A 72,089-nucleotide genomic window follows, 5' to 3' on the forward strand; every position below is an offset into this window, starting at 1 on the left:
TTCACACAGTATGTATGTGACTAATACCACAATATAACAGAAGAACAGCAATTACAACCACATACAATTCATCCAAGTAATAAGCAACAATTAGTTCCCCCAGGGCACAAGCCCTGGAATAATCCCTGCTTTCTCATTTGCTACCTGAAATGTAGCCAAATGCAGGCTAAGAAACAGATTGACAGCTGATAAAAAGTGCTTTGAGTAAACTTACCCATATATTATGTGGAGAGCTATAGCTCATAGAATAAAAGCAAGCCACGTCTGCAGTCTGCAGTGTCTCTTAAGGATTTAACTATAAAAAAGCCAAGTGTCTTAGCTCCATAGAGGGGTGCTTTTTCCCCACAGCAGTACAGAAGATTCAAGCTGTAGCTTCATACCAGCCTAGTTTTTGTGCTGTGCTCACATGGATGGTGTATACCGTATCATGACGAACATACATTTCCTTCTCTCTTTACCTTACATTGTTCAAGTTTTTTTTTGTTTGTTTGTTTGCTGTTTTCACCCTTCCTCATTACTGCTGAGATTTTTTTGCACATTATTGTTGTCAGAAAGTCTTTTTTTTTTCTAATTTCAAAAGCAATTAGTGGTCATTGTGAAGAATATGAAAAAAAAAATTCAGAAATAAAAGCAAGGATGCCGCATTATTTTGAAGAGCGATAGTGAATGCAGAGAAAGCCGTTGCCAACTCATGCTTCTCGTACTGCTAGAACAGTGTAAGGCACAGGATGTATACTTTCTGCCCCTTTTCTGGGTCTATTCTCTGTGCTGAGACCTGTGCTTCCTCTAGACCCTGAGAATAAGAGAGACACAAACATATGGGTGTTTATATAAATTCTGATGCATTAAACTGTGTGGATGTCAAGCACCCTGAAGAATACATGTGCATTTGAAAAGCTAGGGAAAAACACATTTACACTTCAACAGGGTAATCCTAAGGAGGTTTTGAAAACTTTACTCTTTTACTTCTTTTTTTTTAAAGATTTATTTTATTTATTTGAAAGACAGAGTTACAGAGAGAGGGAGAGACAGAGAGAGAGGTCTTCCATTCACTGGTTCACTCCCCAGATGGCCACAACAGCTGGAGCTGCACCGATCCGAAGTCAGGAGCCAGGAGTTTCTTCCAGATCTCCCGCATGGGTGCAGGGGCCCAAGGACTTGGGCCATCTTCTACAGCTATCCCAGGCCCTAGCAGAGAGCTGGATTGGAAGAGGAGCAGCCGGGACTAGAACTGGTGCCCATATGGGATGCCGGCGCTTCAGGCCAGGGCTTTAACCCGCTGTGCCACATCGCTGTCCCAAACTTTACTCTTTGTGGCACAATACTGTTGGCAGGTTGGGAGTTTTTCTCCTTGCAAGCCCTCTGGTCCCCCCTGTTATTTCCCACAAAGCAGAAGATCATCATCTTGGTCACTAAGTCTTACCTTCTGCCTCTTTTCTCTTCACCTATTTCATATCCTAATTACCCATCTCTTTTCCATTCACTTCTCCCAATTAAAATTATCCAATGGATCCCTATTGTCTATATAAAATATTCTTGTGATCTTTGTAACTTTCACCTTTTCCTGTTTCATCTCATTTCACTATCCCGGACAAATGCCACTCCATGCCCAATAGTGCTGAAACTACTTGTAGTTTCCCCTAACTACCTCTACACCCCAGCCACGTTTTAGGATCTTCCACGTTATTACATTTTTATTGTGATTCCAGTACCTAGAATGTGGTTTGGCCTCATCTTTTCACCAAAAATTCCAGCCTCCCTATCTTTAAAGCTTCAGGAAAGAGCCTTTTCTTTGTGGTGGCTCCTCTGCTCCTGTTTCCCTTCCACCTAGAGATGTAGACACGCTCTCCTAGATGAGCCCTGGTATTCTCACACACACCCTGATAATGTGTGTACTTGGTTTGCTTTAGTTGCTTGTCAAAAGCTCTGGAAGGCAGCATCCTAGTCTGTTTTATTTCCAGATATATGTCCTCCTTACTCATCATAGAACGCATGCCACATTTTGGGTGCACAGTGACTATCAACACAACGTATGAATGAATATCTACTGTGTAGTTGGGATGGGGTAGCCAATGCTAATAAGACAGACAGTGTACTTTGTTGCTTATCATGTATAAGGGGACCTGGGGAAATAAAAAGTGAGCAAGTCTCATGGTAGTGAAATTATGATGTAAGGAAACACACATGAGTCAGAGAAGGTTGACATTAACTGGGCAAATACAGGAAGAGAATCCAGGCAGAGGAAATGACAGATTAAAGCTTGATGTGAGGGAGAACTTGAGAAACAGAAAAATTAAATTAGTCTAGAAATTCCAGTGCAAGGTGCAGGACAGTAAAAGAAGAGGCTAGGGAGGAAGCAGGGTCCAATTCATGAGGACCTAATAAGGAAAGTTAGGGGTAGCATGGAGTTTCCATAGGAGGGGAAGGTGTGTGTGTGATGTGCTCAGATGTGAGGTTTAGAAAAATTATTTTGGCCAAGGTGCAGTGATGATCTATAAGAGGTCAAGAGATCAGCTAAATGGGAGCTTCTGTGGTCACTTCTCTACTTGATGGTGAACTGTTTAAAGGAAATGATAATCATTTTTTCAATGCTGTAGCTTAAGGGATTATGCCACTGTTTTTTTAAAATATTATTTATTTATTTGACAGGTAGAGTTACAGACAGTGAGAGAGAGAGAGAGAGAGAGAGAGAGAAAGGTCTTCCTTCCATTGGTTCACCCCCCAAGTGGCCGCCATGGCCAGCGCTGCGCTGATCCGAAGCCAGGAGCCAGGTGCTTCCTCCTGGTCTCCCATGCGGGTGCAGGGCCCAAGCACTTGGGTCATCCTCCACTGCCTTCCCGGGCCACAAAGCAGAGAGCTGGACTGGAAAAGGAGCAGCTGGGACTAGAACCTGGTGTCCATATGGGATGCCTGCGCTGCAGGCAGAGGATTAGCCAAGTGAGCCACGGCGCAAGGCCCCTATGCCACTGTTTTAACAAATACAATGTTCCTTTTATGTAGGGAGAAAAATCTGCTTATATCAATTATCATATCCCAAAATATAAGAATAAGAAAGCTACTTGGCTTTGAGAAGTCTTATCTTGTACAACTCGCTTAGTCACTTGGTCAGTGTTACTGCCTCCAGGTAGGCTAGTTATACAAAGGAGATATTAGCAACATCACACCTCATCTCCCAAGAGACATTTCAGTTGATTTATTTTACTCTCTTTGCCTATATTACAGGGACCACTGCCATCTTGGATGTAATAGCTGTCTTGGCTTCTAGATGAGGTTCATTCCAAACCCTTTGGTAGGGTAAACAAAGTCAGTAAGACAATCTGCTGCTGTGGTATGAAATTCATCTGATTCACAGAATGTCTTTATCTGACTCCTAGAAAAAGTCCAGGTGCATTCCAATTAGCCACAAGCCACCTTTGTCTGTATAAACCTTTTCATCCTGCCTGGTGGAACAGGGATCCATTGTTTTATGGTGGATGGAAATCACACTTTGTCCATCAGCTCCCCCAGTAAACTGCTTTGTATAATCCTGGATTTGCTACTCTTTCTTTAGTCTCTTGACCCCTTCTATCTTTGGCAACCAGTTTTTTTTTTTTTTTTTTTTTTGCATGAATTTTCTCAAGACAGACCATTTGATATGTCTTTTTCATTAAACTGTCTTTCTCTGGTTTTTCTTTGTTGTGTAACACATCTAGAAATAATCAATTCAATCCTTCCTCCTTTAGTTTATTCAAGTACTGGTGAAAGAGTTAATGAACCTATGAGTGAAGGAAAGCATAAATGATGAAATAATCTCTTGAAAGGTTTCTTCTGGCTTCCCTGTATTTGTATCAGAATCTAGTCCCTAAAAAGGTACAGGTCATTGAACAAAGCCATTCTATTAAGACTTTGGCCAGCAGATTATGAATACCTATATTATGTAGAGCACTCATTAGTGATCACAGCTTTCATGTTTCTTTTGATACAATGAAAAGAGTAAAATTTCCAGAGAATGTTACAGAACTTCATGCAATCACATCACAGTTAACTAAATCAAAATGTAATACAATAAACTGCTCTGATTTTTATATTAGTAGTTGTCACCTTATGCTTGATTTACAAGACCATGATATTTTAAATAACTTTGAATATGTGAGCTAATAACATTATGACTCTAGAAAGATAAAGGAACTCAAAATGATAAAGGAAGCAAAAAGTGGGTAACTTTTGATTCACATTATATGTCAAATTTAGTTGCACTTAGAATATATAAGTAACAAATTAATCACTTGTATGTTGCTGGATGATATGGATTAGTTGTGTTGGTACTTGAATATGGTCCTTACTTTGCTAAAGTTTTCATTGTTTGATGATTTATAAAAAGCCATTAAGGTAAAAGGAAAAGAAAAAGAATTATTATATTTAGTTAGCTTAATCACTGATCCAATGACAAATTTCATGGCTATAAATTTCCAAATATCTAAGTTTTTAAAATGTATGTTATTTACATGGTAATCTATTCACTACCATCTTAAATTTAAACTTTCATTGTTAACTATTATCAATATTATGGTTGTTTCACAACGATAGCAACTGGCAGTGTTTAGCAGAAGTCCTCTGATTTTGTATCTGGGTATTTTAAATGGACCAACAGAGTTCTGTGGGAAACCAAACATATTGTTATTTTAGAATAAGAAAGAGCCATGGCAAGGGGGAGGGGATGTTAATAGGCTTCTGTTGTATTTGGTCTACAATTATTTCTGGTTTTTTTCCTTAAATACATCTCAAATGCTGCATCCAGAGATTTGGCTCAGATGTAAAGAATAATGATTTTCATTGTAATAGTAGACCTTGATGAGAGTTCTGGCTCAAAAAAAGGAAAAAGGCACTTGTGGTACTTCACATAGACAGACATGTAGCACCATCTACTGGATTACAGTAAATGAATAAAATCAGTAAAATATGTATTTCTACCAGCAAAAGCATGAAATTCTGAATGGCAAAACTTCCTAAAGTATTATTTTAGCCAATTCACTTAATTTTTAGATTTTTTTTATGAATAGGTAAGAATACGTTGATGTAAAAGACCTTCTTTTCTCACTGGAAGTAGTCACAGAAATTGTTAGCTATTGTTTAAAGTCACTCATCTACAGCAATTGATTAGACAAACACGCACACATGCATACACACTCTACTGTAGTTAACTTAATTACATATCAACATACATATACACACATCCCATTGCACCCAACTCAATTGCATAATTTTTTTTATCCAATTCAGTGGTTGTCACTAGCAAAAACATCTTTTGAGTTTCCAAGAAAAGGATGTTAGAAAGTCTGCAATTACAGAAGTCTTTCCTCCACTACTCTTTGCACTGGAAGATGTTTTCTTTAACACAGTTATGGCCCCTCATTAGTAGGAGAAATAAATCTTTAGGAACAATCGATTCATTAATTAATTTATTCACGAAGTATTAATCAAGAGATTACTATATGCCAACAACAGTTATCTAAAACATTGAGGAAAGCAAGAATATTTCAGAAATATTGCGTAATATAAGGGTTATTCAAAAGTTCATGGAAAATTTATCACATGAAAAAGCTATGCATAGATTTCCAATGATTTTGCACTAAGATGCTTAAATTCCATGAAATTTTTGAAGTGCCTTTGTATTTTGCTGAGGGTCCAACGCTCCTTTATGAGGACTTATATCCATCTCTTTCATCAACAATGCCCAACACAGCAGCCAATTTTCTTGATACAGCCTTGTGAAGTTGAATGTTTTCAAAGTGCTATAGAAATTGGGTAAGATACCCAGCTTTAAAACATATTTTGTGTAGGTAAAAAAACTATGGAACAGGAAAATTACAGAACCTCTCTGATACTGTCCTTATGAAACTTGTTCCATTATCCAAGTCATTATCTATTTCTCTATCCATTGTACTAAGATACATTTCCTCAGGAGGTAGTGAGTACCTAAACAGAATAAACACTGTATGTTGCTGATGTACATCTTGTCGTCAGAGCAATCTTGGAAATTTGCTTTTTAATTCTTGTAATACATAACTTTCCTGAAGCTATTAATATTAAACTATATTAAGAACTAATTACCGGCTGGTGCCGCGGCTCACTAGGCTAATCCTCCACCTTGTGGCGCCAGCACACAGGGTTCTAGTCCTGGTCAGGGCGCCAGATTCTGTCCTGGTTGCCCCTCTTCTAGGCCAGCTCTCTGCTGTGGCCAGGGAGTGCAGTGGAGGATGGCCCAAGTGCTTGGGCCCTGCACCCCATGGGAGACCAGGATAAGTACCTGGCTCCTGCCATTGGATCAGTGCAGTGCACCGGCCGCAGCGCGCCAGCTGCGGCGGCCATTGGAGGGTGAACCAATGGCAAAAGGAAGACCTTTCTCTCTGTCTCTCTCTCACACTGTCCACTCTGCTGTCAAAAAATTTTAAAAAAAGAACTAATTACTTAAAAAATCTGAATAAATAGAGACATTTATCATATTTCTGGGCAGAACGATAATACAGTGAAAGTTTCAGTCCTTAAATTATTCTCTCTATTCAAGGACAATTCAACTAGCTTCCGTCCTCTTTAAACTTGATGACTTGATTCCAAAATTTTAAAGTTCTTTTAGAAGTATGTTTAAGGGGCCGGTGCTATTAATGTTTATTGCAGCTCAATTCACAATAGCTAAGACCTGGAACCAACCCAAATGCCCATCAACAGCAGACTGGATAAAGAAATTATGGGACACGTACTCTATAGAATACTATACAGCAGTCAAAAACAACGAAACCAGGTCATTTGCAACAAGATGGAGGAATCTGGAAAACATTATGCTGAATGAATTAAGCCAGCCCCAAAGGGACAAATATCATATGTTCTCCCTGATTGGTGACAACTAACTGAGCACCAAAGGGGAAACCTGTTGAAGTGAAATGGACACTATGAGAAACAGTGACTTGATCAGCTCTTGTCCTGACTGTTGATGTAAAATATAATAGTTTATCCATTTTAGTATTTTTTTTTGTTCTAGTACTATTGGTTGAACTCTGTAATTAACACACAATTATTCTTAGGTGTTTAAATTTTAACTGAAAAGTGATCCCTGTTAGGAATCTGGAAAACATTATGCTGAGTGAAATAAGCCAGTCCCAAAGGGACAAATATCATATGTTCTCCCTGATTGGTGACAACTAACTGAGCACCAAAAAGGAAACCTGTTAAAGTGAAATGAACACTATGAGAAACGGTGATCAGCCCTTGCCCTGACTGTTGATGAACAATTTAATACGTTATCCCTCGTAGTATTTTCTTTGTTTGTTCTACTTAATACTTTTGGTTGAATTCTGTAATTAATACACAGTTATTCTTAAGTGTTGAAACTTAACTGAAAAGTGATTGCTGTTAAATATAAGAGTGGGAATAAGAAAGGGAAGAGATGTACAATTTGGGACATGCTCAAGCTGACTTGCCCCAAACGGTAGAGTTAGAAACATACCAGGGGATTCCAATTCAATCCCATCAAGGTGGCATGTACCAATGCCATCTCACTAGTCCCAGTGATCAATTTCTGTTCACAATTCATCATAATGATAGGACTAAGAGCCAAAGGGATCACATAAACAAGACTAATGTCTGCAAATACTAACTGATAGAATAAAAAAGGAGAGAACAATCCAACATGGGAAGCGAGATACACAGCAGACTCATAGAATGGCAGATATCCTAAATAGCACTCTGGCCTTAGAATCAGCCCTTAAGGCATGTGGATCTGACTGAAAAGCCCATGAGAGTATTTCAGGCATGGAAAGCAAGACACTCTGGAAAAAAAAAATGAACTAAATGGAAGATCTCTGTGAGTGAGATCCCCGTGGAAAGAACAGGTCATCAAAGAAGGAGGTACCTTTCTCTGAAGGGATGAGAGAACTTTGACTGCGACCTTGTCTAAATATGATCAGAGTCGGTGAACTCAAAAGGCTTCCATAGCCTTGGCAACTCATGACAAGAGCCTAGGATGATTACTGATGCCATAAACAAAAGTGTCAATTTGTAAAGTCAACAACAGGAGTCACTGTGCACTTACTCCTCATGTAGGATCTTTGTCCTTATTGTGTTGTACATTGTGATTTAATGCTATAACTAGTACTCAAACAGTATTTTTCACTTTGTGCTTCTGTGTGGGTGCAAACTGTTGAAACCTTTACTTAATGTATGCTAAACTGATCTGTATATAAAGAGAATCAAAAATGAATCATGATGTGAATGGAAGGGGAGAGGGAGTGGGAAAGGGGAGGGTTGTGGGTGGGAGGGAGGTTGGGTGGGGAAGCCATTGTAATCCATAAGCTGTACTTTGGAAATTTATATTCTTTAAATAAAAGTTAAAAAACAGAACAAAACAAAACAAAACAAAAAACAAAAACCAAAACCAAAAAAAGGGGCTTGTGCTGTGGCACAGGGGGTTAATGCTCTGGCCTGAAGCTCCGGCATCCCATATGGGCGCCGGTTTGAGACTCGGCTGCTCCACTTCCCATCTAACTTTCAGCTGCGGCCTGGGAAAGCAGTAGAATATGGCCCAAGTCCTTGGGCCCCTGCACCCGCACAGGAGATCCGGAAGAAGCTCCTGGCTCTTGGCTCTGGATCGGCGCAGCTCCGGACATTGCGGCCAATTGGGGAATGAACCAGTGGATAGAAGACTTCTTTCTCTCTGCCTCTCCTCTTTCTGCGTAATTCTGGCTTTCAAATAAATATATAAATCTTTTTTTTTTAAGAAGTATGTTTGAGAATAGACAGAAGAACAGCTCTGATAGTGGTGACAGATGGTGTGTTTGACTCTGACATATTAAAAAACCATGCTGCTCAAAACAGTATGACACTTCTGCAGAGACAAATAATCAATGAAATACCAGACATCTAGAAACATAAATATATTGGTATATAAAAATTTAAATCTCATTTTTTCATTCTTTTATTCTCTCAACAGATTTTTTTTTTATTTTTTAAAAGATTTTATTTATTTATTTGAGAGGTAGAGTTATAGACAGTGAGAAGAGACAGAGACAAAGGTCTTCCTTCCATTGGTTCACTCACCAAATGGCTGCAACGGCTGGAGCTATGCCGATCCGTAGCCAGGAGCCAGGTGCTTCTTCTCAGTATCTCACATGGGTGCAGTGGCCCAAAGACTTGGGCCATCTTCTACTGCTTTTCCAGGCCATAGCAGAGAGCTGGATCTGAAGAGGAGCAGCTGGGACTAGAACCAGTGCCCATATGGGATGCCGGCACCGCAGGCAGAGGATTAACCTACTACACCACGGCACCGGCCCCTCTCAACAGATTTTTACTGAGAACTATTATGTTCCAGACATTATTCTTGTTTCTGAATATAAGGTGAATAAAATGTATACAGTTTCTACTAATTTGCATCTTAGAGTCTAGTGACAAAGATAGAAAATTAAAAAAGACCAGCAAATAAATTATGATAACTGTGGTGAGTTGTTTGAATGTCATTACTAAATGTTAAAAGGTTGCTACCAGAGAATGTAACAGGGAAACATGACATTGGATTGAATGAACAAGGAGGGCCTCTAAGTGTATCTATAAACTGAAGAATAATATAGAGTCAGCCATTAAGGGGAAAAAATGATTAAGGCAGAGGAACCAGCATATCTGAACACCTGAGGCTCAAAGAGGTTTTGGTTGTTTGAGGCTTGTTTCAGCAAGCCAGGGTGGTTGAAACATGGTTAATGATGGGAAAGATGGCAAAGATAGCATTGGAAAAATAAGCAGGGGTCATATCACAAAGAACTTTGTAGGCCAGTTAAAGGGCTTGCATTTAATTCTAACTCAACTGTTGGAGGTCTCTTTATTGATTATTTCCTTTGTTGTGCAGAAGCTTCTGAATCTGATACAATCTCATTTGTATAGTTTCATTGCTGTTGGCTGTTCTTTTAGGATCTTATCCAAGAAATTATTGCCTACAACAATGTCTTAAAGTATTCCTTCTATGTTTTCTTCTAGCAATTTCATAGTTTTCAGTTTATACATTTAGGTCTTTGATCATCTTGAGTTTTTTCTGTGGTGAGGGGTAGGGACCTAATTTCATTCTTTTGCATATAAGGTAAAGTGTGATCCTGCAAAGAAACAGAGGAATGGTGGCAGGGTTCCCTGGTAATGTGCCTGGGAAAGCAGTGGAGGATGGTCCAAGTGCTTGGGCCCCTGCACCCATATGGGAGATCCAGAAGAAGTTCTTGGCTCCTGGCTTCAGATCAGTGCAGCTCCAGCCATTGTAGCCAGACCTCTCTCTATGTCTCTACCTCTGTCTTTAACTTTCAAATAGATAAAATAAATCTTAAAAAAGAAATTTCACTTGCAGATGTTTGTTCCTCTACCCATCGGAAGCAATCTTTCTCTAAGAAATCTAAGGGGTTCAGTCTCTATGCTAAGTGTCAAAAACCATAATCTTCTTCAGGAGCTGGTTTGGAATTATATGTGTCCCATCTAAACTAGTGTTAAGCAAAATAAAACTATACTAAACACACAGAACCCAAATCTAAGAACCAGAAATTCAAGCCATGAATCTACTAGCTCAGGTAGACTGATAATTTACATATTTTTATTCTCCAGAAACCCCAGAGGAAGAAGCAAAAAAATCAATTTATATATATTCAAGAAAGGAATTTTATCTACTATGCAAATCAAAGGCCATTGGACTTCCTAGAATATTCTGGAACCCATTAAGACTGTGCATTTCACAACTCTCACACCAGTTCTTTTCAGACATTAAAAGAGCTACAGAAGCCTGAAGTCATGGGCACTGTGTCTCTGGTGTTAGTTGTGTGGGAGCTGTGAATGCTTGTCTCCTGGTTCGGCCTGAGGTTCTGCAGTGGACCTCAGTTGGTTTAAGAGTGTAAGGTTGCTGTCTCAGGGTGGCAAGGGCAGGGCTGGGAGTCAGTTCCATTTATGCTGGATCACTGCCATCTTAGCCCAATCCTGCTCACTCCTATTTGGGATTTCCAGCATTCTCATTAGGCCCCCATTCTGATCTTGATACAGTATTTGCAACAGCTTTGAGACCAAGTCCTTCACTGTGAGCCAGAAGTCAGCCATGAGCATGGCTGTTTCATTGGTGTCTTCAAGTTTCCCATGGTAGATGAGTTTCTTGGCATAGCACCACTTCACGTCCATGATGCTTTCATGACTTTGTGCAATGTCAGACTGGATCCAAGACTCAGGCACCAGAATATAAAGCCATGAAATATGGCAGCAGTGGCCAGCAGATGCATGTTCCCCGGGAATGGGAATTCTTTTTTTTTTTTCTTTTTTTTAACAGGCAGAGCGGACAGTGAGAGAGAGAGACAGAGAGAAAGGTCTTCCTTTGCCATTGGTTCACTCTCCAATGGCTGCCGCGGTTGGCGCGCTGCGCCGGCGCACCGCACTGATCCGATATGGCAGGAGCCAGGTGCTTCTCCTGGTCTCCCATGAGGTGCAGGGCCCAAGCACTTGGGCCATCCTCCACTGCACTCCCTGGCCACAGCAGAGAGCTGGCCTGGAAGAGGGGCAACCAGGACAGAATCCGGCGTCCCTACTGGGACTAGAACCCGGTGTGCCGGGGCTGCAAGGCGGAGGATTAGCCTAGTGAGCCGCAGCGCCGGCCGGGAATTCTTGATTTCTCTTTCAGAAAGATCATTATTGTATAAAAATGCTACTTTTTAAATGTTGATTTTGCATCCTGTGACTTTATTGAATTGATTTATCAGTTCTAATAACTTTTTGGTGCAGTGTTTAGGGCTTATTTGAAATTTTAAAAGACAGCAAACTAATTTGTGATAGAAATAAAAACTGGAACAATAGTTGCCTCAGGGAGCTAGGGGAAGTGAGAGCAGACATTGGAAAAAGGAAAGACAAACTGTTCTGTGATAATGGTAATGTTCTACATCTTGAGAGTAGTTCTGAAGAATCAGGCATACGATTTTCTTATTTCTTTGCATGTAAATTTTGCTATAGGGGACAGATGTAAACAAAGGCAAACACAGGCATGGTGAAGTAGTTAAGGGGAAGTCTATTGATTATGGTAGTTTCTTTTAAAATGCCTCAAGAAATAATATGGAGTAATGGATGAATAGAGAGACTGAGGTATGGTAACCCCAAAATAGTCAAATGTTAATGATAGGGTCTCGGTACCACCGGTATGTAGGGCCATTGGTGCTTATGAGAACAATATTTCAGCCTTTCTTTATGTTACAAACATTTTAGAATTAGATGTCAGGAAGAAAAGATATCCTTAACTGCTGAGGAGATGGTAGACTTTCCAAGCAGAGTGGAAGTGGGCAGCTGGGTGAGAAGGAGATTTTGGAAGAGCAGCAAGAGATGATGAAACCCTGAATTAGCGTGGTGGTGGTGGAAGTGGAAAGAAGTAGAATCAGTATTGCTTTGGGGCATGGGGTGAAATTGAAATGTAACAGTGATGTACTGGAGATGGGAGGTGAAAAAGAGGAAGGAATCACAGATGACAGTCAGGATTTGATTTTATACAGTTGGATAGATGGCCATGTATTTGCTGTAGTATAGAGACTGAAATAGAAGTAGGTTTGAATTATTTGTAGAGTGAAATCAAGAATTCTGTCTTAGACATGTGTACCAGGTTTAAGATACGTATGAAACATATTAATGGATCTCTCAAGTAAAGAGTTAGACATATATTTGAAGGCAGACGAGAGATCTGGGTTAGAGAAACGTTAATGGAAGCCATTAATAAAATAAGCTGTTTGGGGTGGAATTGTGAATCCCTGCACTCTCCCAGATTCGTATGTTGTAGCCCTAATTGCCAGTATAACTATTTAGAAATAGGGCCTTTAAGGAGGTAATTAAGGTTAAATGAAATGAGAAGGGTAGGCTCTAATCCAATAGTAATGTGTCTGTACAAAAAGAGGAAGAGACACCAGGACTGCACAGAAAAGAGACCATCAGAGGACACAGTGAGAAAGTGGCCATCTGCAAGACAAGGATAGAGGCCTCACCAGAAACTATCCCTGCTGGCACTTTGATCTTGAACTTTGAGCCTCCAGAAAGGTGAGAAAAAACATTTTCTGTCGTTTAAGCCATCCAGTTTGTGGTATTTTGTAATGACGGTCCTAGTATATTAATATACCAGTCATAGTGTTTAAAACCACGAAAATGGACATGATCACCTAGAAAGCAAGTGTAAGATGAGAAGAGTAGAGTAGAGCGATTTCCTTTGAGTCCTGGGAAATACCAATACTATGTGGCAAAACAGGGCAAAGAAAAAGCAGCAAAAGCAATTGAGAAAAGATTTCTCTTATGACAGAGAAAGAATAACACAAGTCAAGAGAAGAAAATGCTTTAACAGGGAAGGAACAGCTGTGTTGAATGCTGCTGCTAGATCTGCTAAGTCGATGATCAAAGTGTGCTCTTGAATAACAAACTTGATTATGGCACCAAGAATAGTTTCTGAGGTATATGCAGCAAAATATACTAAAAACAAAGTTAAAATAAGACTCCAAAACATACTGGTAGAAAAATAGCATTTATACACAAACACTGTACAATAGAAAGCCCTACTATGGTTCAGCAAGACAACTGAATAGGGAGGAATGGGTTAAGGACAAAATAAAGAAATTCTTAGAAGAAATGTGATGCTCTGTTTTGTCATTATGGAAATGTCAATTAACAATGAGACACTGCATTTTGCTCTTTAGATTGTGCAGTGTTTAATACCTCATAATATCCAGGGCGCTCAAGGACACTCTCATGTTGTTGGTGAGTATGTAAAGTCTTTTTGGAGGGTACATTAGTGTTACTTATCAAAATAAAATGGCTTACATGAGGGGTTTTCCAAGAGTTCATAGAAAACATGTATTATGAAAGAGCTTATAAAAATTTATCTTTTAACTCCACTCTTCCATGAGTTTTTGAAGTTCTCTATACCTGTTTTCCATTAATTTTACCTCTAAGAATATTAGGTATGTGAGATTATACCTTATTTCACTGAATTTAAGATACAATTGATTTAAAAGTACATCCCAATTTCAGAAATATTAAAATGTGAAAATAAGTATACCCTAGCATTGATGAAATGCAGTATTATTCATTGTAGTATTGTTTAAAAAGTTATAATTGATTGATAATACTGAATTTTAAGCTTCCATTAAAAGACCAATGTAGATCTAAATGAACTGACTTGGAAATACGGACACTATTGTTAAGAGAAATAAATGAATTTTCTGAAGAATAATTCTAATAGTTTATTTCTGTAGGATAAAAACTCTTATATGTATATTTTTATATCTTCATTTAAAAAATACGGGTAAACACCAAACAGTGGTAATCTCTTGGGAATAGAACTGGCATACAGGTAAATAATATCTTTTGCTTGATTTGTATATGCATTTTTCTATTTTTAAAAAACAAAGATAACATTTTTGCAAAGGAAAAAAATCTTTGTGGTTTAGCCTGGGTGAGGTTAATGACTGGGGAATAAGACAGTAAAATGATAACATCTAATTTAGCATTTTGGGCTTGAGTATTTCATGTTGAGCAACAAAGCTTGTAAAACTGGCTTGTTCTCAAATTTAGGTCTGAATGAAAAACAGGGTTGTGATCTAGAACTTGTAGAATTTTAAAGAGAGTAATATAGGATGCTGTGGTGATGAGGTGAAGCAGAGATATTATTTTCAGGCAGAACTGTAGAATTTGGAAGATGTGTGGATATTTTGTTGAGAATTAAATATTGTATAATTGTCATCCTTAAATTCAGGAAATAGAATCCTTGAGACACAAGCTATAGGACTCCCTGCAGGGCTGCAGCTGCTGGACTTATGCCTGTGGTGGGAGGGGAGGACCTACTGAAGACAGCTGCAGTTAAGCATTTGGTAGCTGCAGCTGCCATGGAGAAGCCCATTTCAACCAGCTGGCACAGGCCAAGGCAGCTGCCTCAGTACTCACTTTAGGAACTGTGATGAGAAATAAGTAAGCAAATGCTTAAGACACACAGGCAGTAATAACACCAATGAATTTATTTTAAAAACTAATTAATTAATTTTCATTTTATTTGGAAGGGATAGAGAGAGACAGACAGCAAGATATATATAAAGAGGAAGATCTTTCCTCTTCTAACTCACTCCCAAAATGCCTGCTGTGCCAGGCAGCAGCCAAGAGCCAGGAACTCATTTTGAGTCTCCCGTGTGTGGCAGAGACCCCAGTATTTGGTCATTACCATATGCCTCCCAGTGTGTGCATTAGCAGAGAAGAGAACAGGAAACAGACTGGACTCTAACCAAACACTCTGATATGGTATGCAGGCATTGCCAGCAGTGTCTTAACTGCTGTGCCAAATGCCTGCCCCACTAATAATTTTAAAAAGTAGCATTGCCACAGTTCTCAAGTATGAGGAACTCTGTGTCATCTGAACATAAGCTAGATATTAACATTTTCATCAGTAGGAAATACAAAACTGTTATACAAAAGTGATTATCTTCTGTAAGGTATTTTAGCTAAAAAATCCCATTATTCCATAAAGGACAAAATTTCTTTTCCAACATGTCTTCCTCCCTAGCTCCACAGGGATTCAAGCATTGTAGAAATAGAGATTAAAGTGCCTTGCCAATTCTAGTCTTTGAAGACACTACTTCTAAATCCACTTCTAAATTTATGGAAAACAATATAGGTACAATGACACAAAGCTACCATTGGAGAGTTTCAAAAGTATACTAACATGTCAACCAGAAAAAGACACTTTCAGGACAATTGAAGAAATACGAACACAAAATGGTTATTAGATGATATTGAAGAATTATTATTTTGTTAGGTGTGATAAGGATACTGTTCTTATGTTAGAATATATTAACCATTCTAGCATTGCTTGCTGGAATATTTTAGGGATGCAATGTCATGATTTCTGTGATTTAAAGTACTTCAGCAAAACATACAGATGAAGTCAATATGGCAAAAATATCAAGTTAAATTGAGATCGCTATTCTTATATACATTAGAAATTTTTATAATAAAACTTTAGTGAGTCTTGGTAAAATAAAATTCAATATGGCAAAAAAGTTACCAATTGTTACGTTTTGGATATGTTAAATTTATAAACATACATATACTCTCCATCACTTCACCTCAGAGAGCCTCAGATTTCTTATCTAGAAAATGCAAAGATAAGATATTTTTTTCTTTCCGGTTCTGAGATGGTATACAACAGACACTTAAATGCCCCAGCAGATAGTTCAAAATAGTTAATTGGTGAAATGCTTGTCAGTCTAAAGGGGGTGCCTCTCTAGCAGAAAATAAAAGTAAATAAGTAAATAAGGTTTAATAAATAGCCTTTTGATATTGGGGCCTTTGTCTTTTTTTTAAAGATTGATTTATTTGAAAGGCAGACATACACACAGAGAGAGACAGAGAAAGAGATCTTCTATCTGCCGGCTCACTCTCCAGACGGCCGCAAAGTTCAGGGCTGGGTCCGGCTGAAGCCCAGAGCCTGGGACTCCATCCAGGTCTTAACGTGAGTGGAGAAATTAGCTGATCGCTGGCTTTGAAAGCGAGGGGGCATTTGATTGCAGGCATCCGATAGGCCGTGGGATATGGTTCACCAAAGCAACCTTCTTAGCTGGCTAACTTTTTTCGAGAGGGGAAAATACAGATTTTTAAGAAATTCCATAGTTCTAAATGTTAACAAGTGAAAACGTGAAGACCAACCAAGGCACAAAGCGGCGTGCAGGTCACCAATCCGCAGTCCATCCTTTGGGGTCAAAAGAGCACTGAGACTAGTAGAATTAAACAGACCAAGATCAGAACACCCAACAAGGATTGTAGGGAGTGAATTGTTTCTAACCACGTCCGCATCTGCCTACTTTGAATTCCAGTAGTGACTGGAATCCCAGCAAATACTGCTGATAAAGAAAACCTGGCTTCATTAGCTCTCATCGTCACCAGGACACAGGACTGCTGTGTGGCGCGGGTGCCTCCAAAGCAAGCTGTGGGAACCCTTCGGCCGGATTTTACACCCACAGGGAACGCTGGGAGGAGGGGTGGCCTTTTGACAGAGAACTTTGCCACCTCCTGGCCGCTCCCGAGAACCAAAAAGAGAAAGTTTCTTGGAACCTGAGGTAGAGTTCCCGACCGGAAGTCTCGCCTCCCCGCCTGAGCGCTTCCTGTTTGGTAACTAAGGACGCGGGACGGTTGCTAAGGGCTGTGGTGGTCCCAGCAGCGGAGCTGTGCGGCTGGCGCGGGGGTATCAAGTGCGGTTCCGTCGGTGCAGGGCAAGGCCAATATTTCTTCTGCACCCCGTCGAGCGTTTCCTATGCGTCTGCCATGAGCAGTGAGTTCCTGGCGGAGCTGCCTTGGGAGGACGGGTTCGCCATCCCGGTGGCGAACGAGGAGAACAAGCTACTGGAAGATGAGGTGAGGCTCAGAAGTAGGCGCGAACGCGGGAGAGTTTGTTGGGGGACGTTTTCTGGTTGGCAGCGTTACCTCAGTCCTTTTATTTCCCTCCTTTTCTTTCCTCATCGGGACCCTTCCCTGTCTAATGCGCCCCCGGTACCGTTTCCTTCCTCTCTCACCCGGCCTGCCCTTTTCGGTAATTGTTAAGCATTGAAGCATTTTTAGTGGAACAGTAATTGGTGTTCAGGTTTACAAAGCCCGAATGGTGATTGTCTTCCCGCGCACACTCTGTTTCCTCCATTCTCGCCTCCTGGGCAGGAGGAGAAAGACTGGCTCTTGTGTATTGTTTTCCTTCCCAGAAATTGCCTGGGCTTTGCATGGCAACAGTTATTGGCATTGCCTATTAACGAAACACGTTCTGCTTGGTACTTCTTTGTGAGTTTCTGCCTATGAGGAGTGAAGCTAAAAGTGACATTAGATGTTTTCAAGAATGTGAAAGGTTCTATCCTCACAGAATGACAAGGTATTTTACGTTGTAAGAGCACACATAGACCTACTACAATTCAAAACAGTTGTTTAAAAAAAAAAGTCCAACTACGCAGCAAACTTTTAAAACCATTTAGCAGCCAGTTTAAAGTTACATCCTTTGGTGATGTGTTGTGTAAAGAAAGGTCCAAGAGTAGAGGTTTCTTAAGCAACTTTAAAAATAGAACGTTAAGTTTTCTAAATGAAAATCCCCTGGCCCTATCTTTTAAAAAGAATTGGAAATGCTTTTCCAAATATTTTGACCTATTTATTCAGGTGTAATTTAGGAGGCTGCATTTTTCTTTTCCCAAAGACAGGCAACATTACTAATAAAAGAGAACCAGCCCTGAGGACTGAGGGGTGGCAATAATATTAAGTATCTAACGCTGGGTTCAATTCCTACTTACTAGCCCTAATCCTGTTTCTTCTATAAAATGTGATAAGTAAAATGATTACCTCCCTGGGTTGTTTTAAGGCTGTAAAGACATATGTAGGCTAAAGTTCATTCAAATGTTAGTTTTTGGTATTGTTTCCACGATGTTTGTCTCATAGGATTTTATGTACATTATTATATGAATATTAGCTACTTTGAACAGAGTAGTAAAAAGAAGAAAAATGAAGACTAATTGCTTCTCCTGGATAAACTCTGACATTAAAAAAACAACTCTTATAAGTAACTCAACTAGAATACAAGAGTATAAAATAAAAATATGAGATATTCTCTCCCAGAAGTGTCCACTCGTGGCCACAGAAGTGACAATCATTTATTATTTACAGTTGTCAAAGCTTCAGAATGAAAGATCAAACTTGCAAGATCAGCTACGTGACTATGAAGATCGAATTAATGCTATGTTTTCTCACTTCAAAAATGTTAAGCAGGAGTTCTCATTTACACAGGTACAGTAATATTGAAATATATGTTGACTATGTCATGTGTAGTTATGGCATATTTCAAAGTGAATTTCTATCTGTGATTTTGTTTTATAGCTACAATGAGAAATGTTAGTGTGATTAAATTATTGTGAGCATAACCTTGAACCTGAAAATAGATAGGAAAGAGTTTGAGAAACTAACCACTGCTACTAATTATAAACAAAACTAGTTCACATGAAACAAATCATCATTTAAAAACAATCTAATACAATATTAGGCAGCAGTTTATATGAGAAGGATATAGTGATGGCAGTGAAAAATAATGGCTAATAACAGAAACACAGCTAATATATTTTGTTTCTGTGTCTTTAAATTTTCAACACAACCCAATAGTGCCATTTTGAGTGGAGACTAATAGTCTGTATACTTCAGGAACCCCTTGGACATCATAGTATTTTAGCATACTTCAAGGATTGAAATTTGTAATGACAAAAACTAAAGTGAGGGTCCTTCAAAAGTTCATGGAAAATGGCTATTATGAAAAAATTATGCATGGATCTCAAAATTTTTTTGCAACAAACTAAACTTATCTACTATAAAGTCAATTTTTCTTCAAACTTTTGAACTCTCCTTGTGTTTAGGAGACACTATATTCTGTATTTATGAAATACATGAAATTTGTTTACCTTAAGTAAAATTAAAAATAAAATAATAAAAATCATCTGAGAAGGTGTGTTGCATTTTAAAATATTAGCACAATTACAATAAAATTAAGTTGAAGTGATTAAGAAGCTCTGTTTTATGAACAATTTTTTCAAGGATAGGAAGTCATTCCCTGAGGGTGCCTAACAAACCAAACAGCTTAGCAAATCAGCCCTGACAAGTTTACTAGCTTCTGTCTCAAACTATGTTTTTTTTTTTTTTAAAAATCTACATTTCTGAGAAAAAGTATGTAAATCTTAAGAATGAACAAAACCTTTCAGAAATAGTTTGTAATATTGATAAGTAACTATTTCATGGATTATACATGTCGCTAGAAACTTATAAATTTAATGAACATTAAAAAACAATATTCAGGATTTCTGAATCCTGATGTGAATGAGTAGTTGTAAATCTGAACAGCATTTTCCCTCAAGGTATTAAACTCCTCAGTTGTGGTTTGAGAGAGTATTTGTCTCTTTGTAGGTATGTCTGATTACTATCAAACTTCAATAGTTTAATATAGACAAAAGGCAATAAATCTCTTACCACATTATCAGCTTTAATTCTGTAAAATTAATACTGAGAGTATTAACTTTGAAGCACTACAAGATCAATCATCAACAGATACCCTTTTATTAAATGAAACTTAAGGCATGTTATATACTAAAATATTTTAATTATTTTAAAATTGTCTCTTTATGAGAATGTGTGATTCAGTCATAGAAACATCTCATTTTCAAATAATTTTTTTCATCGATATTTCTTACTTGTAGATAACCAATGAGTTATATCTTGTAAGGCTCACCATAAAAACTTCAGTTTTCTTTCATTTTCATAGAGAAACATAATATCTGAAAACTGCTGACTCACAGTCCATTGACTAACTTTCTTAAAGCTAGGGGGCAACATCAATTACCATGTAATCACAGTCTAATTTGCTATAGATGTCAGAGTGGTGCAAGTAATAGAACTTAATCTAAGTGTTTTGTGGGAACTTTGTATTTTTTATCTAATGTATTATTATAAATGTTTTATAATATTAAAAATTTATAAGTCTTTCTGTTTTGTATGTTCTTCTGTAGTCTCTTTACAAAGCAAGGGAGCATGAGATTGAAAGTGAAGAACATTTTAAAGCCATTGCTCAAAGAGAATTGGAACGAGTGAAGGATGAAATCCAACGACTGGAAAATGAGATGGCTTCAATACAGGAAAAGAAGAATGATAAGGAAGTATGTGTTGCAATGTGATTTCAGATTTTGTTCTTCTTCTTTATTGTCCGTTACCAAACAAGCATTGATTTTTTTTCAGTATAGGAAAGGCATTCATTAATTTCCTGGCTTTTACCTACATTGTGTTTTTTGAACAATGAAAGGCACATGGAGTTGTGATTTTAACAGAACAATGAGAATATTGCATTCCTCCACATCCCTGCCCCATATTTATTCAGCAGTTACTTACTGAGACTTAATAAGTGCAAAGTATCCATGTTGGACACCTGTTACAAAATACTAGGATAATTTGTAAGTGCTACCTATGTTACAGCCACAGTTTACAAATCACTTTTATTTTTGAATTTCATTTGAAAATTTCCCTTTCATGTTAATTTGTCAGCTTTGTGACTCTAATATTAAACTGCTTTAACCTATTTTTCTCTTTTCTTTAGTTTTTTAAAAGATTTATTTATTTGAAAGGCAAAGTTAGAGAGATAGGGAGAGAGAGAGCGAGCGAGCTTGCTTCTATCTGCTGGTTCACTCCGCAAATGACTGCAATGGCAGGCCCAGAGCTCAGTCAGGCCAAAGCCAGAAGCCTGGAACTCCATCTGGGTCTCCCAAATATGTGTGGCAGTGGCCCAGTCTTTTGAATCATGATCTGCTGTTTGCCCAGGCACATTATCAGGGAGCTGTTCAGTAGTGGAGTAGTCAGGATTCAAACTGGCACCTATGGGATGCTGTGATTACAGGTGGCAGCTTAATCTGCTGTGCTAGAATGCTGGTCCTCAGTTTTCTTTAGTTTCAGATACTTGATTTGAGAGCTCTTTCTGCGTTCTGATTCTTGTCTTTATACATACACACGCACACACGCACACACGCACACATACATATAAGTGGAAATATACATACATATGTTCAGTTACATAAACATTTATTGTAGTTTTATAATATTTATAAATGTAATGTTATTTTCTTTTATTTATACATTGTTCTGTTTTCTTTTATAAATCTGGATTTGTTAAATAACTAAAGAAATAGTTTTCTCTCCTTTACGATTTTTAGTTCATTTCGAAATGCTTCTGAAGGGATCTTGTCAAGCACGATTTTTTAACTAACACTGTCTAGTGATATGCGATGGCTTTGGTACAATGACTGGGGTTGCTAGGAGGGAGCTAACGTAAGCCTCCAGCCTTTTTAAGTGGCCTTTGGCTCAACTACTATTCTCAACTAGTACAATCATCTCTCTTTTCTTTTATAAATTCAATTGTAATAGTTGTGCAGTAAAATATATTATAAACATATGGAAGACAGGAATAGAACTTCTTAATGTTTTGTAGTGTGTAATGTGTTTTATTTTCTTTATATAGTAAGTAATGTTTTGTAATCTTTCTTTCTCTCTCATTCTTTGGAAATTAGAATGGCATATTTAAAGCGACTCAAAAATTGGATGGTTTGAAATGTCAGATGAACTGGGACCAGCAAGCTTTGGAGGCCTGGTTAGAAGAGTCAGCTCATAAAGATAGTGATGCTCTCACTCTTCAGAAATATGCAAAACAAGATGATAATAAAATTAGGGTGAGAAATTATAAGTTATTTGTTAAAGTCTCTGTGAATCTGCGGTATATCAACAATTTTATCTAAAAATATAATTAGTGGTTTTTTAAAGCAGTAATTCTTAAACTTTTGGGATCTGGGACTCCTTTGAAAATCTAATAAAGCCAAGTATCTTCTTTTTAGGAAAATATACTCAGATACCCACAACATTTTGCTAACAGTTTTACAGATCCTCCAAAGCCTTTTTAGTGATCCATGCATCTCTTGTTAAGAACCTCCTGATTTAGAAGGATTTTTGAAAGCATTTCAGGAGGGAAAGTTTAATATTAAAATTACTTATTTGCTATGTTAGTTATTTTGTCTATATAGTTTGAATGTTATATGTAGTTTTTACTGATTTGAGAATAGTATTATTGATTGCTATTTTATAATCATCACTTAAAAATTACAAGAAATACTGCAAGCCGGCATCGCGGCTCAGTAGGCTAATCCTCCACCTTGTGGCGCCGGCACACCGGTTTCTAGTCCCGGTCGGGACGCCGGATTCTGTCCCGGTTGCCCCTCTTCCAGGCCAGCTCTCTGCTGTGGCCAAGGAGTGCAGTGGAGGATGGCCCAAGTACTTGGGCCCTGCACCCCATGGGAGACCAGGATAAGTACCTGGCTCCTGCCATCGGATCGGCGCAGTGCACCGGCTGCAGCATGCCGGCCGCGGCAACCATTGGAGGGTGAACCAATGGCAAAGGAATACCTTTCTCTCTGTCTCTCTCTCTCTCACTGTCCACTCTGCCTGTCAAAAAAAAAAAAAAAATTAAAAAAAAATAAAAGTAATACTACAGAGTTATAATTATAAAAATGGTATTTTCTAGTGAATGTAACTCTAGAAGCATTGAAGTAATTTTAAGTAATAATTTAATCTTTTTTCTGAGTTGCTGTAAAAAGTAATAAAAGTCATTTTGGAAGTAATAGCATGTCACTAAGTTATATGCAAGTATATTAGATTAGCCCTTTGAAGTTAAAAGATAATGAAAAATATATTGTTTTATAGTTGTTTAGGTATCAAATGAAAAATGTAAAAATAGTTAATATTAGATGTGTTAATAGCTTTTAAATTAATAGCGTGGTAAATATAAATATTTTTGCATGTAATTATATCATAGGCACTGACTCTACAATTAGAAAGATTAACTTTGGAATGTAACCAGAGAAGAAAGGTACTTGACAATGAGCTTACGGAGACTCTAAGTGCACAGGTTGGTTTAATAAGGATTTTTATTTCTTAATTTTTAAGATGATGTTTGAAAAGGCACTTAAATTCACAGAAAATGTTGTTTGCCCTCTGTTTGACAGTTAGAATTGGATAAAGCAGCCCAAGATTTTAATAAGATTCATAATGAAAGACAAGAACTCATCCAACAGTGGGAGAATACAATAGAACAGATGCAAAAGAGGGATGGAGACATAGATAACTGTGCCTTGGTAAAGTAGTTGTTTGGTCTTTGTAATGTTCAGCTCTATTTGTTTCTTTTGTATTTTAACCCATTTCAAGTGTGTAAGTCATATTATTATTTGAAAGTCACTTTTGTAGCATGATTTTGGTAAATGTTTCTTAAAGCAGACTATATATACATTTAGAAATGTGATTTTTATGAAAATATTTGCTTATGGTATAATAATCCTCAAAGACTAGATTCTGCCGTCTCTGAATTGTGGAACAAGAGAAAGTCAACAGCTAATGTTTATTGCAGTAAAACTGATGCCCAGAGTTACACATGGGTACCCAAGGTGACTTGGATTTAACATATATCATAACTGGCAGTGAGTTACTGGTGTAGAGAAATGAACCTTTTTAGATAACCAGACACAAAGAGGAAGAGTCAGACAAGAAATCCGGACTACAGTAAAATTTCACTTTTAAAGCTGGGACCCCGATAATGACATAAAAGCTCAGGATGGGGTGGGAACAGTGGGCTGATATTACAGAGCTAACATTAGCTCTTGTTACTCAAGAGGTAATTTAGGAACATGTTTTTGGAAACCATTTAGGAAAGAAATAATGGTGAGTAAAGAATATTAGGATGAGTTAGAAAGAAGAAATTGAAGAGGAAAGAAAGTTGGTTGAGGTGTGTTAAGTTTCTTTTTGAGTCTACTCCATGGAAAGACATTTGTCAAGTAGCTCAGGCCACTCTGAGCTTGAAATTCTGATATCTGTATGTGATTTCTTGTGATTCTCATATTTTAAATTTCTGTAAGTAATGAACATTTTGTCGACAAAATGGGCCATCTTATCAGGAAGGACAAGGGAGAGTTGATCTTTTTTTTTTTTTTTTTTTTTTTTTTTTTTTAAGGATTGATTTATTTATTTGGAAGGTAGAGAGAGAGAGGATCATCCATCTGCTGGCTCACTCCCCAGGCAGCCAGGGCTGGGTCAGGCTGAAGCTAGGAGCATGGAACTGCATCCAGGTTTCCCATGTGGGTGGCAGGGCCCAAGTACTTGGGCCGTTATCTGGTGCTTTCTCAGGTGCATTAGCAGGGAGCTGGATTGCAAGCAGAACAGCCAGGACTCAGACTGGTGCTCAGATTGCAATGCAGGTGTCTCAGGTTGCTGCTTAACTTGCTACACCACAACTCGGGCCCCAAGGAGAATCAATCTTAACTATGAGGTCCTCTGAATTCTTAGTGCTGGTAGTGATTTCTATTTCTTAATTTCTTACTGCTTTCAAACATCAAGTTCTGCCTGTTTCTGCTATGGAATTCAAATGCGTCAGACCAGAGAGTATAGATTCAAGATCAGAGTTCTCATACAACCCCATGTCTAAATTGACTAGGCTTGTGGACTTGGTGGAATACACAACTTGTAGCTCCCTTTTCTCATTCACAGGGCTCCTTATTTAAAGGTTAACATCCCCTGACTGTCAGAGGTGGTTCTGTTGGGTGGAGGGATGCTTCTCAATGTTGAACAACTGCTTTCTGAGAACAATCAAAACAGAACAAATAGTTCTCCAGCCCCCATTCCTATGGTGTTAGTAAATGGGTTCTTATAGATCAGTGAGAGGGGGTTCACACTACTAGAACAGGGGAGGTGAAGTTCTTCTCTATACTCTGAGGGTTTCTGACAGAAGGATTAGCAGGAGAAAAATATCCAAATATACAAATTTATTTACATGTACATGGGAGCTTTCACAAGAAAAACAAAAACTCAAAAGAAGTTGCAAGGTCTAAGTGCTTATATTTAAGGTGGAACAAAGAGTGGTGATTGAGGAGAAGGAATGAGGAAGGTAAGGGTTGGTTTAGGGGTGGGCATTGTGGTACAGCAGGCTCAGCTGCAGCCTGCGATGCCAGCATCCCAAAAGAGCACTGGTGTGAGCCCTGGCTGCTCACTTCCTACCCAGCTCCCTGCTAATATATCTGGAAAGCAGCAGAAGATATCCCAAGTAATTGGGCCCTTGCCACCCACTTGGAAAATCCAGAAAGAGTTCTCGGCTCCTGCTTTCTGCTTGATGTAGCACTGGTCATTGTGGCCATTTGGGGAGTGAACCAGAGGATGATTTTCTTTCTTTCCCTCTGTTTCTCCTCCTCCTGTGTAACTCTTGTCTTTCAAATAAATGAATAAATAAATAAGTAAATAAATCTTTAAGAAAGGGTTGGTCTAACAAAATTCATGCATACAGATTTCTCTTGGCCTTGACTCTCTGTGGTGATAAGAATGTCTGTCTTTCTTTCAGTTAGGAATTTTACTTCCTGCTTTTGGGGAAGAAGAGGAAGGTCAGAGTAGCCTTCTTGCACCTGCTGGTATCCAAGTGCCTTTAACTCAAACTGATCCGTGTGCCAAACCAGAGTATTTTGCAGTGGCATATTTTGATCCCCTGCAATTGAATTTGTATGCCTTTGCTCCTCATACTCCAAAACAATTCCTGCTTTCTCAGTGACTTCTTGGAAGGAGCCTGACCATATAATCCTGAAGCTGAGCTCCTAAAAGAAGCGATATTTAGAAAAGGAAAAATAGGCTGGCGCCGCGGCTCACTTGGCTAATCTTCCTGTGGCGCTGGCACCCTGGATTCTAGTCCCTGTTGGGGTGCTGGATTCTGTCCTGGTTGCTCCTCTTCCAGGCCAGCTCTCTGCTGTGGCCCAGGAGAGCAGTGGAGGATGGCCCAAGTGCTTGGGCCCTGCACCCGCATGGGAGACCAGGAGAAGCACCTGGCTCCTGGCTTCGGATAGGCGCAGCGTGCTGGCCTTGGCAGCCATTTAGGGGGTGAACCAATGGAAAAAGGAAGACCTTTCTCTCTGTCTCTCTCTCTCTCTCACTGTCTAACTTTGCCTGTCCAAAAAAAAAAAAAAAAAAAAAAAGAAAAAAAAAAGGAAAAATAGTTTCTATCATACTTTTATTCTAATATACAGATTTTGATATATTATTTACAAGTGTAACCTAAATGGAAAACTATGACTAGCACTATTAAGAAATATGAATGTTAAAGTGCTTTTAAAGCATCTAAGTGATAGAAAAATCAGTATAATGCAGGAAACTTTAGAATGATCATTTAGAATATTTTAAACTTAGGAAGTTTTGACATGTCTCAGTTGAATGAACACAGTAAATAAATAGAACACTAAAACTAAAACTATGTTAATTTTTATGGAGAACATACGAGAATATTGGATTGAATAAACAAAATATCTTAAAATATTTTACATTTCAGATATGTATGTATTTAGTATGGTGATATGTATAACATTACATGCAGCATTTCTAAAACTTACTTATTTCAAAATATATATCCCCTCTCCCAGTCTCCAGGAATCAATTGTTTTGTAGGATCCCATTTAGGAAAAATGTTTCTATTTAGAAAAAAAAATAGAAAGAAATACATTTAATGTAATTTTTCCTTCTAATTCATTCAGCCTAGCTACTAGCATTGCTTGTAAAAACATCTCAACTTTTTCCCCCAGCTTTCAAATTTTCGTTTCACATTGCTTTAAAAGTTGATTATCTTTAACATGGTATTTGAACATCTTCACAGTTTATTCCCCAATCCTTTTTCGAGACTCAATCCTTTCATGTGTACCCTACTCTTTCTTAATATAGTCCCTTCCCATATTATCCCTTCCCAAACCTGCCATCTACCCTAGACTTAACACATTAGCGTATTTATGTATCTTTATTCACCTTGTAGGCCTGACTCAAAAGGTGCCTCTTGGACAGTATCTTCTAATGACTCATTCCTCTTACAGAGGATTCATCACTTCTTTGCTCCCATTGTATTTTGACTACATTTTAGTTGTAATTCGTTGGGTATTTTATTGTTGTATCTCTAAGTCCAGCAAAAGGACTGTGAGAAGACATTCTTATTGAAACCAATAATTAAAATGTCCTTTTCAACAGATGAAAAAAACTGCTCTGTGAAATTTGGAAAATTTCATTGAAAACCAACTTTCTGCGAGAAAAATATTTAGCACTGTTACATTTTTAAAGGTGTTATCCTTCATGTATAAAACTTGATTTTTTCCCCCATCTCTTTAAAGTTCTAGATTGATTAAAGAAAATAGCAATCTGAGTTTATAGATATTGTTATGTAAAATATAAGTATTTTTGGTTTTATTCATACAGAAAGTCTTTTTAAAATGTTAACAGTAAAATAAATATTGACTGTAATAATAGAAAAATAAGCAGTAAATTCCTTTTAGTTTTGTCATATTAAGCATATATTTAAGTAAACAGATTTCTTTTAATCTCAGGAATTAGCAAGGATAAAGCAGGAAACAAGAGAAAAAGAAAATTTGGTTAAGGAAAAGATCAAGTTTTTGGAAAATGAGGTTGGGAATAACACAGAATATGAGAAGAGAATTTCTGCTGCTGATCGTAAACTTTTAAAATGCAGAACGGACTATCAGAATCACGAAACTAGTAGAATTCAGCTGAAAGATGAGGTATGTCAACTGGAAAGACTGGTTTGTGTGTTCACGACAAATGCCTAGAAAAATAAGCATACAGCCTTTTCTTCTGTTAAGGAATGTGTTTTTAGTTCTTTTTGTTATGTCGCTCTGTTTTGTGGAACTTTCTGCATCCTCTGTTGGAGCCCTGAAAGGCGGGGTTGTCATTCATATCACAAGTGGTGTGAAGAGCTCCTCTGGGGTTGTGCAGTGCCCAACCTGCCTGCCATGTATGGTGTTCTGAAAGGGGCTCAAGACTAAATGCTGGCTAATGGTCTATGTGGGAAATCATAATGACAAGAGTAGGTAAACATTGGGATTAATTATTTAGTGATAACTTGAGGAGTTTTCCCATTACTACATGTGTAGTTGTGGTTTTAACGCTTACATTCTACTTGGAGCTACCTGCTTACATTTAGTTTCTTTCTTAATGGATAATATTTAAGACCTGTGGTGATGAAATACCTTGGGAGGGAACAAGGGAGAACAAAACTTCTGCCACCGTGAGATCTTTCCTTCTTTTGCAGGCATACATATCAACTAGACTTTTCCAGTCAGAGAATAAGTGGATTAGGGAAACTGAATTTTCTGCTTTGAGGCCATTGTATCTGAAGTTACCACTGTTTAGGTGGGAAAAGAATAGTTACAGGAAATCCTAAAAAAAGGCGGGGTGGGGAGGATTTCTTGCCTAAATTGCATGTCATTGCTGATAGCTTATTTTTGTTTTTAAAATTCACAGCATAGGGACCGGAATGTAGCATAGTGCATAGTGCCTGCAAGGTAGGCATCCCACATGGGTGCTGGTTTGTGTTCCAGCTGCTCGAATTCCAATCCAACTCCTGCTAATGGCTTGGAAAAGGCAACAGAAGATGACACAAGTGTTTGTGCCCCTGCTGCCCACTTGGAACACCTGAATGAAGCTCCTGGCTCCTGACTTTGGTCCAGCTCAGCCCTGGCTGTTGCAGCCATCTGGGTAGTGAACCAGTAGATGGAATATCTCTCTCTCTGTCTCTCTTTTTGTTGTCTATACCATCCCCCCCCCCCCTTTATGATGTAATTCAGCTTTTTTTTCTTTTTAGATATTTTATTTTTTCAAAGACAGAGTTACAGAGAGAGATAGAGATAGACACAGAGAAAAAGAGGTCTTCCTTCTACTGGTTCACTCCCAAAATGGCCACAATGGCCAGAGCTGAGCTGATCCAAAGCCAGGAGCCAGGAGCTTCTTCCGGGTCTCCCATGTGAGTGCATGAGTCCAAGGACTTGGGTTATCCATTTCCCCTTTCTCCCAAATTCCGATGGCTACTAATATACTTTCTTTCTCTTTGGAATTTCCTATTCGAGACATTTCATATAAATGAAATCCTACAATATGCAGCTTTTTGTGTCTAGATTCTTTAATATAACAAAGTTTATTTACATTATAACAAGGTCCCTTTTTTAAAAAAAATACATGTGTTTCTTTTTTAGTTTTACTGTGGTATTATTGGCACAGGAAAAACTCTATATATAATTTATAACATGGGATGTTTTAATAGATATATTCAATGTGAAATGATTAGCACAATCAAGCTAATTAATATAGCTATCACCTCACATAGCTACTTTCTTTCTGTGGTGAGAATGCGAAAAGATCGAATCTCTTAGCAAACTTCAAGTCTAGAAGGATCTTCCAAAAGTTAATGGAAAATGTGTATTTTGAAGAAATGCATGAATTTCAAAAGTTTTTGCACCAAAATAAACTCACATTTTAATTCCATTTTCTACAGACTCTCTGAAGTTTCTTCATGTAACATATTTAAACTATAATAATTTCAAGTATATATTACTGTTAACCTATAGATTAGCTGTATATTAGCTCTCCAGAACTTTTTCTCTTATAGATGAAGGTTTGTACCCTTTGACCAATATGCAGCCCCTGTTAACCATCATTCTACTCTGCTGAGTTTGACGTTTTCTGGATTGCAGATATGAGATCATGCAGTAATCTTGTTTTTCTGTGTTTGGCTTATTTCACTTGACATAGTGCCCTCATAGTTCATCTGTGTTATTGAAAATAGCAAGATTTTGTTGTTTTCAAAGTCTTAATAATATTCTAGTGTGTGTGTGTGTGTGTGTGTATACACATTGTGTTTTCTTTTTTGTTATTGCATTACATGAATTTCTTATGTATTCTGGAGATTAATCCCTTATCAGGTTTACATATAATTTATCCTAAAATTTTTCATTCGATGTAGTTCTACTTTTTCTTGTCTTGTCTTGTCTTGTCTTTGCTTTGAATTGCAACAAATCCAAAAACATCATTGTGGAGACTAGCATCAAGGGTCTTTTCCGTTATGTTTTCTTCTAGGAGTTTTATGGTGTCGTATCTTTAATTTGTTTTACATTAATTTTTTTGTATGGTGAAAGAAAAAGTTGCAGTTTCATTATTTTGCATGTGGATATCCTGTTTTTCCATCACCATTTATTAAAGAGTCTATCTTTTCTTCACTGTATATTCTTGGAAACTTTGTTGAAAATTAGTTGCCTATATATATATATATATATATATGTGGATTTATTTCTTAACTCTCTATTTTGTTCCATTTGTTTGTGTGTCAATTTTTCTATCAGCTCTATATTTTGATTTTCTAGCTTAGTAATATAGTTTGGAATCAGGAAGTGTGATCGCTCCAGCTTTGTGCTGCTCGATCAAGATTGCCTTAGTTGTTTGGAGTCTTTTGTGGTTCCAAATGAATTTTAGGATTGTTTTTTCTATTTTTGTAAAGAATAATATTAAAATTTTGATATGGATTTTATTGCATCTATAGATAGCCTTGTGTAGTATGAGCCATTTAACAGTATCATTTCTTCCAATCCTTGAACACAGGATATATTTTTATTTAGTTTTGTTCTCTACAATTTTTTTTAATAACTGTTTTATGGTTTCCAGTGTACAGATCTTTAATTTTTGGCTAAATTTATTCATATTTTTTCTTTTTTAGTACTATTATAAATAGGATTGTTTTCTTGATTTCTTTTTCAGAAGTTTGTTGTTATTATATAGAAATGAACTGGTATTTAAAGTTGATTTTGTATTCTGAAACTTTACTAATTTATTTACTCATTCTAACAGGTTTTTTTTTTATGGCATCTTTAAGAGTTTTTGAAAAGGTTCTAAATTATGGACAAGATTCATGTTTTAGATTTTCTGTTTAACACTTTAGACTGACAAAATATGTGTCATTAGTTAGGAGGATGATACAATAGTCTTGAGATTTTTCCAAATGCAGTTAAACTTAAGATTTTCATGAGCACTTCATATATATATGTTAATTTATCTTCAATCTTATGATGTGTTCCCCTGAATAGGTCTAGTGATAACAGATGTTTTTGCATTTTCTTTCAATATATATGTAGATAATTATAGTTTGCCAATATGATAAAACAAAACCATTTAAAGTTTGATAGCAGGTCAATAAGAAAATCTGTTAATGTATACTGATTATAGAAAAATGGTTACTATCTTTATAGATGTTATATAGATTGAAACTTAAAGTGGGAAGACTAGACCTTCCCAGAAATGAAATGATATGATATAGAGTAAATATATACTTTTTATCTGTTAAATAATAAATAGCTGGATTCTTTGAAAGCCATGGTGAACAGAACTTCTGGCGATTTAGAAGCTCTGAGGAAAAACATTTCCAAAATAAAGAAGGATATTCATGAAGAAACAACACGGTAAGAAAAAAGATACTTAAAAATGTTGATGGTTTTTAGAATTTCTTCTAGAAAATCATTAACTACTTAGCACTTTTTGTGAAGAATAATCTCTTGCAAAATTGTAACTAAAAATATTTGTTTTTTTTTATCACAAGGACTCAGAAGCAGTATTTTAATGACCTATTAATGCACAATGATAACAAAAGGCTTATAGCAAAAGCAACTTTCAAGTTATATAAAGAAATCTTAGGATAAACCATACTTTATTTTCATTAAGAACTTTGAAGGCGTATTTTCTATCTTTTCCTCATAAATCCTATTCAGGTTACAGAAAATTAAAAATCATAATAACATCATACAAAAAAAATTAAAGCAGATTACTGAGAAAACCATGTCTGTAGAAGAGAAAGCTACCAATATGGAAGATATGCTAAAGGAGGAGGAAAAAGGTGCAAAGGTAAAGTGCTTTTAATTTTTAGAAATTTGTAACAAGTTCAACAAGTGTGAATTAATTAGACTTAGGATCAGAGGACTAAAAGGCCTTGTAAGAGGCTTTTCTTTGGTATGAGCGCATTTATAATTTTGGACCTCTTTTTATGTCTTTTTGGTATGATTACATTGTTATTCTAGTTTTAGACCTCTTTTTATAAGTTGCTTCAGAACATATTCTCAACCTCCTCTCCAAAGCTACTAATTCTCTACTTGCTCTACTTTCAGCATTTAACTTTGATGTTTCCTTTTGAAGGTAGCCCTTTCACTGTGCCCTGAATTCCATTCTTTCCCTATGCCTACTGTGCCCACGACCCTGCCATCATTCATACATCTGAATGTATATTGTATACGTACCTTGAAAAGTGCCCTTGTTTTACAACTCGTTTCTATTTGATGATCATTTTATGTTTTCATTTGTGATCAGATTCCTCTGGTGATCTACATTCACTATCCATATTTCTTCATCATCAATTTTCTCTTTAACCCTTTATAACCTGGCATCAGTTTTTTGAGGAAATGGGCTCTGAAATGCTATCACTTTCCTAACTCAGCTGGCATTTCCCCTTCTACCTCAAGCTTTTTGACATATAGGTAGCAATGTTAAAGCCAAGTTTTGGGGAACTAAAAAGGCTGCTTTACCATTTCCTCCTTAGAAAGTTAAAAATGATTACAGGTAAGTGTGACTGGGCACCATGGTCATCACTTCTTGCTTTTACCGTTTTTTAGGGGTGGGGACAAGGATAGCTGAAGATGGGGGACAAAGTCCCTAGATACTTTCTGAGACTTGTATGAAATAGGATTTCATTTATACTTGGATGGAGTCCCACTTCCTCAGTTTTCTGGGTAATTGCTGAGTAATGAATTATGTAGCAATCTTAACTTGAATGGTATTTGAGTCCCAATTGTACAGCAGTATTTTAAAAATAGGTATTTTTCCCCCCAAGAGCATCCTTTCCTGAAGCACTGGAGATGGGACTGTGAAATTCATTTCAATTAGACATTTTGATGTCAGGGAACATTATAAACTTCTGAATTTTTTGAATACATTATCTAAAATACATAATGAAAAAGATTGTCAGCAGGGATCTCACAACTTTTTTTTTTTTTGAGATAGTACTCAAAAGATGGTAAGTCGTTGATGATGTGATTTCTCCGCAAAGCCCACTAGACTTGAGAATACTTTGTGAACTTACAAGCATGTCTACAGCAGATTTTATTTTCTGAGGAAACCAATGAAATGGCCAAGTTCTGAGGCTAGAGCAATGTGGGCTGGAATTAAGATGATTGGTCAAGGTGCATTATAATAAAGTTGCCAGAAAAAAAGTTACGACAAGAAATATTGGAAGATTTGTTGAAATTGAGGGGGAGTCCTTTATATTCTTAAGGGCTGCAATGTTGAGAACAAGGGCTCAAGTTTATTTATGAGCTCCAAATTATAATGTTCACTTAAATAAAACATTTCAAGATATCATAATTTCATTAACCACTGCCATTCTTATTATTAGGAAGTGGAAGTTCAATTGAACATAGTGAAAGATGTGCTGTTTAAGAAGGTTCAGGAGTTACAGACAGAGAAAATGAAAGAAAAAGCTGTTATGTCAGAAATTGAAGGAACCCGTTCCTCTCTGAAACATCTAAATAATCAATTACATAGACTGGATTTTGAAACGTTGAAGCAGCAAGAAATTATGTACAGTCAGGTAAGGTGGTGCTTTTGTGGCTATGTTCCCTATTAATTTGTTGTAGTTGTGATGATCAATATACTCCAATATCCTAGGAGAAAGGTTTGTAAGCACTCTTCCCAAAGGATAGATGCAGAGAGTGGACTCTCAGATCAGATCAGTAGTAGGGGGGAGGAGCTTTAATTGCGATTTTTTCCCATCTGAGATAAATGGGCAAGAAGATGAACAACTCTACTGAGGGAGAACCATGATTTAAAGGAATCTAGGGCAACTGGACCCAGAGTAAAACAAAAGAAGGTGTAGGATAGAGGAGACTTAGAGAAATTGTAGGTTTGAACCTTAGTTGTGCAAACAGGCACCCACATCTCTACCCTCAGGGCAATAGTATTTTTTGGTTTTTCCTTATTCTCTTCTATTTATATATTCAGGTCAATTATTTTTTTAAAAATTATTTACTTGAAAGAGTAACAGAGAGAGGGAGAGAAGAGGAGAGAGAGAGAGAGAGAGAGAGAGAGGTCTTTCATCCACTGGTTCACTCTCCAGATGGCCACAATGGTCAAGACTGGGCTAGGCTGAAGCCAGGAGCCAGGAGCTTAATCCAGATCTCCTATGTGTGGCAGGGGCACAGTACCTGGGCCATGTTCCACTGCTTTTCCCGGGCACAATAGCAGGCACCTGAATCAGAAGTGGAACAGTGGGGATATGAACCAGCGCAGGTGTTGGTTTTATCCTTTATGCCTCATCACTGGTTTCAATATTCAGATTAATTCTTAAAGTCATTTATCTCCATATCCTAATTTCCTCAGTTGATGTATCCTTTGTTTTCTCTTTTTTATTTTAAAAATTATTAATTTTCTTAGTTTTTAAGGTGAACAAATTTCATGTATGTCATATGTACAGATTTAGGAGCATAGTGATACTTTCCCCCACCCTCCCTCCTGTCTATGCTGCCACCCTCCCTCCTTCCTTCCTTATTCTTTCTTTGAAATTTTTTTTAAAGATTTATTTTATTTATTTGAAAGACAGAGTTACAGAGAGAGTTAGAGACAGAGAGAGAGGTCTTCCATCTGCTGGTTCACTCCCCAGGTGGCCGCAACAGCTGGGGCTGTGCTGATCTGAAACCAGGAGCCAGGAGCCTCTTCCAGGTCTCCCATGAGGGTGCAGGGGCCCAAGGACTTGGGCCATCTTCTACTGCTATCCCAGGCCATAGCAGAGAGCTGGATCGGAAGAGGAGCAGCTGGGACTAGAACTGGCGTCCATATGGGATGCCGGCGCTTCAGGCCAGGGCGTTAACCCACTGCACCACAGTGCAAAACCCGTTCTTTGAATTTTTACAATGATCTGCTTTCAGTCTATTTTATACTCATAAGATTAATTCTACACCAAGTAAAGAATTCAACAAATCATAAGCAGAAAACAACACTGTTTCTCAGCAGTAGAGACAAAGGCTATAAACAATTGCCGAATTCAAAACGTCAGTGTTCCTCACACACATTACATTTTTTTGTACTTTATTTTAGTTAACACAAATCAGGGAAAACATATGATATTTTTCTTTTAGGGATTGGCTTATTTCACTAAGTATGGTACATCAATTTTGTTGCAAAAGACAGGATTTATTTTATTTACTTGATAGGCAGAGTTACAGAGAGGAAGGGACAGAGAGGTCTTCCATCTGCTGATTCACAGAAATGGCCACAACTGCTGGGGCTGGGCCAAGATGAAGCCAGGAGCCAGGAGCTTCTTCTGGTCTCTCACATGGGTGACAGGGGCCCAAGAACTTGGGCCATCTTCTACTGCCTTCTCGGGCTCATTAGCAGGGAGCTGGATCAGAAGTGGAACAGCTGGGACTCGAACCAGGCCCATATGGGGGATGTTTGTGCTACAGGCAGCTGCTTAACCCACTACACCATAGCACCAGCCCAGCCCCTCTTTTTTCTTTTTTCCTTAAAAAAAAAAAGAAAAGATTTATTTTTTTAATTTGAAAGGCAGAGTAACAGAGAGAGAGGATGAGACAGAGACAGAAACAGAGAGAGAGGAGAGGAGAGAATCTTCCATCTGTTGGTTCACATCTGCAAATGCCTGTTGTCAAGGCTAGACCTGGCTGAAGCTAGGAGTCAGGAACTCCATGTAGGTCTCCCACATTGGTGGCAGTTACCCGAGCACCTGGGTCATTATCCACTGCCATCCCAGGAGCAGTAGCAGGAATCTGGATGAGAAGAATGGAGTAGTCAGCACTCGAACCAGGCACTCCTATATGGGATGGCAGTGTGCCAAGCGGTGGCTTAATCTGCAATGCCATAATGCCCTATCCCTATTGTTTTGTCAAAATTACAAATGCTAAAGTATAATTACAAAATTCATTTGAAGTTCATTATGCTTGAATATTTCATAGCTAATAATTTGTGACTGTCTTTTTTGCATCCCCCTCAAATACATGTACCCTCAAAAAGCCATGTCCATATAAATCCAGTGGATTTAGTGTGAGGTTCCATTGTGGTAATAGGGTTAAAACTCCCTGATTTTGTTATCTTGTCAGATTTCTTCTGTGGCACTGTTATGCACTCTGATTATTGAAGGATAGGTTGTTGTTGCTCCCCTTAGAGTGAGAAGGATTTTGTCTTCAATTAATGAAGGATTAAAGTGATCATATTAAATGATGACATCAAAGCCATACTTTTTTTTTTTTTTTTTAATTTGACAGATAGAGTTAGACAGTGTGAGAGAGAGACAGAGAGAAAGGTCTTCCTACCATTGGTTCACCCCCCAAATTGCTGCTACGGCCGGAGCTACGCTGATCCAAAGCCAGGAGCCAGGTACTTCCTCCTGGTCTCTCATGTGGGTGCAGTGGCCCAACTGCCTTCCTGGGCCACAGCAGAGAGCTGGACTGGAAGGGGAGCAACTGGGACTAGAACCCGGTGCCCATATGGGATGCTGGCGCTGCAGGCGGAGGATTAACCAAGTGAGCCACAGCGCTGGCCCCCAAAGCCACACTTACAAGAAAGTATTCACTATGGTTTTTTTTTTTTTTTTAATGTTTATAAAGGTGCTTTTAATTATTTCTTTGTACTAACTCCTTTTTAAAAACTGTAACAGGATTTTTATATTCAACAAGTGGAACGGAGAATGTCACGGCTAAAGGGAGAAATTAATTCGGAGGAAAAACAAGCCCTTGAAGCAAAAATCATTGAGCTTAAGAAGTCACTGGAAGAGAAGAAAGCTACATTTGGCCTTTTGGAAACACAGATCAAGAAACTTCATGTAACTTACCCCAAGAACTTCTTATCTTTCAGATATCCCACTTATTAGTCATTCTCTTATAAATCAGATTATTCCTAAAACGACTTTACAGTAGTCTTACTACAAAGGCCAATTGCCAAGCTACCCACATACATAAAAAAGTATGGAAAATGTTGCTATTTTTTTTAAAGATTTTATTTATTTGAAAGAGATACAGAGAGGGAAGAAAGGGCAGAGGGAGAGGGAGAGAGAGAGGCGGGGTGGGGCAGAGGGAGAGAATCTTCTATCTGCTGGTTCACTCCCCAGATGGCTACAATGGCCAGGGCTGGGCCAGGCAGAAGCCAGAACTTAATCTAGATCTCCCACATGGATGGCAGGGGTCCAAGCACTTGAGCAATCTTCCATAGCCTTTTCCAGGACATTAGCAGGTAGCTGGATTGGAAGTAGAGCAGCCAGGACTGGAAGCAGTGCTCATATGGGATACTTGGAATCACAGGTGGTGGCTTAACCCATTATGCTACAATGCCAACCCCAAGGTTCATATTTCTATGCTGTCAGAATGTAAAGCTACCTTTGAATCAAGCATTGTCTATAAGCTAAATATTGTATTACATGCTTCTAATATTTTATTTCATTTAATCCTTATAAATGTCTTTTGAAGACATTATTATTTGTCTTATAGATTAAATAACTTATCCAAAGTTACACAGCTAGTACATGGAAAGCTAAGATTTGATCTCTGGTCCATTTGACTTAAAATTTACATTTTAAGATTATTTAGAACATTGATGAATTCCAGTTTCCTGTTATGTATCTGCCATAATAATTTGATTGCCCCATCACTGAAATGCTAATAGAAGTTGCTCTTTCATGGGTCATTTATTGTTACTCAAATATTATTTAATTGCAGTGTTCCAAAAGACTAAATTCTATTAATAATGTGGGACCATTCTTCATCTTTAGGAATTTTTATTATTATTATAAAATTTAAGTTAAAGTTTAACTGGAATGTAAGAATGAGGGATTGAAAGTGTGGACATAAATGGGATGAGAACTTGACAGCTGGAAAGTCTAGTGATGAGCGTCCTCTAGTGGTTATATATAGAATTGCCCCAATTCCTTGAAGGCTGCTTAAGATGAAAGGAGCTGTTACCTTTTTAAAAACTTTTAACATGGCCATATTTTGGTTTGGAGTAGTTTACAGTCCAAGGAATTTTTTTTTTAGCTCTTTTGTTTACTGGAAAATAACATGTCTTTGGATCAGAGAGAACCTGTTCTTTATTTTTGAAATTAAAAGTAAATTTATTTTGTGCAAAACATTTTAAAGTCTTACATAGAGTAAATGGAGCTAAGCTATAAAGTAAAGTAAGAAATTATCAATAGATTAAAAGCTGTAATCTCCTCTAAAGGGGAGGTGAGTAGTGATCAAGAAGGGGCTCTTGGAGCTTCTGGGGTATTTTGCAATATCTGACTTCCTGCTGTTGGTGGTGGTTGTGTGGATTTTTGCTGAATAACAAATGTTAAGTTGCATGTCAACGTTTTATCCATTATATTTAAAAAAAAAAACATTTATTTTATTTGAATGGCAGAGTAATAGGTGGGGTGGGGGTGGTGGAGTGATTGATCTTCCAACTGCTGGTTCACTCCCCAAATGGCCACTGGGCCTGGGATGAGCTAAGCCAAAGCTAGGAGCCTGGAACTCCATCTGGATTTCTCAGGTGGGTGGCAGTGATTGAGCCTGTTTTGAATTTCAAAACTGTACCATTTTAACTTCCTGAGCCCTAGTTTACTCATTTGTTAAATGAAGAAAATTATTTTAGGGCATTTGGGAAAACTAGAAGCAATGTATACCTTAGAATAGTGCTTTCAATAGGTAGTCAATAAATGGTGGATTTTATTACTTAGCATATGAGAATATTAATGCTACAGAAGTCATATGGGGATGATTTTTACAGTGAAATGTGTCTCTTGACCCCTCCTTGGATTATATCTGTTTTGCTATGTAAAGATGGTTATAGTTCTTCTGTCTTTTAACCACCTTGACCTCTCTCTCCTTTATACAATTGATTGGTGCTTATGCCTGCCCCAACTCTGGTTTAAACACACAGATAAATAAGTTAATAGAAATGTAAGTAAATTTTAAAAACATTAAAGCCAGTTAGAAGATTTGCTCTTTTCAATACTAGCATCAGATAGTAAAGTCATTCTGTATGCCCTCTCCCATACCACTCTATCTCTATTTTACATAAATCGACACCAGTTTCTTCAGGTTGAATGATCACATGAACTCTTAATACTAAACTTGATTTTATAAAATCACATCTTTATGTAAAAAATTTTCTTCTGTCTTGTTGCTATATTAGGTCCTGATACTTCAGAGAAATACAAGCAATGAAAAAGACTGGAAGGGAGGGGGAGAGAGAGAGAGATGTTTGGAACTAGGAAGTTTTGATTTAGAAACTATGAAGGGGCTAAGAGCACAAAGCCTTATTCCGGGTGGGAAGAGGTATATAATTAGTAGAAAATTGGTATCTGGGTAGGTAGGACCTATTTATTCATCTGAAGGAATTAGATCTTATCAGATATTTTTCTCTCTGGGAATATGTGATTTTATATATATTATATATATATATAATACTAATAAAATAATAGCTGACATCTATATGGTACTTCTATGTGTTAAACTTTGCTGTCTATACTCTTTGACAGTAACTTTTAAAATTTTCCCAACAACCCAGGAAGGTATGAATTGTCCTTATCTCCGTTTTAGAGATGAGGATACCAAGGATGAATATGTTGCCTGCCACAGCTGGCTGGCTAACATGTAATTGAAACATCTGCTTCCAGAGTTGGTACTAACTAGCACCCTGTACTTTCCCAGACTTCTTTGTTTTTAACATCTATGGCTTGGATAGAATCAAACAATGAATTCCAGAATGGGAGTGGTGAACCATGTAGTGCACCACAATATATGTTCTCTTCTCATACATGATGATCACCTAATAATTCATGTTGAACTTGAGCCATATATATGCATATATATACATATAAACTTGTATTTTCCAAACTCAAACTAAAGTCTAAACATAAGTAATAAAAATGAAAAATTTTCTTGTGAATTTCCATGTATATTAAGTTGAAGACATAGCATGATGAGAGATTAAACCATATGATTAATAAAGTATTTAAGAGAATATAATTATAAGATATGTTTATATAGTACGTTCAGTTTCTAATATTGTTATTCAAAGCATACATTAATATAACTTTTTTCTTTTTACAGAATGATCTTTACTTTATTAAGAAGTCAAACAGTAAAAATTGTGATGAAAAACAGTCCCTTATGACCAAAATAGATGAACTAAATCTTTTTATTGACAGATCAGAGAAAGAACTTAACAAAACCAAAGCTCTTAAACAGGTATACTAAACATTATATTCAATGCACAGTATTAAAAACCAGAGTTTTATGTTAATTGTAGAAAATCTTAAGAATAAGGCAAATTGTGAAGAATAAGTCACTATAATCACTTTACCAAGATAAACAGTGTTAACTTTTATTTCCCTCTAGGCTTTTAAAGAAAATTGACTTATATGTTATATTTAAATAATTTTTATTGTTATTGTTTCCTAAAACATTATTCTTTAAACAGTATTTAAAAATTTTCCTACAAATTCATTTCATGAAGTTGCTATGATTTATTTAACCATCTTCTAGTTTTCTGATGTTTGCTTTTATTCTCATTTGACTTTTTTTTTTTAAGATTTATTTGAAAGTCAGAGTTACACAGAGAGGGAAGGAGAGGCAGAGAGAGAGAGGTCTTCTATCTGCTGGTTCACTCCCCAGTTGGCTGCAATGGCCAGAGCTATGCTGATCCAAAGCTAGGAATCAGGAGCTTCCTCCAGGTCTCCCACGCAGATACAGGAGCCCAAGGATTTGGGCCATCTTCTACTGCTTTCCCAGGCCATAGCAGAGGGCTGGATCAGAAGTGGAGCAGCCAGGACTTGAACTGGTGCCCATATGGGATGCCGGCACTGCAGGTGGTGGCTTTACCCACTATGCCACAGTGCCGGCCCCACTCTCATGTTAACCATTATAAATAGTGCTATTGTGTTCAATGGACACATATCATTGTACAATTATTCAGTTAATTTCTTGGGATAAATTCCTATCCATACAATATGGTTCAAGAAGAAATGAATATTTTTAGTGTCTTAAAACTATTTTAAAGCCCAATTGCCCCCTAGAGGGTTCCAATAATACTCCTACCAGCAGGGTGTACACATTCTTTTGTAGTCACAACTGCTGAGGCTGGATATTTTAATTTGTATAATTGTTGCCAACATGGTCTGTAATTGTTTTAGTCTATATTTACAAAATTGGTGACATTTAATTTTATTTAAAAATATTTATTTGAGAGGCAGAGGGAAAGAGAGAGAGAGAAACAAGTTCCCATTTGCTTGTTCATTCTTCAAATGCCCACATCTGCCCACCAGGAGTAGGCCACAGCTGAGGCCAGCGGCCAGAAAAGCAACTCAGGTATCAGGTATCCCATGTGGGTAATAAGAATCCAACTACTTGAACCATCACTGCTGCTTCCAAGGTTTATATTAGCAGGAAGCTGGAATCAGGAGCCAGTGGTGGGTATGAAGCCCCAGTACTCTGATGTGGGATGTAGGTATCTTAATTGCTAGGCTAAACATGTGCTTTTTAAAAACATTTTGCTTTAAAGATTAACATTGAATTATTCAAAAAGCATTCTGTTTAAAGATAAAATGTAAAACATGGATGTTTAAGTAAAAATGTTTAAAAGATTTTTTTCATTATGTTATGTTCCATAGTTTTTTTTTTTTTTTTTAAAGATTTATTTATTTATTTGAAAGTCAGAGTTACACAGAGAGAGGAGAGGCAGAGAGAGAGAGGTCTTCCATCTGCTGGTTCACTCCCCAGATGGCCGCAATGGCCAGAGCTGCACCGATGTGAAGCCAGGAGATAGAAGCTTCTTCTGGGTCTCCCATGTGGGTACAGGGGCCCAAGGACTTGGGCCATCTTCTACTGCTTTCCCAGGACAAAGCAGAGAGCTGGATCGGAAGTGGAGCAGCTGGGTCTTGAACCGGTGCCCATATGGGATGCTGGCGCTTCAGGCTAAGGTGTTAACCTGCTGTGCCACAGTGCTGGCTCCTCCATAGTTTTTACTTTTGGAATTCGAGTTTATATTCTTGGCCCACTTTGCCATTGGGATGTTTATATTTTTAAATTGCTTTGTAAAATATTTTCATATGTAAAGATATCTTTGTGTCATAGTGTCACGTTGTCAATATTCCCCATCTGCTTTTAAAATTTTATTCAGTGTTTTTGATATGAACTTTTAAAGATATCAACTTCTTTTTCCCTTTATAATTTTTATGCTTAGAAAGTTGTCACATTAAAAGTCCAGTGTTTACTGTTTTTATGGTAGTTGCATTGGTTCCATGACTTACATTAAGCATTTTTTTAAAAATCTGAAATGTATTTTCAGTACATGTGAGATAGGGATCTAATCTTTTCTCTAACTGAAGAGCCATTATGAAAGAGTAAATCTTCCATTCTTGAGTGTTTGTTTCAGGGTTCTCTGAAAATTTATCATGTTATGTACTTATCTATTCACGACTAAGCTATTTTAAAGTAAAACCTTACTTCAACATTATTTTGTGAGATTTAGTTAAAAGTATATAAAGTCCATCTGCAGAATTATATATTTTTCTGGACATTTTAAGTTTTAATATTAAGAATAACTTTTTTAAAAAATAAAGCTTGAATTTAAAATTGAATTATAAAAATTGATTTCAAATAGCCATACACATTTTCTTGGCCAAATTAGAAAAAGGTATACTTTCAAGTTTGGCATATTTGGCAATACAAATAAATATTTTGGTTTAGTTATAAAAATAATGATTTTGGTACTTACAATTTTTTATGTTGGTAGGATTTGATGATAGAGGACAATCTTTTAAAACTTGAAGTTAAGCGTACTCGAGAAATGCTTCACAGTAAGGCGGAAGAAGTTCTTTCCCTGGAGAAGAGAAAACAGCAGTTATATACAGCCATGGAAGAGCGAACTGAAGAAATCAAGGTTCACAAAGCAATGCTTGCATCACAAATAAGATATGTTGATCAAGAACGGCAAAGCATAAGGTGATTATTAGAGTTTTAAAATACTGCTAAAATTTTTGAAAGGAAAATGTAAAGGTGATGTTAGCAGAACAGATTGCTCCCTTTTCTACACTGGGTGTTAATCTTTTTCTTATTGGTTTGAAAAGGCTTTTACTATAAGCATTTAGGCTCTTTTCTTTGCTTAAGTCTTTACTCATTAGTTTCTCCTTTGACATTAAGATCTTTAATTCCTTTAGAATTGATTTTTGGGCATGGTTTGTGGTGAGAACCCAGTAACATGTTTTTCCTTAGAGATACCTGGTAGCTGTATTTATTGAAGCAATTTTCTCATAGAAGTTTTGCATATTTGTTTTAAGATTATTATTGGTTAATTTTTTTAAAGATTTATTTATTTATTTGAAAGAGTTACAGAGAAAGGGGGGTTGGGGTGTAGAGGTCTTCCATTTGCTGGTTCACTCCCCAGATGGCCTCAATGGCCAGGGCTTGGCCAGGCCAAAGCCAGGAGGCAGGAGCTTCTTCTGGGTCTCTCACAAGGGTAGGAGGGGCCCAAGCACTTGGGACATCTTCTGCTGCTTTCCCCAGGCAATTAGCAGGGAGCTGGATCAGAAGTGGAGCAGCTGGGACTCAATGGGTGCCCGTATGGGATGCTGGAATTGCAGACAGCAGCTTTACCTGCTACGTCACAATGCTGGCCCCTGAATGTTAATTTTTTATGTCACTGTCAATGTTACTGCATTTTAAACCATTTTATTTTTGGTTTGTTGATGGTATATAGAAATATCACACAGCTAATTTTTGTTTATTAAACATTCAGCCAACTTGCTTAAATTCTACCAATGCATCTTAGATTCTTTCTAGGTATTTTATTTGTGTCATTTTGAATAAAACTAGTTTTATTTTTCTCTTTCTTATCTTTATAACTGTTCTTTTTCTATTGTGTTTGCTAGGATGTCCAGTTCGATAATGAATATAAGTGGCAATTACAAGTACCATTGTCTGTGCCTGATCTCAAAGGGAAAGCTTTCATTGTTTTATCATTAAGAAGTTTGCTGTAGTTTTCTGTTATAAGCTTTCTTTGCATTCATTGCTATACTGTAACTCCTTTAATATATGTTAAGTATTATATTTGACTGATTTTCCAAAGTTTTCAACCTTATATTTTTGGAATTAACCCAACTTGTCTTCCATATATTATCTTTTGTATACATATATTTTATTCAAAATATTTTTTATATAATTTTTATACTATGCTCATGTGTATAAACAACATGGTTTTCCTTGTCCTACTGCCCTTTTCAGGTTTTTAAAATTACATCTACTTTCATAAAATGATATGTTTCTTATTTTTCTATACTCTAGATAAACTTGTAGAAGAGTAGATTTTTATCTTGTTATTTTCAAAAATCTCATTGGTAAAACCATTGAGGGCCTGGAGTTTTCTATGGGAGATTTGCAGCTATTGGTTTATTTATTGCTTATGAGACAATGCGGATTTTTTATTTTGTCTTGACTAGTTTGGTGAAGTACACTTTTCTCCAGGAAAAAATCCCCACCCAAATTTTCAAGGTTATTGCCAAAACATTGCTTATAATATCATTTTATTATAAACAGTTGTATTTGTAGAGATTATCCTTTTTCATTCCTCATATTGGTTATTTGTGCCTTCTCTCTTTGGGGTGGTATAAATCTTAGAGAAGTTAATCTTTTTTAAAACAATTTTTAAATGCAGAGAGACAGATAGAGCTAAGACATAGAGAAATTTTCCACTTGCTGGTTCACTCTCCAGATGCTTGCAACAGCCAGACAGGAGTCCAGAACTCAATCTTGATCTATCCTGTGGGTGGCATGGACCCAAGAATTTGAGCCATCATATGCTGTCTGTCAGGGTGTGCATTAGTAGGAAGTGGAGCTGACACTTGAACGCAGGCACTTCAGGGTGGGATGTGGGCATCCTAAGTGATGTCCTAACTGCGATGCCGAACACCTACACCATTAAATCATTTTTAGCAGTATTTATTTTTTTTTTATTTGACAGGTAGAGTTACAGACAGTGAGAGGGAGAGACAGAGAGAAAGGTCTTCCTTCCGTTGGTTCACTCCCCAAATGGCCGCTATGGCCAGTGCTGCGCCGATCTGAAGCCAGGAGCCAGCTGCTTCTCCTGGTCTCCCATGGGGTGCAGGAGCCCAAGCACTTGGGCCATCCTCCACTGCCCTCTCTGGCCACAACAGAGAGCTGGAATGGAAGAGGAGCAACCGAGACTAGAATCCAGAACCCATATGGGATGCTGACGCTGCAGGTGGAGGATTAACCAAGTGAGCCACGGTGCCAGCCCCAGCAGTACTTGAAAACAGTCCACTCACTGATCTTTCCTAGTGTACATGTATATGTTATTTCATTAACTTCTGACCTCATCTCTACTATTGTTCCTTCTTTTGTGCGGTATTTTTAATGTTTTTTACTTGAGATAGATGCTTCATTTATTAACTTTAAGCTTTGAAGCCTAAAAATGTCCATCTAAATATTATTTTAGCTGCATTCCACAAGTTAAATTCTTATTTTCTTTATTATCTTTCCTGCTTTTCATTGTCTCGTTGAAATTTTATTTTAAAATACTCTGAGATATAATTGATATAAGTTGATACATTTTGATAAACATCATCACAATCAAGATAGTTAATATATCCATCATTCCCATAAATTTCCCATTCTGATTTTTCCCTCTAGTCCTGGGGTGGGAACCTTTTTTCTGTCAAGGGCCATTTGGATTTTTATAACATCATTCATGGGTCATATAAAATTATCAACTTAAAAATTAGCCTGCTGTAGATGTATTGAATTTGGGTCCTGCCTGCGGTTGCCTTGGCAGAGCCAGACCAACTGATTTCATGGGCTTTATATGACCCAGGTGCTGGATATTCACCACCCCTGTGCCTTCGCATATACCCATACCAGATGACGGCTGATCTGCTTTTTATCTGGATAGTTTAGAATGCATTTTTAAGAATTTCGTATAAATGGAATTCAATAGTAGGAACTTTTCAGTTTTCTGGCTTCTTTTATTCAGAGTAATTCAGGTTCATCCATGTTGTATATATCAATAATACACTCCTCTTTAATGGGAGTTGGTACAATTTATATATAAGGGCTAGATGATAAATATGGTAGTTCTTGTTTCAGTAACTCAGCCCTGTCATTGTATAGTGAAAGCAGACAGCAGTGATCATGCTGTGTTCCAGTAAAACTGTATAGACATTGAAACTGAATTCCTGTATAATTTTCATTTTTCATGAAATTTTGTTATTTTTCATAAAAGCCATCCTTTGCTTGTGAGCTTACAAACACAGGTGGCAGGCAGCATGGTTTGCTGACTCCGGCTTTTTATTGCTAATAGAACTATTTCATTGAATATGTTTACTCCAATTTGTTTATACATCTACCTGCTGATGGACATTTATTTCCAGTTTGTAGTTTTTATAAACAAATATGCTATGAACATATGTTTTCTTGGTAAGGACATATGCTTTCTTTTCTCTTGAGTAAATAGCTGGGAGTAGAATTGCTGGGTCTTAGGGTAGGTACATAACTTTTCAAGAAACATTGAGAAATTGCCATACTTCTTTTTTTTTATTTTTTTAAATTAAATTTTTTTTTTTTTTGACAGGCAGAGTGGACAGTGAGAGACAGAGACAGAGAGAAAGGTCTTACTTTTGCCACTGGTTAACCCTCCAATAGCCGCTGCAGCCGGCGCGCTGTGGCTGGTGCATTGCACTGATCTGAAGCCAGGAGCCAGGTACTTCTCCTGATCTCCCATGGGGTGCAGGGCCCAAGGACCTGGGCCATCCTCCACTGCACTCCCGGGCCACAGCAGAGAGCTGGCCTGGAAGAGGGGCAACCGGGACAGAATCTGGCGCCCCGACTGGGACTAGAATCTGGTGTGCCGGCGCCACTAGGCAGAAGATTAGTCTAGTGAACCGCAGTGCCAGCCCATACTTATTCTTCTTTCATTGGTTTTACTAAATTTCATTTTCTCTTTCTCTCTTGTTGTTTGGAAGTTTTATATTTTTTTTCTTTTTTCTTTTTTTCTTTTTTTGACAGGCAGAGTGGACAGTGAGAGAGAGAGACAGAGAGAAAGGTCTTCCTTTGCCGTTGGTTCACCCTCCAATGGTTGCCGCCGCCGGCGCGCTGCGGCCGGTGCACCACGTTGATCCGATGGCAGGAGCCAGGTGCTTATCCTGGTCTCCCATGGGGTGCAGGGCCCAAGTACTTGGGCCATCCTCCACTGCACTCCCTGGCCACAGCAGAGAGCTGGCCTGGAAGAGGGGCAACCGGGACAGAATCCGGCGCCCCAACCGGGACTAGAACCCGGTGTGCCGGCGCTGCAAGGCGGAGGATTAGCCTAGTGAGCCGTGGCGCCGGCGGAAGTTTTATATTTTTAATATTTCAAATTCTCTGAATTTTGAAGATTAATTTTCTTTCCTAAAGAAGAGTCTTAGCACATTTCACTTCAACATTTCCTCTCCCCAATTTTCATGTATTGTTAAAACCACTGATTATATTCTTCTGGATTAAAATATTATTTATGGGCAGTCTCTGGTTCCAGGTTAATTGAATTTAATAATAAAATGAGGAATTTGTTTTTGTTGTTTTCTTTCTGGAAGCTTTGAGACAATCTCTTTATCCTTGATTTTTCGTAATTTCCTCAGATGTGTCTGAGTGTTTTGTCATTTTTTGCTTTTCTTGCTTGACCCTTGGTGAGCTTGGAGTTGTTTCATTCAAGTCTTTCCCCAGGTCAGAGGAATATTCTTTCTTTCTTTCTTTTCTTTCTTTCTTTCTTTCTTTCTTTCTTTCTTTCTTTCTTTCTTTCTTTCTTTCTTTCTTTCTTTCTTTCTTTCTTTCTTTCTTTCTTTCTTTCTTTCTCTTTCTCTCTTTCTCTTTCTCTCTTTCTCTTTCTCTCTTTCTCTTTCTCTTTCTCTCTTTCTCTCTTTCTTCAGACAGTGAGAGAGACAGAAAGGTCTTCCCTCCATTGGTTCACTCCCCAAATGGCTGCTACGGCCAGTGCTGCATTGATCCGAGGCCAGGAGCCAGGTGCTTCTTCCTGGTCTCCTATGCGGGTGCAGGGGCCCAAGCACTTGGGCCATCCTCCACTGCCCTCTCTAGCCACAGCAGAGAGCTGAACTGGAAGAGGAGCAACTGGGACTAGAACCTGGCACCCATATGGGATGCTGGCGCCGCAGGCAGAGGATTAACCAAGTGAGCCACGGCGCTGGAGCCAAGGAATATTTTTCTATTTAATTTTTTCCTCATAACCGTTCTTATTGTTTTCCTCATTTGTTGCTCATTTTTAGTGGACTTTGGCTCTCCTAGATATAGCCAGGTTTTTTCTCTCATTTTCAATGTTCTATTCTTTTTATTCTGATTTCTCAGATATTCTCTCCCTAGTGCTATCCACTCTGCCTTGCTTCTGTCTCTCCATTATGTTACTAACTGAATCTTTATTCTTCCCTGATGTTAAACTGAAAATTTACTTGCAAGAATTATTCTTTCACAGCTGCTTTCTTTTCATAGCACCTCATCTTGTTTCATAGGTGTTTTTGGAGGCAACATCCTTCCACATTTTAGAGGGTACTAATTAAATACTTTGAAACTTCTGCTTTATTCTCTGCTTATCTCTGTTTTTCCCAGGGTCTGTTCCTTGTTTATTTTTTTTTTTCCATTCATTCTGTTGGCTTTCCATATATGATGATGCTTGGCTTTTGGTTTGTATTTATTAATAAATGCTTAATTAACAATCAGCGGATATTGACAGATCTGCTGGTAAGGGTCTTCCCTGAATTAGATAGATCTCTTTCTCCAACAGATCTCTCCCTGAAATGGGGTCCAGGCTAACTTGTCACATAAGGACCATTGAGATGTATTAGGCAGTTATTAGTTACAAAAAGTTAAGAAATACTTATTTGAATGATGAAGACTTTATTTTATTCCCAGATAGAACTGCTTTTTAAAACTTATTTCCACTGTTGTGAAAGCCTGGAAATAGTACGTCTGTTTTCACTTCTCACTCTAGCTCCAACATACATACCAGGAATTCTGGTTACTTTTAGATTACCAGCAAAGTAGATATCATTCATGTCAACAATCCTGTTTACTTTGAAGGGTAGAGGGGAGTGACCCAAATTTTCTGTGGACAACTCTCATTAGCCACCCATTGACAGCAGTCTCACAGATTACTCTTGCTCTTTTTGTCATTTCTGAGTTTGGATTTTTTTCACTTCAGTAGTAGAAAACTGCTCTTGCTTCTATATATTTTTCCCCATTAATCTTATCCCTCTGGTTTCTATTTTTCCAGAAGTTCATGAAAAAAAATTCTTTTTTTCCCAAAGCTATTACATTTTTTTTCAAACTCAGAAAGGGGAGAGATATACTTATACTCAATCCATCATCTTAAGCTTGTAGGCCAGAAAGTCTTTTATAATCATGTAAAGGATGAGTGAATATTTTCTGATGAAACAACAGTGATAATTAAAAATAAAAAAATAACTTCTGACACTAAATATATTTTGCCATTGGTTTTCTCTAAATGTAGGAAAACTGGAAGTTTGGATGGCTGACCTTCATGAGGTTGTACTGGACAAATGCATCACTTTCCATATTGTCATGCATATATTAGCATTAGTATTGTTATTAATCAAGTTCTAAAGATATCTCAGATATAAACTTAATAAAAAAGGAACCAAAAAATTTAGAAATCTGAATGTTGGGAGACAATTTGCCATTAGTTTCTCATATTTCTGTCTGCCTTGCAATGAGAACCACTCACTGCCCTGTTGTTCATTATCTTTTAGAACATGTTTTTATAGTACACAGCTTGAAAAACTCTCTGGAGCAAAAGTTTGACATGTTTGCTTATTTTTCATTATCAAATATTTCAGTTACTTAAACTTGAGACTCCTCACCTGTCATGTAGAATTACTGTGTGTGCAACATTCATTTGAATCCCTCTTTGTCCCCAACCGATGAGGGGGCAAAAAAGAAACTCATGATACTTGATGCTTCACGACTAATAACCATTTATCCCTGCTGCAGAAAAACTGTCTTCTGCCAGCATCCATGAATCTATGGCAGGTAGAATTTGAGACCCCTTATAGTGATTATTAAATATGAAATGAGGGGCTGGTGTTGTGGTGTAGCAGATAAAGCTCTGCCTTTAACATTGGCATCCCATATGGTCACCAGTTCCTATCCTGGCTGCTTTACTTCTGATCCAGCTCCCAGATAATGGCCTGGGAAAAGCACTGGAAGATGGACCAAGTGCTTGGACCCCTGTCACCCATGTGGGAAACCCAAATGAAGCTCCTGACTCCTGGCTTGGGTCTAGCCCAGCACTGGCTATTGTTGCCATCTGGGGAGTGAACCAGTAAATGGAAACTCTGTCTCTCCTTCTCTGTGCAACTTCAATTAAACAGATCTTTTTTAAAAAATGAGAACACATTTAACCTGTTTGACAGTAACACAAATCCAAATGTCTTAAATAAGAACATGAGAAGTGTTTTTCCCTGTGTGGTTTTTTTAATTGTTTTCTTTTCATATTAGTGCTGAGTATCATGAGCGACTAAGTAAAATTGATAAGCTGAAGAACAGATATGAGATTCTTACTGTTGTTATGATGCCTCCTGAAGGAGAAGAGGAGAAAACACAGGCCTATTATGTAATAAAGGTAATGTTAACTGATTTACAGTTGTGATAGTATGAAGTATAAGCCTCTGGATTTAAAAGAACCAAAATGGCATCCTCCCCACCCCTTTCCTTACCCCATAAAATCTAGCAACTATTTATTTCACTTAATTAGGGTCATTAACTATTGCACTTAATAAGAGCCAGAACATTAGTTTCTAGCTGAAGCTGACTGAAGCACTACTAGGCTATACACTTCCAGTTGAAGTGGTCAGAACATTCACTACCCTCCAGTGCCCAAAACCAGCTAACTTGCTCCAAAACCCTTCATTTGAGTTTGGGTCATTCTACTTGATCATTCTTAGACATTCCTTTTAGGCTATTTTGTGTCATGTCATTTTCCCTCAGTTAACATTCATAATCTGTTTTACTCTAAAGCCTGTTATCACTCAGGGTGGCTTGCTGTTCAGTGTCAAAGCTTGACTTCACTATAGCTATACAATACCCTGGACCTCATCACACTTTGGAGCTATACCACCTCTGAATGTTAAAGTCCAGTATGCCACTTCAGTCCAGGTATGGCAGTTCTTCAGAGAGGAAGTGTACTGTTCTTCTCCCATCATACATGAAAGAGATATCAGGTGAAACTTTCGTGTTCCAGAGTTGTTTGCCATCCCACGGTTGTCTTCACCTAGTAACTCATTAAGGGAAATTCAGAAGTGATCAAGAATTGAAAGAAATTCCTTCATTAGTACTGTGGTGGCATTAATTCTCCCATGCAGAAAGCACGTTTAGCAAGTGTAATTTCCATTATGGAAAGGTCTGGGAAATTACTCAAAACACTACAAAGGAGGAATGGAAATTCTGTGACTCATTGTCCTGTACATGGATAGGATTGAGATCTCTCACTTCACATCTTCAGAGGACAGCCCTGGTGATGTTCTCCTCCCACCCCACTGCCTCTTTTTAAAGACTTATTTATTTGAAACATAGTTACAGAGAGACATCAACTGACCTTCCATCCTCTGGTTCACTCCCCAAATGGCCGCAACAGAGCTGGGCCAATCTGAAGCCAGGAACCAGGAGCTTCTTCTGGGTCTCCCACGAGGCTGCAGGGCCCTAAGTCCTCGGGCCATGTTCTGCTGCTTTGCCAGGCGCATTAGCAGGAGGTTGGACTGGAAGTGGAGCAGCTGGGACTCAAACCAGCACCCATATGGGATGCTGGAGCCACAGGAGGCAGTTTTATGCACTATGCCACCACGACACCAACCCCACTTCCCCTCTTTTACCTATCTCCTTAACCTCCTGAATTGCAGCCTTTCTTCAAGTATGCCCCTAACATATGCACTAAATGTGATGGTTGTCACTTTGGCCCTGGACATTCTAAGTTATGAGAAATCAGTTCCAGGTGTCAAAGCTTTCTTGTAGTTTGTCAACCTGTATTTGCCTCAGGCTTCTGCCCAGGAATAATAGGACTTTTCCTCCTTCAGGTTTTAAAGTTTCCTAAAGGGTGAAGGAAAGGCTGCAGACTCTTAGGGGTTGGAAAGGTAGATGTTGGAATTCCAATTAAGCTTCTCAGTCAACAAGGGCTGTGGTGGGCTACCTAAAATTACTAGTATTTGGAGTGCCTTGATCATATCCTAGTTTTACCACCAACTAGGTAGGTGATCTTGAATTCAAGTTATGTAACTTTATCTTTGCAAAATGAGGATCATAACTTGATAGACGTGGATGCAACAATCTACGTAAAGCCCTTAGGACAGTGCCTGGCACAAAGTGAGTCCTCAATTAATGTTAATTATCACTATTGCTGTAATAAGGCTTATTAACCTACTTCACAAGTTTTTTATGATAGAGCATTCCTTTTTACAATGAATTTGCCAGATAAATATCAGTATCAAGAATATATTAACTGAATTGAGGCTATCAGTTACCATTCTCAACTTCCTGATGCCAGACTTCTTTATGTGGTCTTCTCTGTTATCCATAGCTTGCCCCAGTTATTTCAGTTTTTTGTTATATAGCATATTTAAGCCTTTTCTCATAAGACTTTGTAATTTGCAGATGTGTAACAATAAAGCTTTATAACAAAACTCAGTCTAGTTTTTTTCACAAAGAATTATCTATGGCCTGAAAAGCAATCACTGGGTGTAATGATGCTACTGCAGGGTGACATCAAAGTCTTGGTATTTTCTAGCAGGTTCTCTAGGATTACTCGATCCTGTGGGAGTGCATGCCTTTGACATTCTATTGACTTATAACTCTGTAGGGATAATAACTTATAGATTAGCTGATAGCAACACAAATACATCTTAGAATAATTTAATCACTTTTGGATTTGTAGGATAATCCAAGCATCAGTATGTATTCCCTAAAAAATATTAATTTTGTATCTATTGGCAAGTTAATTTCAGCATCTTTTTGAGGCTGCATGTCCATATATGAAAATTTTCAGTTCTTTGAATACCTTACTAGTTGCTTAGTTATAAGCTCAATAACATCTTTGACATGTGTTCATTAATATTTTTACCAGACTGTTTGACCTTTTGGAAATAATACTTGAGCAGTTTTGTAGCAAGGAAAAACCCTAAACTTGCTAATTTTCTCAATGTGGTGATTTAGGATTTAGTCAAACTCAAGATTCTCTCCCTTCCCTACATTCTCCAGAAAGGGATCTTTCCTGATAGACACATACATGTATGTATATAGTTCTGGGTAAGGGCTACAAACAGTACTAGCCAGTGTTGTTTTCTGCACACTATAGATCAGGGACCAGAAAACTGGACCCAGTCCAAATACTGTCTACTTGTTTTGTTAATTATTGGGAAACATAATACACTCATCTCTCATTCAAGTATTCTCTATGGCTGTTTTCAGACTACAATGATAAAAGCTGAGTAGTTTTAAAACCAGTGAATGGCACAGAAAACCCAGAATATTTACTATCTTGCTTTTACAAAGAAAATTTGCTGGCTCCTTTAACTAATTTCTTATGGGTACCCTAACAAAAGTATTACAAACTAGATGGTTTAAACAGAATTTATTGTGCTGTACTTTTCAAGTCTAGAAATCCAAGATGGAAGGTATTGGCAAGGTTTGTTTGCTCTGAGGACTATGAGGGAGAATCTGTTCTCTTCTACCTTCTGGTGGTTTGCTGGTGGTTGCTGTTCCTTCGTTTGTAGTTGCACCACCCTTGTGTCTGCCTTTAACTTCATGTGCCATTCTGTCTTTTCACACAGCTTTCCTTCCATGTCATGTCTGCTTAATTTTCCTGTTTTTGTTAAGTCTACCAGCTATATCGAATTAAAGCCTGCCCTAGTAACCTCATGTAAACGTGACCTCACTTACAAAGACCCTATTTTCAAATCAGGTCACATTCTGAGGCATGGTGGTTAGGACCTCAATTTATTTTTTTCCCCCTGCTATGGACACAGTTCAACGCATAGGCTCTGTTTTGGTCCTACAATGCCCTTGGTGTATGGAACACCAATGTCTTTTTTCTTTGCCAACCCTAGTATCTTATGATATTTGACTACTAAAGGCCAGACTGAAAAATATAATCAGTAATCAAAGAAGGACTGGCATCTTTCAAATCTCATTTCCAATTTCCTCTTAGTCTTTATGATGAAATAGTCTAGTTTTCATCATAATTAATGGAATTTTCCAATTAAAGTACTTGAAAATGTTTTGAAATGTCGAAGTTTATAAAAATTTCTTCTAAATACCAGCTATTTTAACCCAAAATAAAACTCTGCATTATGTAATCTGATTCAAAAGCAGATGGAATCATAATTTTGGAATTTAAAAGTAAATGTGGGGGGAACAGTGCTGTGGTGCAGATTAATCCTCGGTATCCCATAAAATAAAATAAACAAACAAACAAATAAATAAATAAATGCCTGCTGTATATAGGCCCTACAGTAAACTAGCATTGTTGGAATTAACTATTTTCTGCCCCAAAGACAGACAATTCCTCCCATGCTAGTAACTTTTCTATTCTGTACTTCATAGGCCGCTCAACAAAAGGAAGAACTTCAAAGAGAAGGTGACAATTTGGATGCTAAGATCAACAAAGCTGAAAAAGAAATCTTTGCTCTAGAAAACACCTTGCAAGTACTGAAAAACTGCAACAACAATTATAAACAATCTTTTAAAAAAGTGACCCCTTCTAGTATGTTGGTGTTAAATTTTTAAAAATAAATATATACAATGAAAGCTGTATACATAAAGAAAAGGAACAACTTTATAAGACATGGATAGCAAAATTATCCTATTGGGTCAAACACAATTCAACCTTTTTCCCCACTCTCTTTTTTATTTGAAGTAGTCTGCTAAGATATGACTACATTATGGGGGTATGGTTTATTACTTTTCTAGGGAATTTTAAATTTGTTAAAAATGCAGCATATTGCTGCTCTTTGTTGGCAAAATAGGTACTATATGACCATATAATTTTCCCTCAAGAGATACAAGGAATTTAACCTTTCATAAAGAATTAGATGTTGAATACTATATACGCAATACTTTGTTCTCTAAATAGTATGTTGAAAGCTCATACTAAAAATTTCTGAATTCTAGGTGATGAGTATGAGCTAAAAATTCAACTAGAAGAACAAAAACGAGCTGTTGATGAAAAATACAGATACAAACAAAGACAAATCAGAGAACTTCAAGAAGATATACAGGTAAATACTAAGAGTTCTAAATAAGCCCTCAATAAAAGTTAACTACCAATATACTACAGCTGCTCTCTCGAGTGTGCACAAAGAAGGTAGTTATTTAGAGAACCTTTTCAGGTAAGTAGACTGTAAGACAGATAATAGTCTCATTTAAAGGAGAGAAAAATAAGTGACCCAAGTATTAATTAGTTAAAATCTCAATGCTAGACCCTGACAATTACTTGTACTTGGTTGACATACCATAGCTAGCTAATTATGACCTATTTTAATGAACTTTTATTCCATAAAAGTTGTATTGCTCTATAAAACAAAATTTAAAAGGTAAATATAATAAAGTAGAAAGTAGTTACTAAAAATTGCTGGTAGACAAAAGAACACAGTCACTATATAAAAATATTTTTAAACAAATAAAGCTGAAGAAAGATATGAATTGTGAATCTTTGAAAACTGCGTGCTTTCAATAGTCACCATGTCTATCATTTTTTTCTCCAAGTAACATAAGAATACTTCCCAGTGGAATAATATACAAAACTTAATCCATAAAACCATTATATCTATTATCTACTGAAAAGTGCACATGCATTATATAGAGAAATAAATAATTAAATGACAAATGGCAAGCATATTAGTCTGTTTTTCATTACTATAATGAAATACTTGAGGCAAGCCCACTTTTTGGAAAGTGGTTTATTCAGGTCAAAGTTTTGGAGGTTCAAGGGCATTGTTCTGGCATTGGCTCAGATCTGCTGGTGGCTTTCTCGGTGGCAGAGTCCTGAAGTAGCGCATGACATTTCATAGCAAAGGACAGGGAGCACACATGCCTGTACTGTGTTGGGTATGTCATTCCTCACAAAGACGCTAGGATTCAACCATAGGAACTTTACTCTATTGACCTTATCTAAATCTAAACATGTTCTAAAGACCCCCAGCTCTAAACAGCAGAGTTGCATTGTTTCTACCCTCTTACTACCATTAACATATGATTTGTGGATTAAAATCCTGCATGAGTTTAGGGGAATAAATCATATTCAAATCACAGGAGCAAGCAATAAAAATCAGCTTTTGGTTAAAACCAGTTAAGTATGTTATTACTTTATTTCTGCAGAGCATGGAAAATACTTTAGAAGTCATAGAACATTTAACAAATAATGTCCAAGAAAAACTATCAGAGAAGCAAGCCTATTCATTTCAACTACGTAGAGAAACTGAGGAGCAAAAGCCAAAATTAGAAAGAGTAACTAAACAGGTATTGATAGCTTTTAAAAACTGACCTGTCATATTTACATTTTTTTGATGTACCAAATGGTAAACACAAATCTTCCTTTATCCTTTAAAATTTTTAAGTTCTGGAAAATAGGCTTATATAATAATTGGCTGTTGTTTGCCAACAGTGCGCAAAACTCACAAAAGAAATCCGTCTTTTGAAAGGAACAAAAGATGAAACGCTAGAAGAACAAGACATCAAACTTCGTGAAGTTAAACAATTTCATAAGGTCATTGATGAAATGATAGCTGATGTCATAGAAGAAAATGCTGAGATCCATCTTATACTACAAACATATTTTCAACAGGTAGTACATACCCTCTAATAAGAATCTAATACTTCATGAAAAAATTTATAGCATCCATCATAAAATGAAATCTGTTTTTCTTCTACAATGCAGTAGGAGTAATGACTTGCTATTAAATATCATTCCAGAATGGGTTAGAACTACCTACAGCTGGTACTAAAGGCCGTCGCCACAGTTCTAGATCTGCTTCACAGACTTCCCTGTTATCAGCTAGGTAAGTGGAAGATTAAAAAAAAAAAACCTCAACCCCCAGTTGACAGCATGTGAACCCAGTCACTTACCCATAAGCACAGCTGTTGGATTGGCCAGGGCACAGCCTGTGCTCATTTCAACTTCAACTGCCTCCCTGTGTCAGACACTGATTAGATACAGAAGCAGGTGACAGAGCCAAGATTTTCCTTCTGATTTCAGCTGCTGTCCTCATATCTACTATTGCACAAATGCTGATTATCAGCTATTACAGTAGGACAGAGTGAAATCTGACGGTTGGAGTTAGCATTTGGGGTGAACTCCAAGTAGGGGAGGTTTTTTTAAACCACAAAAGGGCAACTTAGATGTACAAGCAAACAGGAGTTTTCTGATTAAAACCACATTCATGAAATTTTACATCAGGATTTGATTTTATAATGCTTTATTTTACTAAAAAAGAAATGAATTTTTTCCTTCTGAAGTTTATTGTTATCCAGAATTCTATTATCAGAGATGTTTCAATTAACATGCTTATTCTGTTGAGAAAATAAAAATTAATGATGATGTTCATTTTAGAATTCAATTACCTAACAGTCAGCAATTGTTTATTACGTTCCACTAGTTCATGTTGATATCATGAGGAAAAAGTGTTTCACTTAGATATTCTACATAAATACACTGAGTACCTACTGAATATCTCTACACTGCCATGAAATATATTTTTAAAACATAGCATTTCAAAACTGTATGGATAGTTTACATATGATCCCACCACTTTATTCCTCAGCATGCCTCTCCCCTTCCACTTCAACTTAAATTTCACATACTGTCCTTTTAATTACCATTTTAATTACTCCTGCCATAAATCCTCATCTTTCATTACAATCTTGCAAACCTTTAATGTTTAATGATTCTAAGAAATTGACTGCAATTGCAAACACTTTTCTCACATAAAATATACTGCATTTATTGAAGTATTTATTGAAACTATTAGTTTTCTTTTCCTTTTTTTTGATATTTACCAATGGTCACACTTTTAAAATATATTAGCACTATTAGTATGTACTTTTTGATTTCTTAGGTAGTTATGGTATCTTTTGCCAGTAATGGGAGAGTCTATATTAATATAAAAAATTTGTATTACATTTACAGTATTCTGCTTTCTTCTAGGTCATCCAGCAGTACAAGTTCTTTGGCTTCTCAGACTTCAATTAAAGTACTAGAGCTCAGCTTCCCAGACTCCTCTGCACTAGCAGACAGCAGTGCTAAGCAAGCTAGTGCTAGTAGTAGCTTTAGTAGCAAAAAGAGCAGCAAATAAACTATTTTGAACAAGTTGTAAACACAAAAATCTCATGTTAAAACAGTAAATCTTTTTCTATGCTTTTGTGTGCTTTACAATGATATATGTATCTAGTGAAATGGTGTTGGAAATAGAAAATGACCAAAAGTTTTATCCAGCAAAAAAGTACTGGTAGTTTAAAAATTAGTTTTCCTACTATTTTCTTCATACAAAAGGAAAGTAACAGATTTCAACAAACCTACATGTTTTACAAGCATAAGGAAAATGGTGTTTTTTATTGTATTGACATCTGTCAGGTTAAAAAACACACTTGTTTAATGAAACTACGCTCACATAACAATCTTTCTGGTAGAAATTTCTTAACATTCATTGTACTAGTAAGTGTTTCTAACAATAACAAGAATCCCAAGTTGTTTTCTTTATTCAAAGAGATATTTCCTGATTTTGAGTGGGGGAGAACCTGTTACAAGCAGTTTCTCCTTTTGGTATAATTTTCAACCAAGAAGTTCTGTTACCTCCCTTCTACCAAAGGAAACAATTCATAAGGAAAAAAACACTATCAATGAAAAATGCATCTTAAATTTCTGAGAATTACTCCATACTGTGAAATAAATCATATGCATTAAAGAGTTTATTCTCAAAATATAGCCACCCAAGCATACATTTTTGAAATTTTGATTTAATAAATAAAATTGGATGTGATTTTATTTGTAATAAGAATTCTATAAATTTACAATGGAGATAGACCATCAGATCTAGAATTAGTTTTTCCAGTTAATACTTTATTGTAATGTATCCAACATTTTGAACTCTTGGTACAGAGTGCTGAATACTAGGCTATAAAACTGGATTCCAAATAAAGAGATCAGAATTCATATCCATAAATGTCTTCTTCAAACGTTGGGAAATATATGTTGTGACAGCTGTCACTGTTTTAGAACCATAATTTTTACTTCTTTCTGAAAAGCAGTAGTGGTAATAAATGTTTCTCCTATCATTTTTTGTTTTGTTTTAGAAACAGCAAATAACAGGTGTAGTGAAGTCCAGTAAGTAAGATGAGTGAAAAGATAATTCTGGCTAAAATGCTGCTTTGTAAATTTTTTGGAAGTTGAAATATTAAACACTGAATTCTACGAAGGTGGGGGTTGTGTTTTATTTGCTCTGTGATAGTTACTTCTTTAAGATTTCCCCCCTTGGAATTTATGATACTAACAGTGACCTACAAGTTTGTTGAAATAATTGGATAATATGAACAATGCACAGGTCTGGGCAAACAGTAACTGCACTATTAAAGATTTCTATTACTAAGTCATAACCATGAACCTAGCATTGTTACTTGCTGGGTAAACAGAATCTTTGGATCAGCACACAGGTCTACATTTAATCCTTAAACAGTCGTGACTTCAGTGTAATAATGCTGAATGGTCAGATAAAGGATCAATCCCTCTATCTCCTAATATGGAGTTATCTTAACATCCAAAAAACCATGCTTCATCTACTTCTGGAAATCACAACAGTAAACCCGTTTATGTACAAAATATAGATGTACTATGTTGACAAAAATTGTTGAAGATGTCACTGCAGATTTTGGACAATGCAAACCTCTAATAGGTTTTTGCTGTAATGAGATTCTTGAACATATACTTAGAAACTGGTTAAGTTTAATATGCCCCAGGAAAGAGGTCTTGGGAAAGTTGGAATTTTTAAATTCCGGCAGCCTGTATACTAAGGCATTATCCTAACTTTAAAATAAAATTGTGTGGGGCTGGCACTGTGGCATAGTAAGTTACGCCTCTGCTGTGGTGCCAGCATCCCATATGGCCACCAGTTCGAGTTCCAGTTGTTCCACTTCCAATCAAGCTCCCAGCTGATGGCCTGGGAAAACAGTGGAAGATGGCCCAAGTGCTTGGACCCCTGCACCCACATGGGAAACCTGCAAGAAGCTCCTGGCTCCTGATCAGCCCAGCTCTGGCCATTGAGGCCATGTGGGGAGTGAACCAGCGAATGGAAGACCTCTCTCTATAACTTGGCCTCTCAAATAAATAACCTTAAAAAATTAAAATGTGATAAAATGTATGTAAAATAGTAAACTGTATTATGCATTCCAAAAGGTCAAAGGCTGCATCACCGGGCAGTTATCAGTCTTTAGCAGCATCACTAAGTAGATGACACTAAGTTATTGATACACAGAAATGAAGACTCATCTTAAGATGTGTTTCTGGGTGCAAGGAATAATGCCTAACTAACTGACACATTTCTATTTCCACTTTCTATTGCTTCTGACAAGGGTTTCTTTTCCTTGTTTCCTGGCAAAACAAATTTTAGACTTTCCATGAGGCTCCCATCACTGGAGTTTGAAGGACATAAATAGTAAGCTCAGAACTTAAAATTCTGGTATTTTACTGTTGGCAAGAACTGCAACATGGAATAAGGAGATGCAAGTTTCTTCTCATTCTACCTCATGTAGACCTCTGTAGAGGGATACCTGTTTACCCATCCACCTGTAACACCTAGTGTTATGAATAACAGGATTCAAAGCCCATGTGATCAACAGCTTGTGACATCTTATTATGGAAAGTTTCTACAGTTGTTATACACCCAATACCTGTGATTTCTATGTGTATCTCCCAAGAGTACACTATACTGTTTTCAGTAAATCTGGGAAGCTATTTACAACTCAAGTTTCTTCTTTAAACTCTACTTGCTGAAATTTGAGTAAAGCCAAGCTCTGGCTGGTCAAGTTATTTATTCAGATCCTGAGAAAGGAAGACACTGGGGAAGCATCAAGGAAGAAGTTAAAAGAAAAGCATAAATGCAGGCCAGCTCTAGCTTATTTAAAAACATGCCTAGTGCCTTCTTGACTGAACATTTGCAGTACTAAAATAGTTTCCCAATATTTTTTCCCTAAAAGAAAACCACAGTTAGAGCATGCTTCTCTGCCATAGCTCTCTATGTGCTAACAGGATTCTTTTCTATTCTTATTTACTGTCACTTGGAATATGGTCTTTAAGAGTCTTGCCAATATTTAAGGTTAAAAACTTCCTTATGGCTGTAATATCAGCAATAACATGAAATAGAGCAGTGAGGCGGGCTCCTATTTAGCTTTCATGGTCCTATTTCTAAGGTACTCACTAAGCTGGATAGAAAAAACCATTCCCCACTCATTTTAATTAAATCAGGCTTTAGAGGGAAATTAAGACATCATTTTAAAATATAAAAAATTTAAACAAATGATGGATATAAACTAGTATTCAAGGACCAAACATATAACCTCTTTCAAAAACTGTGGGCTTTTAATTTAACAGAAAAAAATTAAAATAATGTTTGATGAAAACAGAGTTCAATACACAAAATTTAATTTTTTTCAAACAGTGAGTTCAGGTGAGCCCAGGAATTCTCATACCCCATAATACAATGAAGCAGCAGTACATTCAGAGAATTACCTTTAGGTGAAGCGGTTTATACTGTCAGAGTAAGAAATATACTATACATAAACTTATGAAATTCCTAAAAATCAAGCTGTGACAAGGGGACCTACAACTGTAACATAAAATCTGAGAAAAGCTAAAAAGCATTTGCTTTCTGTAATCTTTGCACCGGACTACTAATAACTAAAACACCCCAAAGTTTTTATTAACAGCATTTAGTATAATGGTGCTGATTTTTGGCACCTTAATTTTTTGGCTTATTTCCCTTTTCTTTCTCAAATTCAGCTATCTGATTAAATATATTGAGAAGATTTTGAGGTAAATCTTTTTTAATTCTGCTTTCTGATTGCTCTTTGTTATTTAGTTCCTCTTCTTCTGGAACCTCTGTTTTGTTTTCCTCCCCGTAATTGTCCTGTCTTTCATAGTCTCCTTGATTTGTATTTAATCGATACCTTTGCTCATGTCTACTGAAATCACGTGATCCTGAATAAGTATACTTTTTATATTTTTCCACTGACTTCCAAGAGTATTCTGAGCTTGCTGGTGAAGTAGAATACCTCCCAGAACCTGGTTCCCACCTTCTATAGTGCTCTTTTCTTCCCTCTGTATCTTTTTCAAACCTCCTATAACCATACATTTTTGTCTTGTCCTCTGAATTCCTACAGGAGGAATCTGAGGAATTTCTTCTACCAGAAAAGTATCTTTCTGATTTATATGGCTTTTCAGTTTTGCTGCTACTTGCCTGGGTTTTATAGCTATTATAAAAATCTTTTGAATCTTCAGACCTACCTCCATAATCATCCGGAATTTCAACTGAAGATGAAGAGAGCGGGCATCTTTCTTTCTCTTTTACCTGTGTCTTTTGATATTGTGACCTATCTTGCTTTTCCAGCAGTTTTTCCACTTCTTGCTTTTGGTTAAGGAAAGATGCTGAAGTATTAGTTGGAACAGGGTAGCATTCATCTATCCTATTCTGATCTACCTGATTTGAGGATGCCCTAGATGAATGCCTTTTCGAACTTCGAGAAGACTCTGAACGGTTCCTCTTATGTTTCTTATGCCTTTTGTGACCAGAAGATGAAGAGGATGATGAAGAAGAAACTGATTCATCAGCAGACGAAACACTTGAAGATGAAGAAGTCGATTTTCTTCTTTTCTTTCTTAGCCTAAAAAAGGTAGTTAACTCATCAGATATGTTAAATACAAAAATTTTCCTAAATTAGCCATAAACTTTCATCCTATTTTGTTTCTTTTAAAGATTTTATAAAAACTGTGGCTCAGATAAATGACATAAGAAGTCATCAAAAAGTTCAAGGAAAGTGTATATTGTGAAAAAACCAGGAATGGATTTCCATTTTTGAGTATCAAAATAAATATCTTTTAATTCCATTTTTCTAAGGACTTTTTGAAGTACTCTCATAAAATAATCTGTTATTACAAGATCCAATTTTACTACCAACTGTGAATTTTGGGGAAAAGATACTTGTGCAGCTAGGTGTCACTGTAACAAATTCACGGTTCTGAAAGTCTGACAGTGACATTTCTAATACTATCTGAACACCTAAGTAGAGGATTAAAGTTTTTTAACTGCTATTGTCATAGTTTTTGTACCTCAGCATGACTGGCATTTTGGCCAAATAATTCTTTGTTGACGGAAGGAGTGGGGGCTGTCGTGTGTGTGTGTGTGTGTGTGTGTGTGTGTGTGAGACACAGTGTTTCATAGCTCCCCTGATCTCTACCCACGAGATGCCAGTAGCAGTTTATTAGTTAAGACAACCAAAATTATCACCAGACATTGCCAAATATCCTCTGGGGAACAAAACCTCTGCCAGCTGTGAACCACTGCTCTAGTTTTCCCTAACATAAAAATAATTAGAATAACTTATCTTGTGTTTTATTTCTAAGGTTAATGTGTTTTTTTCTTTTAAGGACTGAAGCATTAGATTCCACTTTGTTTAATCTCTTACAGGAAAATGGACAAGCATATTTGTTAAAAATTTTAAGTCACTGTTTAAAATTTGAAATACTTTTTATACTTACTTTACCTCCATGTGGTACTTTGGGTTCTAACTAGTAGTTGCCTTAAGTTAAAAAACACTGAATGTCATAGTTTACCTTTTCTCTTCTTTTAAGAGCTTACGCAATTTTTCTGCACTTGTTTCTATTTTCTTTGTTTTCTGTTTTTCTTCCTTTTCAGCTTGTTTTTCTCTTAATTCCAAAGATTTCTTTTAGAACCCAGATATCGGAAAAAACCACACGTTAAAAATAGCAGAATATATAAAACCCAGCATTCAAAAGACCACCCCCCAACCAGAAACCCAATTCAATATTACCAATCACCATATAGCCAGCATTAAACAGGTATTTTTTTTAAACATTAAAAAAAAATCATACAGATGTTGGCATTAATCATTGGGATGGCCAGTACAGTATTGAGGACCATATTGCAGTTGGTATCCCATGAAAAAAGGGGAAGCCATTGCAGTGGTACCCCATGACCCAAAGTGCAAGAAAGGTAAAATATAGAACACAAGAAAGTCATTTTAAAAAATTAAAACAGGACACAAATTTTACAAATAAAATTCAAATAAAGACATGCCATTAAGGTGAATTGAGGAGGCAATCATCATGTTCAAATACAAACCATTTTAAAAATAGCACAGCCCAGTTGGATGCATGATTACATAAGAAACCATTTTCCAGTTTGTGGATGGGGATGAGCAGCACCAGATGTCACAGACACAGCAGCAATGGTCCAGTTCAGAAGAAAATGCATGAGAAAACATCATCATCAGTATTACAGGAAAAGGAAGTTTAAAATATGTCTCAAAAAGGTTTTTTAAGTTGGCTCAATTACAGTAGCAACACTGATAATTTCATAACCAGCAGGTAAGCTCACTACAAGGACAGTTCTCAAAACCACAAACCACATTTAGGCAACAGGAATCTTCTCATGGGATTATTTTTACTTTTAAGGGTAAATAAGAAGAGGCACTATAAGGCAATGTCAGGCCCAATTAGGAAAAGCTAGATCTAGAAAGGCACTTTTCATAATGCCTCACTTCTAGAATGGTTTTCTGTAAAAGACAATTAAGTTTTGGTATTAACTTTAAATATCATTCTATTTCTAAGAGGAAATAAAGAATCACCTGCATATATTTATGGAGTTTCTGCAAAGCATCCTCTGCATCTTTAAAGGTCTCATCCAGAGCCAAAGCTTTCTTATAGTAACTTTCAGCATTTAAAAACTTTTCTTCTTCTTCTAACCTAAATTTGAAAGAAAGATTTTTTTTTTTTTTTTGTAAAAACAAAAGTACTCAAATATACTTATAGATCAGAGTGTTATTTAAGAGAACTTTATCATGGAAACATCATGTTTACCAAGACATTCCAAAATGAACAATACTTAAGTAACATGCTTTTTACTCTATTTGGTATTAATATACTACATACACAGAAGTCCATTACTAGTAACTAAAACCATACTAAGCATCCAAAACAGGCACATTTCTGTAATGATACATAAAAGCATATGACAAATCAATGTCTGGAAACAGTATGACCTTGAGCGTAAGTCTGTTATGAAAAATCAGAATTAGAAAATTTAACTATAGGGTGGTAAAAGGACTCTGTAAAATGCTTTTAGTTCTTAGACAAACTACTATAAAATAAAAACGATGGGATCACCTTTGCGTCAACAGATTGGATGCTGTAAGGAATGAGTCAAAGATGAGCAATGTTTATGGCTTGTGTAACTGGTTGGTGTAAGCTAAGTGACATTGCCAGCATCTCAGGACAGTAACATAATTATAAGTTTGTTCTTAATGATCTACTTTTCCATTTAATCTAAATTTATGGATTTTACTGGACTAAATGGAGTAATAGGATAATATGACAGCAAAACCTTGGAACCACAGAACACTCTATTCATATTTGACTTTGTGCTATTAAAATGATGAATTAAGATTAAATTCACCATTAAAACAAAAAATTTTAATGCATATTCAGAAAAAGAATGCTTACCTAATCTCTTATCCTTTTGCATTTATATTTCTTTTTTTTATGATTTTTAAAAATTTGACAGATAGAGTTAGTGAGAGAAAGAGACAGAGAGAAAGGTCTTCCTTCCCTTGGTTCACCCCCGATCCGAAGCCAGGAGCCAGGTGCTTCCTCCCAGTCTCCCATGCGGGTGCAGGGGCCCAAGCTCTTGAGCTATCCTCCACTGCCTTTCCGAGCTACAGCAGAGAGCTGGACTGGAAGAGGAGCAACCGGGACTAGAACCCGCACCCATATGGGATGCCGGCACCACAGGCGGAGGATTAACCAAGTGAGCCATGGCGCTGGCCCTGCATTTATATTTCTATATAATGAAAACAGATATTCAGAAAAATGAACTTCAGACATTAAAATATCTCCAATCTTAAAGAATCTCAGCAACTAGAAGATTAAAATGGACTATATCTAAAACAAATTGTCAACCAATATTAAAATGAAGATTTTACACGACGTGAAGCTAACATTACTATTTCCTACATTAAGATTTTATAGTACTTGAAGATTAGACGTCTACTATTAAACAAAACCCAATACTTACTGCCCTCCTCTTTCTACAAGTGTCTGGCAGAGGTATTTTCTTGCATTTCTGTGAGTAGGACAGTTTTCTAATGCAAGCTCAAAATCCTCTATTGCTTTGTTCAGACTTCCTTTTGTTGCATATCTAGAGACATGAAATAAAATTAGATGAATGTAGCATGTGAGGTAGTCTTAAATGTTAGTCACATTTATCTTGTAAATGTTCCTGAAAATCCACAATTCACTTACAAGGCTCCACGTGCGACTAAAGCTTCCACATTTTGTTTGTCGATTTCCAAAGCTTTATTATATTCATTCATAGCATCCACATGTCGTCCAACCTTAAAATAATCAACTCCAATCTTCACACTAAAGAAAATGTTAGTGCAAACACATTTTAAAATCAAATGTCATAAAATTTGAATTATTTTAGTTTTCAAAATACTCCCAAGATATGTAAGATGCATTTTGTCTCTACATTTTTATAAAATATACATTATAAAGTATATACATTTTATATGTTTATGAAACAGCTATTAACTTTTATAAAACATACATTATAAAATATATACATTTTTATATGTTTATGAAACAGCTATTAACTTCTATTATGTTTACAACCTAAGATGACTTACTCTCATAAAAACCAAATGTCCAAAAGACATCATCTTAATTCATTTTTAACAAATTTTAGTCAAGATGATAAGCATGCCTGCTTTACCCCAACCTTTTAGACCAGAAATGTAATATTTATAAATACATTCTTCATACCATTTTAAAGCCCAAGATGCAGATTGTTTCTTTCTCAATGCAGAAGCGAAATCATCTTCAGAGAAATTTTTGCTATAAAAAAAATTAAACTGTAAATTAAATACTTTTTAAGTAACTACACTTCATCATACCTGATAAATTCACAGAAAAGGAGTAAAACCCAAATTTGTATGTAGCAAAATCCTTGTACCACAAATGATTAATGTGAAACAATATTTTTCTTTACCTTAAAAAAAAAATCCTCATAAGTTTCTTCATTCTTCTCTACTTGTTTATGTGTCACACATCTAACCATTTATAAGAAATTCCAGGCCAGAAGGAGATGGGATCACCTTGTTCAACTTTTGGCATTTTCTTGCTGCTAGGCTTTGAATAGTCAAATATGGCCTTTTCAGCTTTGCAGCTTAAGCTCAGCACCATTATCCTTACCACCCATGAGAATAACACTGATTTACTATACCTTTGCAGGCCTCTCATTAAAGATGGTGGATTAGATTCATCTATTCCTAGTTTTTCAAGAAGGAATTCAACTACTCCTGGATTAACAAATCCCAACGAACTCTGCATGATATTTTCATAGGAATCTAAAGAATTGCTACTTAGTTCAACACTCCTCCTTAAAACAAAACACAAAGACAAAAACATAGTAACTAACTTATTACATTTCATTTCTACTAAAGAAATAACATTATCATTTAAAGTTTAAATACTAATAACATTTTATATGATGGCACAGCAATATATGACTCCTTCTACCAAGCTAAAGTAATTAAAAAAAGAAAAAATTTGCATTAAGAGAAATTAAAATTTCACTTGACTGTCAGATATTTAACAAAATTTGCTATTTTATATCCAATAATTTTTATAAGAAATTATATTGAAATAACATGGATAAATTACCTATAGTACAAAGGAAGTTCTTCAGAGCTAATTACACCTAATTTAATGCCAGACAGGTGTGGTGGAAGAGATGAGCTATACAGAGATACTGCAAGCTTTTCATGGTATCTGTCAATATCCTTGATTCCAGCTAAATAAGAGAGAGAGAAACTATGCTGATTTGTAAGAAAATGTAAACATCAAAAGCAAACTTAACAAATACTACCTGAATAACACTCAATTTTTAAATTTAACAAAAAATACCAACATCGCTACTTAAAAAAATTATTTTCATTTTATTTAAAAGACAGGGAGAGACAGACAATTGGCTCAATACTCAAATGCCTGCAACGGCCAGGGCTGTGCCAGCTTGAAATCAAGAGGCCAGAACCCAGAACATGTCTCCCACATGAATGGCAGGACTCCAACTATTTGAACTATCACTTGCTGCCTCTTTGGGTATACACAGAAAGCGGAATGGTGAGTGGAATTAAACCCAGGCAATCCAGTATGTGATGTGGGAATCCCAAGCCATATTTAAGCACTGTGCCAAACACTCGCCCCAACAGTTGTTAGGTTTTTATTAGCATGATGAAGCTGATCACCTCGAATGATGTCACCAGTTTGGTAATATGATAAAGGATCCCCATGGTTACTGTGAGAAGGTACATCTCTTAAAGGACAAAGAGCCTGCAACAAAAAGTATTTTAAAACATCAGGTATTTCACTCTTTGGTAAGAACAAGGTCTTCTTTGATTTTAAATGTTCAACATGGACAGCTAATTGTTGACATAAACTTTAAAAACAACCAACTCCTTAAAGTCTAAATTTAAATGAGAATTTTAGTTACAAGTAATTTCTGTGTCCAAACAGTAAAATATGTCTTCTGGTTCAGTTCAAAAACTAAAGTCTCAAAAACAAAACTAAACTACCAGGATTCTAAATATCACATCTTTTAAAGTGATATGTTATTTCAAATTCAGGACTATTTATCTTGGGCAAAACACAACATACAGATCACATTTTTTTTATCATAAATATACTGACAACAGCAACTTTTCTCTAAATTATCAACATATAAGAGCCTAATGCCAAATATTCAATAATTAACACTATGTTCAACTGAAGTACAAAAAATCAATCAACCTCATCTTGTCCGCTGATGTTATCCTTGAGTATTTAAAAAGGACAATGCTCTGCCAGAGTCCAAAACTAGAAATCAAGAATGTAACTCTGCAACTCTTTCGCTAACAACTTTTGCAAATAAAAAGCTATTTTGTTTTTTTTCCAATTACTGCTTATTTAGTTCTCAAAAGTATCTGGACAGATACTTAAGCACAATTGGATTGAAAGATATAATTCCTGCACTGCGGAGACTTTATCAGAAACAGAAGTAATCCACATAACTGAAAAATGAGTAACTTACTGTGATTTCTAAGTGGGATATATCTCTCATGATGCCACTTCCTAAACAGATCAATACCATGAAAAAACCGAATTCTCGAATGGAACTGATTCTACCAATGACTATATCACCACGCTCAATATCTCGGAAAAACAGCTCTCTCCGGTCCATGCTAGGTATCTCCATGAACTGCTCTAAAGGTGGCATGACTGCATAATGATCTGAAAAAAAAAGTTAATAAAATCAGTAACAATAGCTCCGAGTCCCGTTTCAGCCCGAGTATTGTTAAACGAAGCTGCAATTTTTACAAGATCTTAAGACTAAACTCACCTTCATTGTCTTCATTAACTTCGGAATTTGCAGGTGTGTCTGACTTCCAGGAAAGCGCAAAAAGCAGATCTGCTTTCTTGGAAATGAATTTTTGTATTTCAATGTTGTCAACTCTCTTCTCTTTCCTTAAAAAAGAAACAAATGCTATTTAAACTGGTGCATGTGAGAGGCGAGCGTTTCCTTAAGAGCTTTCCTGACCCCATCCGTTCCAGGCGCGACACCTAACCCCCGGGAGAAAAAGTGTCCAGACGTTCCCTCATTCGCCAACCAGGGCGTGGAAGGCGGGGACACTTAAAAAATGACGCCTCCAGCAGCAGACGCCAAAGCTAAAGTGCCACAAAGTTCAGAGGGCAGCCCGCGGAGACCCGCACCAGGGGCGCCCATCTTCCCGTCGGCCTTCCGCCCCGTGGGCGCGGTGCCGCGGTCCTGGAGCCTCCAGCGGCCTCCCCGACTCCCGAGCGGCAGTGGCGCCGCAGTCCCCTTACCTGCCCTGTAACTGGGGCTGGAGCGGCGGGCCCCGGGCAGGCTCGGCCGCCGACCCCAGGAGGCTCCGGAAGTGCGGATTGTCCTGCTGTTCGCTCCGCAGCAGGGAGAGCAAGGACGGGCCATGGCAATTCAGCGACTGCCGCAGAAGGTCCCGGTCCATGGCTGCAGGGACCTGCGGGGCTTCCGGGGCGCTGCTAGTATTTTGCCCCGTGTCCGCTACTTGAGCTCCGAAGCACAGTTGAAGGCAGCCCGAAGGCGGCCGGAAGCACACATCACAGCCACTTACAGGGTTGCCTCCCGGAAGTGTTCCGGGGCCGCCCCCAGCGGCGGGGCGGCGGAGCTCAGTCCAGATCTCGCGACGCTGAGCGAGACTACGGAAGCCCGAAGGACTGGGCAAAGGATTTCCTGAGCTAAGAGCTGACTGGGGTTCCGGTGATAGATGTGTGTGAGAATCTTACTTTTTAAGATTCGTGTGATAATATTATATAGAAATAGATTAAAATGCAGGAGAAAGGAAGGACGCTAGCGTTTATTAAGCAGTCGGAATTGTATTTTGTTTTCATATCTCGTTTACTCCTAGTGATTTTAGAGTTGTAAGACCAGAATGACTTTAACGTCTGGACATGAATATGTATCTACACATATACACATACTTTCTTTAGTTTGTCTCAGTGGTTTCTCAAGACTGAGTGTCCTTAAGACTTACTGTATAATATAATGTGCACAAAAGTCAGTATACCATACTCGAGGGTAATTCAAGTGACTTTTAAAAGTAATTTTGACGTTGGTGCCCCGTTCCTGCTTACTGACTTAAGATCCTAACCACAGAATCTCATTTCACTTCGATTTTAGAGATTGAGGAACCAGGCTCAGAGTGTCTGAGTAAATTACTAAATGTCACCTAACTAGTAAGAAGCTAGTGTTTGGATTCCAGCTTAGGTCTTGATAGATCTTGACAGAGTTGCTAGAGAGAATATCTTATCATTAACTTTAATTTTGAAGTAATGTGGCTCTGTTTTATTTCAATGTAGTGAAATCTGTTACCATTTTAAGTATGTGTAGCTCAGTAAAGTCTTCTTGAAAAGAAGTAAGTGGTAGCAGATAGTCTTCCTTTCTCTAGTAACGTGTATTTAGGGCAACTAATTTGCTAATTACCATCTATATGGGGAATCTCAAGTATATAATATAATGTTTGACCTTAAGATACTAAAGAACAAACTAAACACAGGGTTCTCAGAGAAAGGAAATGATGTAGTTCAGAGCAGAAATCTATCAAATAATGAATAGAAAACTATAAAAACATCAATGAAAGGAAGAGTTGATGTTTTGAAAAAATTAAAATCAACAAACCCTTACTAAGAAAAAATAGTGT

The 72,089-nt window shown here is 37.1% G+C and overlaps 2 protein-coding genes across 3 annotated transcripts; one reads left to right on the forward strand and one right to left on the reverse strand.

Moving 5' to 3' along the window:
- Positions 1 to 17,011: 17,011 nt before the first annotated feature.
- CCDC39 (coiled-coil domain 39 molecular ruler complex subunit) lies at positions 17,012 to 59,013 on the forward strand. Its single transcript, XM_070072467.1, has 20 exons — positions 17,012 to 17,397; positions 18,679 to 18,798; positions 20,559 to 20,705; positions 22,104 to 22,262; positions 23,399 to 23,491; positions 23,589 to 23,717; positions 27,972 to 28,163; positions 31,783 to 31,886; positions 32,193 to 32,325; positions 33,866 to 34,060; positions 37,139 to 37,303; positions 40,566 to 40,703; positions 43,249 to 43,457; positions 51,027 to 51,150; positions 55,119 to 55,278; positions 55,686 to 55,792; positions 56,892 to 57,032; positions 57,178 to 57,357; positions 57,486 to 57,571; positions 58,717 to 59,013. Exons 1-20 carry the CDS (start codon positions 17,308 to 17,310, stop codon positions 58,862 to 58,864), a joined length of 2,820 nt encoding a protein of 939 aa, XP_069928568.1. The 5' UTR covers positions 17,012 to 17,307; the 3' UTR covers positions 58,865 to 59,013.
- A 3,104-nt stretch (positions 59,014 to 62,117) lies between these two features.
- Positions 62,118 to 71,094, reverse strand: TTC14 (tetratricopeptide repeat domain 14). 2 transcript variants are annotated; one of them, XR_007924612.2, is made up of 12 exons: positions 70,717 to 71,059; positions 70,232 to 70,356; positions 69,923 to 70,122; positions 69,102 to 69,186; positions 68,518 to 68,647; positions 68,078 to 68,233; positions 67,618 to 67,689; positions 67,096 to 67,215; positions 66,869 to 66,991; positions 64,919 to 65,541; positions 64,390 to 64,499; positions 62,118 to 63,440 (listed from the first exon to the last, which is right to left on the reverse strand). XR_007924612.2 is itself a non-coding variant. In XM_002716445.5 (12 exons), the coding sequence occupies exons 1-12, from the start codon at positions 70,875 to 70,877 to the stop codon at positions 62,519 to 62,521; spliced, it is 2,322 nt and encodes a 773-aa protein (XP_002716491.1). In that variant the 5' UTR covers positions 70,878 to 71,094; the 3' UTR covers positions 62,118 to 62,518. The 2 variants fall into 2 exon arrangements, 1 of the variants encoding a protein (XP_002716491.1); XM_002716445.5 differs by having other exon boundaries at positions 65,424 to 65,541; positions 70,717 to 71,094.
- Between the last annotated feature and the right edge of the window lie 995 nt (positions 71,095 to 72,089).

Source organism: Oryctolagus cuniculus, chromosome 4, assembly GCF_964237555.1.
Source record: "Oryctolagus cuniculus chromosome 4, mOryCun1.1, whole genome shotgun sequence".
Lineage (NCBI taxonomy): Eukaryota > Metazoa > Chordata > Mammalia > Lagomorpha > Leporidae > Oryctolagus > Oryctolagus cuniculus.

Bases quoted from the DNA above. Each gene is read 5' to 3' on its own strand.
- CCDC39 (XM_070072467.1), top strand. From the start codon at position 17,308: ATGAGCAGTGAGTTCCTGGCGGAGCTGCCTTGGGAGGACGGGTTCGCC. The intron at 55,279-55,685 runs GTATGTTGGTGT...TCTGAATTCTAG, and splicing joins TAAAAAAGTGACCCCTTCTA to GTGATGAGTATGAGCTAAAA. The intron at 55,793-56,891 runs GTAAATACTAAG...TTATTTCTGCAG, and splicing joins AACTTCAAGAAGATATACAG to AGCATGGAAAATACTTTAGA.
- TTC14 (XM_002716445.5), bottom strand. From the start codon at position 70,877: ATGGACCGGGACCTTCTGCGGCAGTCGCTGAATTGCCATGGCCCGTCC. The intron at 70,123-70,231 runs GTGAGTTTAGTC...TTTTTTTTTCAG, and splicing joins AGTTAATGAAGACAATGAAG to ATCATTATGCAGTCATGCCA. The intron at 64,500-65,423 runs GTGATTCTTTAT...GGGTTCTAAAAG, and splicing joins AACTCCATAAATATATGCAG to AAATCTTTGGAATTAAGAGA.